The following is a 72,089-nucleotide window of genomic DNA, read 5'->3' on the forward strand; positions in this document are numbered from 1 at the left end:
CAGAACTACCAGGAACACCACCACCAGCTCACCATAGCCACATGAACCCAGATTGTGTGCCAGCCATCACAAAAGGGAAAGGTGTGGCCGAATGTCTTGAGGATACACAGCAACTCAATTTGGCCACTTGCCAAAGCTGCTTGAAAATGGTGTGCTGAAAAACGGGCACAGGCCAACTTTCTTACCTTTTCTATGCACTTCTATATACTGTCAAAAGGTCTGATTTGAACCTCTCCTCCCCATGCCATCAAGCAGGCAGCATACCTTCATCAGTCTGCACAACTACCATTGAGGATACTGCAGCTTTGCCAGTGCTTAGAAGTGGGGCAACAAGCTTTACCCCATGTAATCCATCAACAAATAGAATATAACAAGTGACATGACAGACAGAACCTACTAAATGCTAATCTTTCGTTAACATTGTCAATACATTTCTTGCCTTACTATATTGTGGAATACCTGGATTCCCCACTTCATGGGAAAAGTCAATCACCACAGGAAAGTTCAAAGCCTACTTCTGTTCTCTAACAAAGTTCAACCAGAATGTGAAAATGGGCTTATAGAGATAGTAGGGCATGTATTGAAGCAATCTATTGGACAAAAAGTTCACTTAACCATGCGCAAATAGATGAGTGGTCAGAGCTTTGACTAAAAGGTCATCACAGCACAATGGGTGGCTCTTCCTCCATCTAACAGTGAAGAGGGGTCCCAAAGTATTCAGGCAGCAGCATCGGTATGCAATTTTGCACTAGCACAAAGTTGTGAAAGCAATGGTTTGAGGGTGGCAGAAGCCACCCAGGAGTTAATATTTGTAGCAAGTGGTTTGAGGTTGAAGCACAGTGACTAAGGCCTCATAGTTTGCATATGGGCTTTTTTACAGCAGACAATGGATGAAAGGTCCTTGTTGCATTCTGAATTTACAACAAACTGCACATCCCCTGCTTTGAGAATATCCTTCATTTCATGGTTACACACTTTAGCAGCCATTGTGAGTCCATGAACAAAATGCACACCGTGACCTTGAAGATCTGCTTCTATATCAGTGCGATACCATGCCAAAAATGTCAAGTGGGGCAACTGAAGTTGCCACTCCCTAGTGTGTATTATATGCTTGGCTTTCCCCCTCCATCATGGCAGGATCACAAAGCGTTTCCTCTTCTCCCACCTCCTCAGTTCCTCTGTTATCTCTTCCACTTCCCCCTCTTTTAGGTCCACCACCAACTCTGATTCCTCAATATGCTCCACCTCCGCATGAGCCTCCTCCTAGTGGACCTCCTCCACATCCTCAACACTACCCTTACATTTCTCGGTGGAGACCACTTCCTCCTTAATGAGCCCTATTTAAAGAGAACCCATCTAATATACCTCCTACAGGTTGCTTGTTGGGGCCACCCCCGGCCCCCACTCACATGAAAAACATGACATCATGATCCCCATGACCATTGCCTCTATAGGGGGTTCCACAAGAGCATCTGCTTTTGTGGGAGTGTCCACAAGAGGCCCTGCTTCCATCCTCTGTGGGGATGTTCTGAAAAGGCTGTGCTGCCCCTGCCTCTTTGCAACTAGTTGGGTTTCCATTGATGTCTTCTTAGCCACTCCCTCTCCTCAAGCCTCCTCCAATGAATCATCATTTCCCGCCGACTCAGAGAATCAGTAATGCTACATGGCCTGGGCCCGCCAGCTGGCACCAACTAGAATCATGATGTTCCTCCTCTCTTCATCTATCATGGGGCAATATGCCTCCTCCTGCAAGGGGAAATGCAGTGGTTCCTCCTCTGGTTCTTCACCAACGTTCTTCTCCGTCCTCTCTCAGCATTGCATATTGCCTTGAGAACCACAAATGGCAAAGCTAAGAACTGTTTTATAACACCCTGAGCCCAAAAGTGTGAAACCAAACCAGCCTGAGAACCAAAGCACACCCTAAGATTCAAAGCATACCCCAAGATTATAAAAATGTAACACATCCTACTACTACAACAACTACTATAGTAAACAAATACTAAGAGCACTACATGACAAACCAACAGAAACCAATACAAAAGATTAACATATATGGGGAAATTGGGGAAAGGGTAAAACATATTTTTGAGATTTATTTATTTTATTTATTATTTATTTATATAACGCTTATACAAAGTTGAAGTGCTTCAAGGTGGAAAGGGAACAAGGGAATACAGTAATCATTCTTAGGCCTTGACATTTCTAAATGATCAAGACAGATAAACTAATAACCTTATTTCGGCTAAAAGCCATAAAAGTTTGCACAACAGCATCAATTATACATTCCAAGACTAATCTAATTTACAGACAGTAGTACAGAGAACCAACCTAGGGCAATCACATATTAAAATATAGTATAGCTTCATGGCAATATAGGAGCTTCTTGAACTGAATCAGACATCAACAGGCATCAATACCCATAACCAAGTAGGGGCCTACTGATCTTTCCCCTAAAGGGCCATTGTTCGCTCCAGTCAAAACAGAGTCCTACATCCTTGTCCACAAAGGATACGCACTCAGAATAATTTCAGTTTTACCTGGGGATGTCATGGCATGTTAATGTTCAGTAAATCCCTAGCCAGTATAGGGTTGCAGAGGTTGAGCTCAACAGTATCACAATTGGAGACAGCTTCCTTTGTTTTAGTAATCCTGGCACAATCAATGATTTGTTCCATAGTTCCAAATCGAAAACCTCTCGCATGATTCAACCAATGTAGGTACATGTTAAGGAAAGCTGCCTTTGGTCCAGCCCTTTTTGCAGATGGTTTGGGAACCCCATGCATATAAACTATATGAGATGCAAAGAACCTATTAGAGGTACGAGGGGAGTTTGACAAATCCTGGGCCACCACACTATCTTTATGGGTAGCACATTTATACTAGGGGGTCTAGCTGTCATGCATACTACAGGTCTGCCTGGTGAGGGTCGGGGAGGAATAATACCGGGTCTCTCGGATTATGGGACAAACAGGTTCTGAAGTATAAGATGGTCCATTGCCATTTTTGTCATCAGCAGTGGCAGGTTTTATGATTGGGCTGTGGAAGGTTGGGGCAAAACTCTTGGGTGGAGAGTCCACCCATCCTGAAGTCATTTATCTTGGTCAAGTCCCCATTCTCTCCCATCTAATTGATTAGAGGTCTCCCAACTTCCTCTCTCTTTCTCACAACTTCAAATAGGAGAGAATGTTTTTAATCAGCATGAGTTCCAACATGACACTACCGCATCTAACATGGCACACCCTTGTCCCCTGGCCATCCTCCCTTTTTTATTCATGGGTGGCAGAGACTATTTCCCCGGCATCAGTTGCTAGATTAGGTAGGTTTACCAGTGGAGATGAGACAGTTAACCCTAGTGTGCATGCCAGATTCTCACTGGACTCATTTTCCTCTTTTAATACTGTATGGGCGGTGGGGTGGTTAATGATCAAATTGGTGATGGTCGTATTAATGGGCAGTTGGTTCCCCCCTAATTTGTTCTCAAAATATTAGGTCAGGCCAAGCGCGGTTGACCTCCATCCAACCTAGTCTAGGGGGTTAGAGGGCACTGCAAGGATTTTGATCTGCGTGGGATCATGAAGTCCTGGTACAAATGTTGAGAATGGGGCTACCGGGAATGAGACAACTGAAGGCACCTCCAGGTGTTGTTGATGTGACTGGTGGTCTATGGGGGCCAGCCGGCTATCACCTGCCTTCACCCTCTATCTCTCCGAGCCCTGCACAATTACAGTGGAGGAGGGTAAGATATCGAAGGTCTTTGGGAGTGTAATAGAGTCAGTGTTAGTGGGAGTGATATTTTTCTCCTCTCCAAGAATGGAGTTAACATCAGCACTGGGTGCACCCAGAAACCGCTGAATCTCGCCAATCAGCAAATAGACCTCACCAAAGGTGTTGGCAGGCTTGACTGTGCTGCAGTCGACAGCAATTGAGGGGACCGGTATGGCTGGTATCAGATTTAAATTTGGTTTAGTCCTTTTATGGGTCAATATTTTCCATTTTGATCCCGGTATAAGCCTGAGTCCCAAGCCGAACCCAGGGCCATACACAGGAGCTAACACAGGTGGTTCATCTGTTTACAGAGCTGATTCCTGGTTGAGTGGGACTGGCTTGATTATTGGCCAAGTTCGAACTAAGGTTCACTAGGAGAGACGCCATCCGTCATTTCCAGCACAGAAAGTAAATGTTGGGCGAAGCTGGAGAACACAACCCAAGCACGCTTGCAAACACACCCTGCAGGATGCAAACACCCTTGCCCTTGACCTCCCACAGGCTTTACCGTCGTGCAGAACCTGGTAGGATTGTAAGTGAATCCAGGAAGTGGGAGGGGGATGAAGGGCCATTGGGCATAAATCTCCATGCGGACTCCAGCACCCTGCACCCATGACCCCCCACGGGCTTTGCCCTCGTGGGGAAGCCGGGGAGGATTTGAAGTGAATACAGGAAGTGGGGGGAGAAAGGAGGGCTGTCGATGGCAACTCTCCAGAGGCGGAAAAGCAGGGACTCCAGCACCCGGCGCCCTTGACCTCTACGGGCTTCAACCTCACGGGGAATGCAGGGAGGATTTGAAGTGACTCCAGGAAGTGGGAGGAGCTGGCAGATTTGTGTTATTTTAATACAATTATAGACAGGAACATTGCTACTTTTAATTTTAAAAGGGGACACAAAAGGAAAATGGCACAAGAGGAAAAGGCAAAGTTTGTTTCGTTTTCTGTACGGGGGAACTAACAGCAAACTATCAGATACTGAGCAATTACAAAAAAAAGGGGCACAACATTGTTCTGCCAAACTACAATGAAGATGAAGATACCAGCCAAATTAAACCACACCAAACAGCTGCAATTAGTCAAAAATCTAAAATCCATGTTTTATAGCAACATATGCCATCCAAACACACCTGAAGTGTGAGCCTGTATCTCTACTCCTTCCCTCACAGCCTAGCAAAGACCACAAAGGAATAATAAGAAAGCTGAGCCTTATGTATCTAGTTGATCATCTGTTAGGCGATTCTTTTCTTTGATAAGCTGAATGAACTTGAGTGAACTCACCAAATCAATCAAAAAGGTCTGTGATGTTTAGAGAAACTCAACAGGTAACTATGGAATTGGTCTTAGATTTAAGGCTCCTGATTAAGTGACAAATCACTATGTAACACAACCAGAATTCCAGTTCAACGCAGGATTCATCAGTGGCAAAACCCTCCCCCTTTCCCACAGTAGAGACACTCTTACCTAGAAGATTTGAGGGGTCCACAGCGTCATTTTTCATAAAGTTTGTCTTGGCCTTGTCTTAAGTAAGGTGCTGCCCACAGCGATTTCTCCAGATCATCAAAGTTGTGACATATACATGAGCCAAGAGAGATGGTTGTAAACAAATTTGATGCATCTGTTCCACAAATGTATGCAGTGCTCACCAATGCCCTAATTGCCTACCTTTGGGCGGGGGAGCACATCTTTGTTGGCAAAACAACATGGAGTGAGTCCACTGATTGCAGAATTTGTGTTAACAGACTCAGTCACCAGGAACTCTTATTTTACTTCCCTAGATTTCAAACTTCATGTGCACAAAAACATTGCTACCAGGACCCATATGGTGGCACTTAGTCAGGATGATTGGTATGTGCCTATAATTCTCTTGCGTTAGAAAAAAAATTGCTTCATCTCTGCATGTTGTGCAAAAACAGGTCCCTTTGCAACCTGAAAGAAGTAATTGAACCAAATACTAATTGGAACCAGCCCTCAGTGCATTTTACCACTCAAGAGCCAGACAAAAGTAAACAAGACCAGGGGTTTTGCCAAAAGGTACCCTTTTACTGGGAGAAAGTTTGAGAGTTATATGGGTGGGACTCCTACTGTGCAGGCACTCTGTGTCCGTGGAGTGACCAGTGGTGGAAGAGGAGAACAGCGGCTGGGGCGAGGAGTTCAGTGAAGCCCAAATCAAGCTGTGACATGTGATGTTGTTCATAATGAGATCCCCACATCATAAAGTGTGGTTACGCATTTCCATATGTTAGTCTGGATAAATGAAGTCCTGGCACCGCAGTGGGGTGAGTCAGGTGTGACCAGCTTCCCTTTGCTGCAATCGCATATTTTTATTTGCTGCTGTTGAAAGGTTCCAATTTCCCCTTCTTTTGCCACTTTGGAATGATTCATAATCTCATATGTTGTTATTGAGTAAAACCCAGTGCTTTAAACATAATGAAAAAAGAAAATGTAGACTCATTTTATTTCATTGGGGCCTTCTGCAAGAGGCATGTTTCTGCCCAAAAGAAGCCACAACCTTGTGCCTCTCGGCATCACATGGAACTCAAGACTCGGGGTGTGTTCACATTGGCAAGACAGGGATTTTGCAATATCCTTTTGAAGCAAATCTAACTTTTATTGGTGAAGAGGTTAGCCAAATAAAAGTGAACACAGAGGTTAGTCCCAAAAACATAATTTTAGGTGTTTTACACTCTAAAACCACTTGTTTGTGCTATATTCCGCTGAGGTGGACAAGGCTTATGTGCAAGAACCCTACACAGAAAAAATAGATTTTTTTGCAAGTAAAATAAAAAATAAAGAAATAATGTGAGCGAGTGTACAAACATGTTTGGAGAATAGATTGTGGAAGTGTGGTGAACTGATTCATATGAGGTACAATGGGAGGGAGGCTGTCAGGGTGCAATTGAGTCAACAAAATAAGACTGGGGACCGACAATAAGGCCCCACCATAGTAAAATATTTTTCTTTACTTCTTGTCACAATCTGTTTGGTATGAATTGTGACATTTGAATGCAGATAGGTTCAATAACATTGGCCAAAACTAGCAGCTCTGCATTGCATTTATAACTCCTCCCACTAACCCACACACGTGGCCTACACTGGCCTGATGGTCTGGGCCTCTGTGCATTATCCTATTACCGGCAGGCCAGTCCAAGCCTGGAGGTAGGGTGGACTTCAACAGATTTAAAAAATAAGATGAATACATTAACCGTAACAGTTAAAAAAAAAAAAAAAGTAGCAATCAGTGAAAGACATTTGTTTATTAAAAAAACGTTCAGATTTTCCCGTGGATATTATCACTTGGAACAATTCTTCTAGACCAAAACAATTATGTCAGATGTGTTTTCTTGACAGAAGACAATTCCATCATCCTGATCTCTTCACCATGAAGTTCCTTTACCTACTTTCTCAAAGCTAATACTCTCTAGGTAAAGTGTGGGAACTCTATACACTCAAGGGAGTACGTTTATGCCGGGAGGATAGCTTACGAACAAGATGAGCTGTGCAACATGGGAGTCTGGCCATCACTGGAGTGCCATATCCATATGGCCTCTAGATCTTGTTTTTTCAATTATGCGCCTCAAGGAGAGTTTTGAATTATGTTGCCTTTCCACAGAAAATCCAATTTGTAAACAAGTTTGTGTCCAGTCTGTTGGACTTTTGCAACACTGTTTTTGGGACTGCTGGTTGTGCCTCCGTTTGGATTAGCAGGATGGGATGGTCGGGCTTTATTCCTTGCCAACTAGTCTGTGCCTTGCTGAACATTTTATTGTACCATATCTTGTATTCATTCATCGGACACAACTTTGCACGAAGCCACATTTGATGTTCCCAAAATAGGAATCACCCAACTATACTGTTTCTGTTTGATAATGATGCAGCAATTTTGTCAAAGATAGAATTTGGTTTTACTAAATTATTGACTGTTTTTGGAACCTTTTTTGCAAACAATGATCTGGTAATTAATGCCTCAAAGTCTTCAAATATAGCAATGGGCAGGAAAACTAAACTTAGAGTGACCTTTCAGTTAAATTATAGCAACATTGATATTTAGGGGGTTGTTTTTCTTCAAATAATCGTAGATCAGCCACAAATACTAACAGATATTTAGTGCGCATACAAAAAACCTCAGGCAGCATTTTATGCTTTTTATAAATATCTTTGTTATTCTTTATTTCAGGCAACTATTTTAGTGTAACAGCGCCAACGTAGTTTCCGAAGGGATCTATGCTTGTGAATTCAGGGGATTAAATTGGAATGTAACTTAAGCCGAGCAGAAAGCATCTTTACTAAAATCCTTTGGGGGCTTCATAATCTATTCGTAATCTAATTGTACACTCGGAAACACATATCCCCTATATTGACGATTTAATCACAGTAGGAGCTGTAAAACTATTGATAAAGGTTTGATAATCTGAACCAGATTCACTTCTGAACATTTTGGTACGAGAGTTATGGTCTAATTGTCACATAACATCTCTTATTTTAAAAATATGAAATCATGGTTAATGAGTTGTGTGAAAGAGGCTTATTTTTACTTTCCTGGTCACATTTACTAGCCATCAAGAGCAACTATCAAGGAAGATGCACATATCTATAAGATGAAGGATTGTTGGATGATAAATATAACTAAGAGTTCAGTTCTTGAATATCTGGACAGACGTGATAATGCTATCAATAGTATCTCAATATTATACCCGTGACCAATGATAGCATTTTATTTAAAAACCTTCACTTGAGTTTGTTGACATTAGATCATGAAGTGTTTAGGTGGGCCTCAGCACGGACAGAACATCAAAGAATGTGCAACTGTGTAATGGGATAACTGGAATCTAGAGCACATTTTCTTTTTTGGTCCCTGGTATTGCAGCCTGAGAGGAAAGTGACTTGTACCTTTATTGAGGTAAAATGACTAGCAAAGCTATAAGGATATGGAAAGGAAGTTGTTTTCCTTAGATATGCCAATGGTCATTCCTAAACTAATCATCTTCAAAAGGTAGCCTTTAAAGTCAGATTTGAATTAGTTCAGACTTTTTAACATATAATGAAATGAGTCATCTCACATTAGCAATTACTGATAATAATTATATTTGTTATATGCGATGGTATTATCAATTATTAACAAATGTTCATTCAATTTTGTCAAAATGTGTAAAATGGAGTTGTATTTAATGTATGATTGTGTTTTATGAATTATGAATCCCAAACATGGAATGAAGTCAACACAAATTATAATAACATGCAAAGTATAAAATGTAATTCATGTAGGTATCTGGTAAAAGCTTAATTGAAACGTTGTTGCCTTTGCTAGATAGGTCTAGTTTGCTGACAGTCACCATTTAAATATGTCACTTGACTGAACGTGACTACTAAAGATGTCTTTAACACTTTGATTCAAAGCTGGTAGCTTCCTCTGTAAAATGTCCAAGTGCTGTCCAAGTGCTGTCATCGTCAGCAATATTTAAGCATGGCTCTGTCAGGCCAAACAGATCAGCTCGGCAGTAAAGTATGGCATTGTAAGCCATCCCCTTCTATAGGGCTGTAACAGGAATTAAAAACCCGACATTGTATACTTAAACTCCTGAGTGGTTGTACTTTAATATCCTTTGTGATAACCATGTTCTTGCCATTTATAATACTCTTCCTATGTTCATCAAAATAATCGAAGCAGTGTGCATGTTGTAGGCACTCTATTTCACATATCTCCCCTTTACTCTGGACTGCACGTTTGCTATGTGGCACAGGAATCCAAAACCTTTCTCTAATTCTCTGTAATGGATCCGTGCTTGGGCATAGCATTTTCTGCATGTCTTTTCTACCAAGGAAATAGTGCTTATTTTTCTCAGTTGCTGCAAGTTGAACTGCCAGTCTTTGATAAATATCAGTAGTCAACTGCAATCACCCACAGTCATTGTCCAGTGTTGTAATGCATGGGTTGCTTTATAGGTAATGTATTCAGTTACAGGACATCAGTTTACATCACGTCATTAGGTATTCGTTATCAGGGAGCTAAGAACTTAACGGAGAGCCCACCGGCTCCCACGACTCAGGCTCCATCCACTGCCCAGGTGAGAACTCCAAACATAAACATTCTTCTCAGTCACACAGCATTCCACGCTGACATTCCACACTGAGATCATCATTCTCATGCAGCAGGCATACAGGGAGGGAAGCCAGATACAACAGCCAGTATGCACAATACCACAATCTTGCCTTTTCTCTAAACAAATGTAACTACAAACATTTTAAGATTTGTTTTGGCCTTGAACTCCAGACATTTCACTCTGGATTTCTCTGGGCAGATTCCCCTCTAATGCTGTCCCGGCCTTTTGATTCCAAACAACCTGGCAGTCACACATTTAAATGTCCTTGTCCAAAAACAGTGTGTTTTTCATCTAATAAGTATGACTTTCTCTATAGTGCTTGAGCTAGATTTATATATTTTATTAATGTCACATTATTTAAATGATTTACTAGGCTTGCTATAACTTTCAGTCTAGGAGAATCCACATTGTAAGGTTTTTCAACTGCAAGATATGCAAAGATCGCTAGTCAGTATTACCTCTAAACCCATGAACCTCTACGAAGCAGGATGGATTTGGGAATGGATTGTTTCAAAGGGGAGTAGTTCCTTTGACTTGTGACCTACTTTTGGGAGTGTTAGAATGATGCAGTAGTTGTATATGTTTGGAGGAATTCCAGGGTAGGCATTTCATGAAGGATTATAACCTATTTAAAAGCTCTTGGAAGGTTCCCGTGTCAAAGGAATGGTTGATGATGTGGAAAAAGTAGGGCCTTCTCTAATAACAATTAAACCCTCCACTTATGATATGATATGATATGAGAAGGCATTTATAACGCGCCTAAACACAAATGTTTCAAGGCTCAATGAGGCAACGGAGGGGGAACAAAGGGAGGACAGACAGCGATCCTACTAGGCCAGGTGTCATTCAGATCGCGCAAGTGCATGGGATGGGGGAAAGGAAAGTGTAGGGGAAGAGGGGAAGGGACAGTGCAGTACCAGGTAAAAGTAATCCCAAAGTAAGTAATGGCCAGTAGGTGGCAAGTGAAAAGGTAAGTGCAGGAATCAGGTGTCAAGTGCTGGTGGTGGGACTGTAGGGATACAGGAACAGTCCCAAGTGCGAGGGTTGCCCGGCAGGCAGTGCAGGTGTGTGTGACTGGCAGGGAAGGCACCTGGGACCGAGATCATCAGATGGTGGCCAGCTAGCCAGTACAGTTTCAGTCAGGAGGGGAAAGGAGGAGAAAAAGCAGAAGCGAAGAGGAGCGTTTTGAGGTGTGCCCAGAACCGACGATGGTTCTCATCAAGTTTCAGGGAGGCAGCGAGGCTGTTCCAGAGGGAGGCCCCAGCCGAGGAAAGAGATCTACCACCAACTTGTTGTTTGGAGAAGCAACTGACCCTGAGGGAGTTGGAGGCAGTTGAGTGCAGAGCTCGAGAAGGAAGATATTTAGGAAGAGAGAGTTGAAGGTATTGAGGCCCCAGGCCCCAGAAGGTCTTGTGGACAATGCAGAGGGTTTTGAACTTAATCCTTTCAGCGACTGGGAGCCAGTGCAGGGATTTCAGTCCTGGAAAGATACGATCCCTGGGTTTGAGGCCAATGACAAGTCTCACAGTCCTGTTCTGGATGAGTTGCAGAGGGCGGAGAGTGGAGGCAGGAAAATTTAGAAAGAGGTTGTTGCAATAGTCCAGCCTAGAGAGACCCAGATCTCTGGAGACAGTGAGCTTCTGGGGGAAGGAGAGGAAAGGAAGAATACCTCTGAGTAGGTGCAGCTGGTAGTATGACTTCTTAGAGACGTCAGACATGTGAGGAGAGAAGGAGAGTGTGGAGTCAAAGATGAACTCGAGGCTTTTAGCCTCGCAGGTGGGAGCAGGAAGAGGGCCAAGAGAGGCTGGCCAGAGAGAGATGGAAAAGGAGGGAGTGGGGGTGCCGATGAGGAGAATATCAGTCTTACTGGCATTAAGACAGGTCATTGGCAGCACACCACTCCTGGATGGCAGATAGACAGTCAGTGATGAGAGACGGAGAAGAGGTGGCCGAGGGTAGCCTGAAGATTAGCGGAGTGTCATCCCCATAGCACTGAAAGTTGGGGCATACAGTGGGAATGCGGTGGGCAAGAAGTGCCAGGTATTGGTTGAACAGCCAGGGAGATAGGTTAGACCCCTGGGGTACACCACAGGTAGAGAAAAAGATTGCAGAGAGGAAGGACCCAAGTTGGACCTGGGAGTGTCGGTCAGAGAGGAAAGAAGTCAGGCATGCCATGGCCTGAGCGGTTATACCCAGGTTATCACGGAGACATTTGAGCAGGATGGCATGGTTGACTGTGTCAAAGGCGGAACAGAGATCAAGCAAGATGAGGACACAGGGGGTGTTAGAATTAAGGTTGGAGAGCAGGTCTTCACGGATGTTCAGGAGAGCAGTTTCCTTGCTTCTGGCCACTCTGAAGCTAGACTGATGGTCATGGAGGCAGCCAACAGATTCAGTGTGGAGATTGAGCTGGAAGATAGCCAACTTTTCTAGGAGCTTGCCCAGGAAGGGAGTGATGGAGAATGGGTGATAGTAAGCCAGGGAGGAGGGGTCGGCAGAGGGTTTCTTAAGAAGAGGGTGCACAAGGGAGTGTTTCAGGGGGGATGGGAAAACTCCAGTGGTGAAGGAGTGGTTGCAGATTTCGGCCAGGGCAGAAGCCAGGGAGTCGATGTGGTCCTTAATGGTTTTGGAGGAACAGGGGTGAACCTGTTTGGAGAAGACTTTCATAGATCTGACTTGTCTAGAGACCTCGTCAGCGGAGAAGAGGGTATTTAACTTTTATTTTAAGGATCTAGAAAAGCAATTCATATCAGCATCTTGAGAATGTTGTACAACCAATCCCTAAGCTCGTAGGCAAGACAACAACTTGCAATAATACTGCACTGTGTAATGGGTAAACTGCAAGTCTGGCTGCACTTCACATCTCCTTCGTTTTCAATATACTTAGCTTTTTGCTGGAGCTTGCTCTCTTTCTGCATGTATTTTTCTCTTAGAGTATAGTGGCCTATTCTGAGTGCCTTGCATTCAGAGTGAGAGTGCAGACATGTTTGCCTTTGTGAATGGCTTGCATCTGGGCATTTGACCCAGATATTAATAGCCTTAATGCTCATCACTCTTTAATTTACCTGGTCTCTGTGCCTTTAACATCAGGTATATTAATTACATTAAGACATACAACTGACTTCTCAGACCATCCAGGATTTTGCGGCATAAAATAGCAAATTTTGCCACATGAAATGGCAAATTTTGCGGCACAAACTTTTATTTATTGCGGCATTTTTGCAGGACATTTTGTATTAACTGGAGGGTGTAAGATTCCCACATTGCAGGAAATAGGCAGAGTGCAAGGCTACAAGAGAGCTAGCGTATCATTATTATGTATCTTTTGTATTAATTTAATAGGAGTCCCAGATGTCTATGGCTTGGCAGAACAGTGTTGGATTTGGCTACATTTTTGGTTTAATGTGCATGCCTATTTAATAGTGTTAACTAAATTGATCATTATCAGTTGTAATGCTGAAAATGTTCCCCTTCTATGTTCTCCAAACACCCACACACCTCTCTCACCAACACACATCTCACCAACTCCCCATCACAACTTGCATTCCTGAACCTCTCACTCTGTCATACAAATACTGACGTGCTATGTCACACTGTCAAGTCACAATTTGCACTGCCTAGCCCCTGCCACACTCCAAATCATACTCCCAACTCACACCTTACACTCAATTCCTCCCGCAATATACAGTCCTTCATTCTTTTGTGCTGTTTCTGCATCTTGCATCCTTTCTCCCATTCTATCACACTCTTCCCTCATCCTTTTTTCCAATCTATAGCTCACTGCCTCTTTCCGGACAACCGCTTCCTCTCTGCTTTCTGGCTCACTGACCACACGCTCCCTCTACTTTCTGTACCTCTGCTCGCTCTCAGATTTCAGGCTCCCACATCACTGCTTCCTCTGCTCTCTTGTGCACCGCTTACTCCTCTGACCCACTGCTCTCCCTCTGCTTTCTTGTCTATCAATTCACATCTCACTCATATCTCTCCCTCTCTCTCCTTTCCCCCTCATAGTGTAACCATTTTTTAACTTTTTTAAAATGTAGATTTTGACCCATATCCTCAAAAAATGGGGCATTTAAAAATAGAGCCGAGCATATGCTATTTTTAGACAACTCATTTTTGGAAATGAGCAGGTCACATTATTCTCAAAGGTGACCGGCACATTTCCACAGGCTTGAGCTGTAGTGCAAATTGTGCGCTGGCCAGCTGCCTTGAATGGTGTTCTGGGTTGTTTGACCGAAGTGTTATTATTTGCGGCAGAATTGACCGTAGTCCATTTCGCTGCAGATTGATTTGCAATTCAGCCAAACAACCCAAAATGTACCTTTCACCACCACCCCCTGCCCTACTTAACTGCTTGGTCGCTGCCGCTTCCCATGCAACCCTGCTTTGTCAGATCCGTCCCTATAACGTGTGTCGGATCCAACTCCACAGGGTCCCTTTTTTGTTATTTTCTTTTTTTTCTGTCCCCGCCTCCAATTTCGAGGAAGTGGGGAACACCCTGCAACCCCCTAACTCAAAAATACTGAACTTGGGGAGCGGGTGACACCCCCGCAACACATGTTCAGTATTTATAAAAATCGATCGAATAGTACTGGACGAAATAGGTCAAATTGTACCATTTGATCGATTTTTGTCATCAAAATGGGTAGTACCTTGAATAGAATCGCTCTCCGACAGTGTTCTGCAAGCTCCCAACGCCTTTCACAGGGACAGGCCCTTCGGTGGCCTGCCACTGTAAAATGCGACCCAAAAAATGCATCCTGTTTGAGGAACAGAAATGCAAGCGACACAGCAGTGGTTCATACCTTAAAAGAAATCCATGATAGGATCAGGAAAGACCCTGTCATGCAGTAGCACCCCCACAACCCATGCGCGTTGCCTACACATTCTGCACATTTAAAAGTGCATCTTGCTTGGAAATGAGTGATGTGATTTTAAATTGGCAGAAACGCCAATTTATTTGATCAAGGAGGTGAAAAAGGCCACCTGAATGGGTGCGCATACAAATAGCCCATTCGTATGTCCCTTGTGGATTGGGCTGCTCTTTTTTTGGGCGCAAGTGGTGAGATGTGTTTGCGCATTTTATTTTTTGCGTCAAAAATAAAGTTGAGAACCTGGCAGACTAAGTAATTTTTTTTGTAAACAGTAATTTTTGCAGATTACTTTTTAAAAAATTTGTTTTTTTAAAAAAAAGATGCTGTTTTTGCTCAAAACGGCTGTTTTCGTGGCATATTGCGCAAAACGGCCGTTTTTTGCTGCATTTTGCGGGATCGCAAAATCGCTATAAGCTGGAGGGTCTGACTTCTGAGTACACCACAGATAAATCAGGTTCCATGGTATGCAGACAATAATCTCCAGCATGTTTCGCAATGCTCCTATTGCCACCCCTTCCCTCATGCTCACATGCTATTGAGTAGTCTGACAGCCCTTTCATCTCCCTAGTCTTCGCATCTGGTAACACCCACCATGTCTGATAGTGCATCTCCTTCTTTGTAACTGCATCAGGCTCAGTAAATTGTCATCTGCCTTCATGCATGAATCCACTATGAGTCACTATTAACTACCTCAGTCTCAGGCTCCACCGAAGTTGGGCACACCGTGTAGACTTCTTGTCCAAACTGCACTTCTTTGTTTGTTCATGGTGGCAATATTTAAGTGTTTTATATTGGAACGGTGTAGCACAAGTGTAGAGAGGGAGCCAAGTACCCCCACCTCAACCATGCTGCCTATATGCTGGGAAGCAGAATGTGAAATATGTGCAGTGCCTGTGAAGATATCAATATCAAGGAGAATCCTGGAAGCAAGGTTCCCATTGAGAAAGCCATATCTGCATACTCGACAATGTGACAGCCATTTGAATGAAATACCAGAAGAAGCAGGAAAAATGAACACAAGGGACGATTGGTGACGTCACACAAAGCAAGACTGACCCACACAGAAGAGATGAAGAGGTAAGAGAACATAAACATTCTCTAGGCATCAAGAAAGTATCAAAGACCAGTAACATTTTGGGATTGAGATAAAGAAGCTTATGTTACAAAAACGATGAAGATATCAAGTCATGTTACACGTGTACAGATTCAAAGAAATGCAAGTAGACAAAGTATTCTTAAGGCTAGCTATGTAGTCAATAGATTGCGGCATGCACCAACGTGTATATATATATATATAAGAGTGAGTGAAGTATGGTTGATTCCACTATGCATTTTAGCAGAGCTGGACCAGAAAAAGGAAGGCTTTTCTAGTGTGTCGCAGCTGAAAACCAATCGAATTAGAGACGTGAATCAAAGAAGGGCAAGGCTGGACCAGCCCCAAGAAGCCCGGTCCGCTTTGGGATGGAGTTATCAGACAGTAGCTACAAACGTGTGAAAGAACAAACTCCTGTTCAGAAGATGGACACAAGAACATTGGAGACGTCAGAGGTTCATTAAATAATAGTATTTTAAATACACCAAAAGCTCAAAACCATGGTCTTCAGTCACGTGGATGGCTGAAAATGGACAATGGTGACGTGCTATGCCTACGCAAGGAGACAGAGTATCCGATACTCCCTTTTATTCTCAGGCATAAAGAACAAACTGAAGGCCAATCTTCAAAGGGCTAATTGACTGGCAGACAGCAGAGTAATGATGGATAGTAGGCTAACTGGTGCGAAGCTATGGTCAAGACCAACCCACCAGCACCTGAATGCCAAGCTGCATGCTGCTGGTGTATGTCGAAAAGTACTGACGGATGTAAGGGTGACAACCAATTATTGAAGGCCACGTAGTAAAGAGCCCTATGGTTTGTTTAACGAATGGTACGTTGTGTATTTTATGACGTTCATAGTGACCTGTTTGAAGGGAGGGCTTAATTGCCCCACCTGATATTAGAAACATATCACACTCTTACACCAGTATGGAACTAATGCCTAGATGTTCTCTTAGACCCAATCACTTTCTCCAATAGGTTTTTGTAGTTTGCCACGTAGGATGATGCCAGCAATGGTGAGTTTTTACTATATGAAATGCTTTTTTATGAGATTTGTTGAGAGAAAGCGAGAAGATCAAACAAATTGTCGATGTTCGTTGTAACTCTGTTTTAGACAATTGAAAATAAAACAGCTTTGATTTGCCAACTTCCTGAGTTAGTTTGATTATTGATGTTTGAGTATCTTCAGCATCCCCATCCATCTCAAAGTATTGCTACCTCGCCTTAAAGGGATGGGTCGAGAAACCCGGTTCACAAGGATGCTTGTTTAAGTTCCGTGCATGAATTTGAAAGCTAATGCCTTCTCCTGGACCTCGACTCTCTACCGAGTGATAATAGCGTTTTTGCCAAAATGTGCAGGCAGCACTGACCCTTAATTACCCTTAGCCCTCACTTCACTCTGGATAATTTGCCAATCAGGTTGTGGGCAATTTAGAGAAAGACCAGCTCATTGGGCAGCAACATGGGGGGATTGACATTTTCTAAGTATAAATACAGGATGAAGAAATTGTTGAAAGCCACCGACAGAACAGTTGTTTGTTGATCTTGCAACAAAGAAAAATAGTTATGAATTCATGGGTAATCTTGATGAAAGGATGAACAAACTTTAAATACCTTATGACCTATCCAAACACAACAACAAGAAATATATGTTAATCAAATTTAACTGTATGCAAAATTTGAAATTATCAATGTGTGCATTGGCACTGGCCCTGAGCAGTGGTTCTGTAGATTATGTGGGGAATTTGTCATCAAAACTATGAGGCATTTGTTTGTCGATTGCTCAGGTTTGCATGCCATTAGGGACTGATATTTCATAAAATACAGGACTGATTGTTTAATAATTTGTAAACAGAAGCTCTGGAAACGTTTTATGGGTGATGTTAATCTTAATATCATGCATTATGGTGTTATGGAAATATTTTTGAACTTGGTTCATGAATTGGGTGTGTTTTTATTCTATAGGTTGATGGTCATTTTAGGGAAATATGTGTATGTATTCAATGTATGAATTGGATGCGTCCTTTCTTTTCTATGTTGTTTTTATGAAATATTTCTATATAAACCTCTGATAATGTTATGGATTTATTCACTTATCAATCTATTGACCTATGGAACCTAGCCAAAATATTTTACAAATACACATTGTGAATCAGGTTTGCGAAGAAACTGAAAAAGCTACATAGTATGAACTCTGTAAATTTGCACTTAATTTATTTAAAGGATACAGTTAAAGGTGTAACAGTTCATATCTCAAAACCTTATCACAAAACCTTTCCACGCAAGGGCAAGAAAACACATTAAAAAAAGAAAGTTCAGAGTTACAAATAATGTGAAATAGAAATGAATAAAATCTGAACTTCAAATCCCAGTTGGAATAAATTAAAGTGAATAAAAATTAAAATTTCAACTGTGAACAATATACTGTTCTATAGTATGAATTGCTAATCAGGTTGCCGTCAAATATACTTAGAGAGACATGAAAAACGATCTTAATTTTGAAAAATGTAATTTGTGGTGCCTAATTCGAGCACTTTAAGGATTCTGAAAATCTAGCAGTCAGCGCATTAATTTGAGGCACCTTTGTTAGTCCACCATCGGCTCTAACTCTTTGGAAATTACAGGGTCGTCATGCAAAATGCTGTTATTTCTTGAATTAGCAAACATTGTGCTGGTTAGTCATAGAGTATATATATATGTTTCTTCCCAGAAGCAAGGATGCGTAACGGTTCTGTGATTTGAGGTAACTCCCCGATGTGTAGCATATGGAAAACCATCAAGGAAACCGACATAAGTGACTGCAGTTTCACCCAATAAACTGCTGACCACATCCCTCGTCACTGCCCGGGGATAATACCGTGAACGTATACTGAGCAAAGAGCAGTGCGTGTGTGAGATTAGCAAAGATGCATGGAGGTCTGTGGACAGACAAGTGCGGCGTGACTCACTATATCATGTTTCGCAAGTATATGGGATCAGGTCGTCTTTTATGGAGGCTCAGTATCGAAAGTTCTCATTAAACCTTCCGCATCCTTCATTAAATCAAAGGATCAAAGTGATGCCTGTATCTTTCGAAAAGGCTTACAAAATTGAAAATATCTGCAGGCACACGTTGTGCAGAGGCTGCGTTAAGGCAATTACAGGCGCACACAAAGAAGGGTGAGCGAAACGTACACCTACTTCCTGTATGTCTAAGAAAAACCTTCAGGAAGATTGCGCATTGTGCAGTTAAGGGTAGCAATACAATATTAACAACAGATTATGGGCATTGATTGCATAATTCAAAGGTTTTACAAACATGTTTCCAGGAGTCAATAAGGCCTAACCAAGCACTGTTATTGAAAGCTTTTTAAATCTTGTATTTATTTATTTATTTATTTATGTATTGTAATGTTTTGTTAGTGCACAAACCTGAACAAATATGGGGCCAATTCACAGAAGCATTACATAATAGCTCAATCTCGATGGAGTGCTTCAGGTGGGGTAAGAAATTGAGGGCCGGGCCCTCATTTGGGTGTGTAGTTTCGATGGTGGGCGTGGCCTGAAAAATGCACAAACCACAGTAAGGTGCACAAATAAATATATAAAGGTATGTAAGCATTTATATGTGTGTATGCGTACCTTACTATGGATTTTGTACTTTTCAAGGCATCTTTTATAACCGTAGAAATATTTATATGTTTATAACATTATGCGCCTGGTAGCCTCCGGGCCTGGTGCGTTATACAAATAAAATAAATACAAATACAAATAACAGATGTCTTGAAACGTGCACAACTCAAGCCATCTTTTCTAAACATTTGAGGATGGACAAATCCTGAGGTGTCTTTGTCTTTTGACAAAGCTTTATAAAAGATGGCTTGAATTTTGTACTATTCAGGTTCGCCGATTGTCAGTGACCTGGGGAGGTGAAACAAAGGGACCATAACTTCCTCTTGTGACCCCTCATGCGGGTTTTCACTAGAGGGAGTTACAGTGACTGGCAGAAGTGCCAGCCAGCCACAGCGTTGCTGAAACCTTAACTTCCAGTTTCAGCAATGCTGTGGCTGGCTGGCACTTCTGTCAGTCACACAGCTGCCTGACTTTAAAATCGTGGGCTTATCTCCCGTCACGGCCACAGCCGTGGTGGTCTAATGTGTCCTGCCATCAATGTGATGTCATCTTTGATGTCCTGGGTGATAGTTTTAGCATTGCACCGTGGTGGCACGAGTTATGGTTGCTTAGCTTACCATGACTGGCGAATTTCTTAGATTTTTCGTTTTTACTTGTAACCATAACGTCCCTTCAAAAAAGATGTTTCATTGAATTTCATAGGTTTTTATTAGTGCAACGTCCCTTTAAAAAAGTTTTTTCAGTGATTTCATGTGTTTTTACCAGTTCATGCTAATTTACGACATCTTCCGAATATCATAGTTACCCTAATATAGCAACATTTTGGTCCAATTTACAAAGTTTCACCTTAAAAGTCTGCCATTTCCAAACTTCTAGCATCATTTCTAACACTTCTATACACTTTTTGCAATTTTTCCACTGTTTTTGTGTCTGTTGACGTTCGCAAATGTCTGATGTGACTGCAGACTTTCTGGACAGTGTCAATTGACTACATGCACGTGTGCGGCATGATGACCTGTTTGCGAATGCGTCTGAAATTCGCGATCGGGTCCGTGCTTCGCAGACAGTTCGGAACTGCACTTTCTACTGATCTAGGAACTTTAAAGCTCAAAATGTACCCCTTGCACAGCGCCTACACCTGTTCTTACTCATTATCCATTAACAATCTAGTACAGAGCACAAACTTGGAAGAATATTAGCAAAACTGCTATTTATCTTAAGAATGGCATCATCTATTGCCATCCCTCCTCCCCAAGAGCCACCATCACCACCACCAGCTGGAAGAGATACAAAATGAAAAAGTGCAATACTTCCAAAGACAATGAAGATGACCAAGAAGATGAGGTAGAGGAAATGCCTACCTTTAGCACCAATAGAGAATCATGAGTGTGGCAGTTCTTGACCACTGTTGGGAATGTACCAAAGGCTAAAGCTACCAAAGTGAAATGAACTGAATGCAACGTTGTACTCATTCGCGGACTACCTGGACAGTACTCCTACCAGACCACCTTCATGCACTGCCACACCCATTCCAACTACTGCAATGCTTTCAGAAATGTTATTCCTTTATTAGCAAGTAGTAGGCTGTCTTCCTCTACCTCACCTTCCTCAACCAATACTCTAACCGCAAAGCCTACTTCTGTGGGACACAAAATCCCACCAGCTACCTTGCAAGCAATAAAAGAAGTTGTTGATACATATCTTTTGAAATCAAAAGTCCTATGTATATACTGCAACACACCACTCTGCAGGGGGGAGTAATTTCAAAGTGCTATTAAAGCTGTAATCAAGGAGCATGAGAAACACTGCTCCCTACCTTCGATGTATCTCATGCGCAAGATCTTCCCCTGTCCACCTGTCCCTCCATATTAGTGCTTGGTGCCTCTTCCCTGTTTTCCCTCCCCACCTTATGTTATAACCTCGCCTGCAAAAAAACTGAAAGCAACAACAAAAAGGTTCCATTAGGAACCACTGTTCACAGTTAAAATATAGAACTAAAAAAGTCTTATAGACTCCATGTACTTCACATTTCTTAGTAAAGTGCATAGACTCAGTAATATTTACCAACATTTCCATTAGCATTTTGTGTTATGCTAATGGTGATAATGTTGCGTTCATCCCCCGTTCCTTGGACTGGAACACGGATAATGGCCCACATGCCCAAGTTATCAGCCTAAGCTAAGTAAGGGTGGATAATGACGGCTCCGGACTGTTATCCCCCATTCCAGCCTCTGCAATGGGGGATGAAGTCCATTACCACCCTCGGTTGCCAAAGCGATAACCTTGGGGTGCTGAAAAAGAAGGATTTTTCTTCCTACACGGGATGCGCATGGTGTCCCGCTGTAGGAAGGAAAATCTTTTTCCAAGATGGCCCTCATGGAAAGGGAAGGCAGGGCTAGGTACAGAGCCATTCTTCCCTTTCCATGGCAGCCTGCAGAAGGCGAAGAGAGAACCCTATGACAATAATATTGCACACACATGTTTTTCCCTTTCAAATCTATCCCAATTTCCAAAAACTTTACCACATAGCAGGTTCCTGGTTATCATAGCCACTTTTTGTCCCCATTGGTCATCCCTTGTGGTCATGGCCAGGAGCCAGATTGTCCGGGTCATGACCCGGACAATCTGGCCACTGCCCATGGCACAGGCTATAGCTCATTCACCAAAGGTATATCACTATTTTTGTACCTATATTATGAACCATTTTCAAAAATAAAACACGGACACATTTGCAAAACCATGCTTTTAGGTCCTTGCCAGTGTTCCTTACACAAATTTGCTGGAAATCCCCCATGTTTTATTTTTTCAAAAGTGTCAAAAGATGGAGGGCGCTAGAGAGCCCGAACAAGATGGCAGTCTCCAAAGGCTGGAGACGATTGCTGATGCTCTCTGCCCCTAAAAGTACACCAAAGCTCCTAAAAATGGGTTAACATCTTGCGGAATATGAACAATGTCAACCTGTGAAGTTTGGAGGTGAAGTGCGCAGGGGAGCCGCAACCACATGCTGCCCAAAATTGCACTCCAGGAGGCACCGGGGCCAGCAACGCAGGAAAAAGGCACGATGACAACAGCCCAGGTGACGGAGACGTAGCTCGGCCCGACTCACCTCAAGCCAGCCTCAATAGTAAAGAGAAGTTTCCGCCGTGGGAGAAGAGACATCCGCCCACCCGCAGTTTGGAGCGGGACCCCACCCGGGGTGCCCAGGAAGGACAAGACCGGTGGCTTGGGGAGGGTGCACACTACCCGCTAGCAAACAAGGAAGAGCCACGCTCCTGGGGGCATCCGAATAACACGCACCCCCCAGATGAGGTCACGGCTATGGAGAATCGCTGGTGCCGCAGCAGAGGGGAATGGAGAGACAGTCGCTGGGCCAGCCCGGCAACCCTAAGCCAAGTCCAGACGAGATGCCAAGGCAACACCAAGTAAGCCCGGTGCGAGGCGGGGGAGGGGAACACTTTGGCGGAATCACCACCCTCTTTTTACCGAAGCAGCCCCGAGACCCTAGCTCAAAGGCGGGTGTACAGCAGCAACACCCGACACCAGCCCCACCTCCCGCACATACGTACTGGGGCCCGACGGAAGCTATGGGGAGAATAGCCCAACCGTGAGAAAGTCGGACTGCTCCTGCCTACAAACACCCCCCACCCGAGGGCCCCTGCTAAGCAGGCAAGCGAACGCACACAGCCAGTGGTGCCCTTTCCCTAACTGGGCCAACATTCTATGTGCTGACACCAAGTGAAGAGGAGGTAGAAGACACCATACACAGCACTAACAGCGCTTCCCACTTAGGTCCCTGCCACGAAGGGAGACAGCCAGGGGTGCTGGCAAAGTGAACAAACGTCCAACCAACAGAGAAACAGAAGGACGTGCCCAATTAGATGACGTCTATGCCATAACAGCCAGGAGACGGCCTGCAGGCAGAGAGCGGGCCCGGGGTACCCAACACGATAATCCCGACTACCACCACGAGAGGCCCTTAGCCCCCAGCCAGCATGGACCAAATGAAATCAAACACAGGGCGTAAAGAATCAGCGGGAAAGCTGTTCAAAGACCCCCTGGGATCCTGCGCAGGAAGAATCACTTACCCCACCAAGCACGTAGCTGCCTCACAGGAAAAAAAAGATCATAATAAATTAATAAAGACAACCGCAGGCCATCCCAAGAGCACAAACCCAAGCTCGCGACAATTTAAGGGGTCTGGCGCCGAGCTAGTGAGGGTTCAGGGAAGGCTCGGAGATTACAGGGTCGAAGGCCAACGACAAATGGCACCCTACTCCCCCCACCTCAAGGAATGCACAAATAAATATACACAAGCCATTAGGGCCACCTCTGAGATACCGCTCCACTGGGGAACAAACAACGTAGGCATGCAGCAAGCTGCTCACAGCACAGACCTGAAGGACGAGGAGAAATCGGGAAGCATCAGCGAGAAATAAAACTGACATGGACGTTCAGGCGCAACTCCAAGTAATTCTTGCCGAAATGAGGTTAATTGGCCAAAGAACCCAAGAAACAAAATGCATGTTCCAAGTGATCAAAAAAGATCTCCAAGATGTGCAAAATCAGCTAACCACCAAAGCGGAACGGACTACAGATAATGAACAGCGCATAAGCGTGCTGGAAGACAATCAGGCAAGTATGGAGATTGACCTGGATGGGGTCATTCACAAGGTACAGAAACTGGGCAAAAAGATGGAGGACCAAGAAAATCAATCCCGCAGGAACAATCTAAGGGTGGTCAGCATTTCAGAAAATGCCGAAGGCACGGCCCATGAAGGCTACATTTACGATCTTCTCCAGAACGAGCTCCACCTCCCCAATGCTAGAGATCTTACAACTGAGAGAGAACACAGGGCACCGATCCCAAAACCAGCGCCAAACGAATGCCCAAGAGTCATCACTATGAGACTGTTGAACTTTCAGCATAAAGTCCTCATACTAAAGGCCTATAGGTCGGTGACCCCAGTGCATAAAAGTGGCTCAGATGTCAAGATATTCAACGACTACTCAATAGAAGTCTCTAGACAAAGAAAGGAGTTCAACCCCATTTTTGATGCCCTGAAAACAACGGAATACAGACATTAGCTGAAATTTCCAGCGAAATGGTGCATTCAACTTGATAGGCAATGGCACTCATTCTGAGACCCGGAGGTGGCATGGCAATTTCTACAACAACAAAACATAGTGACATCGGATTTGATCAAACTACCACCGGAGGGTGCGAGATCGCCACAAACCACATCATTCCAAACGGAATGACCAGGTTCAAGGGGGCGAAGGCATAAAGCCGTCAGGGGTCCCAGAGGCTGGAACCCAGATCATAGAAAACATACCAGTAGACCATGAAGGTCACCCAGCAGGGTCACAAGGAAAGAGAACAAGAGGCAACACAAGAGATATAAGAGCTTGTCAAGAAAGAAATTAACTGAAGACTCCGCAACAGGGAACACACGCGAACTCCATACTCAAGAGATATACCTCTAAGTGACTACAGGGGTAGTGGGAAAAATGGGAAAGAGACTGAGAATGCATCCAAATTTACCACATACATGCTCCATACCACCCCCAAACTTGTTCTGAATTATATATGGGAACCAATGATGAGCCAGTGGCACACATCCACCGAACCCATGTTTGGGGTTATAAACCCAGTATTGGTCTAGGGCCGAGTGGTTGGCCCGCCCAACGTTTCTGTTCAATGTTCAACACAGGTCAATGTTCAGACCTAAGTTTGGATGTTCAGGGGGCACTCCCCTCCAAGTTAAATAATGCGAGACTGAGACAAGCCCCACACCTACGCCTGATGGATAAACATGGTGACCCAGCTGCTGCATACCCCGGGAGACCCTATGTTGGTCAAACCACACCTCTAACCAATGGCTAAACTCACCCGCTGGCGTATGCTAAATCTCATGAGGGATATGCAGGGGGACATAATTTTCCTACAAGAGACACACCTAAACAAAGCAGAAGCAGAGAAATTAGCACGAGGATGGGTAGGGGCGGCTGCACACTCACCACATCAGGGGAGCTGTGGGGTGTCTATTCTGCTCCATAAACAGGTTCGCCTACATATCCAATGCACGCACACTGACAAGCCAGGCCGCTATGTCTTAATTCAAGGGCAGATAGCAGGGCACCCAATTACCCTACTGAACATATATGCACCCACTGCAGACTCCCCAGCATTCTTTGTTGATACCTTTGCAGAATGTGTCAAATACACGGGTAACCTCACCATAATAGAGGGGGACCTCAACATAACCTTGAACCCGGACTGTGGCTGCAAAAGACCTGAACTGGCCAACATAACCAACACAAACAAAAGATCGGCCCTCAATAACCTGATGACCGACCTCCACCTGGTAGACGTCTGGAGGCACTCTCATCCCGACAAACATGACTATACACACTACTCCCACCGCCATGACAGCTACTCCTGCCTAGACTACAGATTAATGCCAGCTGACACAACTCATATGGTAACGAACTGTACAATACAACTAACCACCATTTCTGACCATGCATGCGTCACACTCCGCCTCACACTCCCGGAAGCGCCCCGAAAACTCCGACGTGGCACCTGAATCTCAGAACACTAAACTACCCAGACATAGTGGAACACCTGACAGAAGATGTAGATAACTTTTGGACCGAAAGACTGGGATTTACACCCTACAGATGCTGGGATGCCTTTAAGTCCTTCATAAGGGGGCAATGTATGTTGCGCTGGGCACACAAAAACAAAGAGTGGGGAGAAAGGGATGCCGAGCTAACAGGGGAACTTAAGCTACTAGAGGAAAGACATAAAGTGCTGCGAGACAAAACACTAATTCCATAGATAGGGAAAATAAGGAGAACGATCAAACAAATCACCACAGATGGGGCACAAAAAGCATACACCAGCTGAGCACAAAACTATTACCTAGAGGGAGACAGACCCCTGCGCATGATGGCACTCGCCCTCAAGCAATGCCAAGCATCACAGCCTACTTCTGCCATCAGGGATGACACAAATTACTTGGCGGAGGGCGATGAACGCATAAAAGCACGAATCACCGAATTTTATCTCAAATTTTATACTGCCACAGACACATGTACGCCCCAAAGAATAGAAGCATTCCTGGATACGGTGCCCATACCCCGAATTACAGATGCCCAGGCAGGAATCCTGGATACCCCCATCTCCCTCAAAGAAATTAACTGAGCAATACAGTCCCTATCCAAAGGGAAGGCAACAGGACCCGACGGAATCCCAATCGACCTATACAAATGCCTAGCCAATGAAATCGCCCCTAAACTAGCAGACATCTTTGAAGAGCCACTAACCCGCAAACAACTGCCTAAATCCATGCTAAGCACCAACATAATTGTATTCCACAACAGTGGAAAAGATCTGGAACTCTGTGGGTCCTGCAGACCGATATCGCTAATCAACACAGACACCAAAATACTGGCTAAATGCTTAGCACGGAGGAGAGAGAGCTTCCTGCCGCAGCTAGTTCACAGAGACCATACAGGCTTCATCAAAGAACAACACTCTGGAGACAATGTCCGGAGACTACTACATGTAATTGAAGGTGAGAGAGAACCCCACAAAGCCATCATCGCTGTAGATGCAGAAAAAGCGTTTGATAAAGTACAATGGGAATTTATGTTCAGGGCTCTCCATAGATTTGGTCTCCCCCCCAGATTCATTCAATTCATCAAACTCCTATACACAGGCCCCACCGTTGCCGTGGTCACGAACGGAGTGGTGTCTGAAGAATTTACATTACAATCAGGCACATGTCAGGCTGCCCATTTTCACCGCTCCTATATGCTCTGTCCATCGAGCCTATGGCAATAAAAATGTGCATCGACCCAACATGGTCGGGAATACACAAGAGACAGGAAGAACACAAAGTCTTACTATACATGGATGATCTGTTAATCTACATCAGCAATAGCCCTAAAACTCTTCCCTACATTAGGTCCCTACTACAAGATATCAGCTCGATGGTGGGCTATAGAATAAACTGGAGCAAATCAGGAGTAATGCCCCTCCGGCGAGACACCCCATGGGATCCAGGGGGGCATAGCACCATTCACGCTCCAATCACATTACCTGAAATACCTCAGAATATGAATACGCACCTCTAGAGCAGAATTTACAGACCTCAACTATCCTCTGGTACTCGACAACATTAGGAAAGACCTAGAGAGATGGGATACACTGTCACTTTCCCTATCAGGGAGGATCAACGCCCTAAAAATGAACTCTTCGCCTAAACTCATCTGCATCACTATGATAATACCAGTTGGGCCGATGGCACACATGCTGAAAGAATTGGACAAAGCCATCAGCAAATTCATCTGGTGAGGCAAGAAGGCCTGGATCCGACTCCCTATCCTACAAGCCCACAAATCTGTGGTAGTATTAGCAATGCCCTGACTCAAGGCCTACTATCAAGCAGCTCAAATGATCTTGGCAAAACGGTGGCTCAAAACGACTGAGGATACTAGCAAGCACAACATAGAGACTTCCATAATGGCCCCGCTAAACCCCATTGAAATCATTGCGATGCCACCACACAAACTCCCGTCAAATATTAAGACACACCCGATTATAGAAAAAATTCTGCAACAGTGGCATAAGCTCCGGGCGACACAAGGGGCACGGATCATGAATGCGCCGGCCTTTGCCAGCATAAGGTGGATCCTGACTTATGGGGCGACGCAAGCACGACACCAATCAAGCACATGGGCCAACGTTCGGCTAGATAGCCGTTATGGAAGAGGGATTGCTGGTGGGTTTACCGGAAGCACACAGAATACTGGGCTTGGGTACAGGTAACTGTCTACACTACTATTCTATCCAGGCGGTGATCCTCAGCCACACCACAACAGAATCCCGACTACAACCTTCCATGCACTGCGAGAAAGCAATGGACCACAATACCGTAGTGTTTCCATGCATTCGCACCTTCTGTTCAATGTCTCTACCAGATAACCAACAAAGACTAAATGCAATTGCTGCAGCATGGACAGAGGACTTGGATACTCCTGTAAGCACTCCAGATATCCAAAGAAGCTTTGCTGCCATTCCTTATGTCTCCCTTAACCTCACAAATAGGCAAATCCAGTTCAAAGTACTACAGCGAGTATACTATTCCCCTGACAAACTACACAAAATGGGAATCCAGGTCACAGACCAATGCTGGAGAGGATGTAAGAAAAATGGGGCACATACTCTGGTCCTGCCCCTACATATCCGGATATATGCGACTGATCTATCAAACACTAACAGACATCAAGGGGGCAGACATTTCATACACCCTGAAGGCGCTGATCCTAGGAGTTGATGATACAGACTGGCACAAAGATATTCTAATCCGCAAACTGATTTCCCTCATAATGTTTATAGCACGGACACTCCTGATTATGCGCTGGAAATCAGGAACAGCACCTATGACTGCAGAATGGGAAAAAACACTCTCCAAAACTTGCTGACTAGAATGGGCAGCCTTCAAAAGACAATCGAAACCGAACCCCATCAGAGGACACCGCTTTGGGGAGATCCTGGAAGCTTACATCTGACTCAGCAAGGCCAAGGCTGGAAAATTGATAGGACCTCCATTGGTGTCCCCAACTAACCTACGCATAGAATAGGCAAAGGAGGCCAGCTGGAACAGTAATCCTGAGATGAGAGCAAGGTTGGGTAAAAGAAGGAAAGGAATGGTGGGCGGATGGGTGGGAGGGGTCCGGCAAGTTTCAATTGCATATATTTATTCTGGTACATGCGGTCGTCAGTTTATCTGGACACTTAGATGCGGAATTCAAGGCGTCTGTTCATCTCGTACTTACGTCAAGGTTGTTTTTGTTTGTTTTAAGATATGGTTTAGTGCTGGAAAAATGAATAAACAGAGTTTGAAAAAAAAGTGTCAAAAGGTACGTACATACAATAGTCATATAACTCAGCCACCACTTGACAAAACAAATTCAGACTTTGCACAAAAATTCAAGATTAGGTCTCTAATCCTTCTGAAAAGCTTTGTCTACATTCGTCAAATGGCAACAAAGTTTTAAGCCATCTAAAAATGTTGAGACCCCCCTCTAATTGAAGACTTTTGTGCACATTCATCAAATGGCACCACATTTATAAGCCTTTAAAATATTTTGGGAGCTCCCTCTAATTTTGTTCCCTCTTGACAAAACAGCATGACTCTTTGCAGAACTATTCATAGTCAGGTCTAGAATGAAATTCCAAAACCCTGTAATGAAAAAATAAATGCCGCCTGTTTTTGGTGCTTTTTATGGCCATATCCCATCCCATCCTCATCATCCCTCACCTCTCTAGAAATTATTTTATTCGTTTGACAAATGCAATGCGTTTTTTTATATGTTGTTACCGTAATGGACTGCGGGCACATTTTATTGATTTGTACTTGAAAGGAGGCAGTATTAGAAATATGAATTCATTTTTATTATCTTATGTTTATGGTAATAGATTAAATTCAGTGCAGTCGCCTAGATGTTGCTGTCACAAAAAACGTCTATTGTTACTGTGTGACTTCACTGAATTGCAATTGAAGCGAACCAGGACGAGCACCAACCTTTTTCTGGAAATCGGCCGTCCCGCCACCAACATGTGGGGGAAAGGGGTGCATTTCACTGTGGGCTATCTGGGAGTAAATGGCTAGAACGATTTACAGGCATTTAAGTACTTGACTTGAGGTCCTAGAGCACCAGTTATCTACTGAAGCTTTTTGCCTTCTCAATTCATGTATGGGTCCGCACTTCAATGAGGCACATCCTTCATCTGCTACATACTGTGCCAGGGGATTTAAAGCGCATGCACTCTCCTGGTGCTAACAAACCACACTGGCTAGCCTCGAAGCCCCCCCTCCTTGGTGAAAATATTGTTTCTGCCCCCCCCCCACTAGGGATTAGTCTCCATAGAGGGCCCAGAGGCTGACCAACCCCCACCCCCTCAGGATATTTGAAATATAAGCAGATTGTTCTCTTATAATTGCTATTAAAAGCAGTCATCTTAATCCTTTTTCAAAGAGTCTGATTACCCCCCCCCCCTCGAAATCCTTTAGGCCCCTCTAGTGGTGGTGGTGTGTGCATATTTCTTGGTCAGTGTCTCTGAGATGTGTGTAGTCTACTAGTCTGGACATGGTACCAGTCAGAGTCAGTCACTCCCTACATGACCTCTTTCTCTAGCCCTACTGTCCCCTCAAAAGCACAGGCCAGTCCGTTTATAAAATGTGCATCCGTTTTTTCAGTAATCAGCGCATCCCAGCAACGCCCATCACCATAAATCCTTGGATTTGGCTTGCTAGCCGCTGACATGATTCTGAACTCCTTCCTAAGGGATTACTAACTGCTTACTCCAGCATGCCCTCAAATTTGAGCACTTACAAGAGTCACATGCGGTCCCTACTGCACATGTTAAGTAGCCAGATGCAGCCTCGCTTAATACCTTCGTGTACACGCGCGTGAACAGCAACATGAGGCAGTGTTTGATATGTGTACTAATTGTAGCACGCTCATGCAGCATTTGAACAGCTTTGCGACACACCCTGGCACAACGAAATTGCAGGAGCCAACAAGGGACACTCTGGGTGACAACTAACCTAAGCTAAGTGCTGCACTAACTCATGTGTGCTTATTATGTTGCTGTACCTTTGTATACTGCTATAGTGATATTGTATGTGTGTCAGAATCAGGGACATGTGTTTGTATGAGTGTAACAGCAAGCTAGAAGCATGTGCAGTAGTCAAAACCTTAACCTGACATCCCAAACCTATCCATAACCTCTCCCTAAACCTCATTCTGGTTTTCCTACTTCCCCCTTTCTATCCAATCATCGTCACCATAACCCTCCTTCCCTGCTGGGGTTTCACAGCCCTTTATAAGCATCGACTTGCAGGTCCCAAAACCGCAGAGGGGGTGGTTGGTTCATGCCACTCCTACGCCTCGGAGCTGTGGACCCTGCCACAGCACTGTAAGTATGCAAAGTTATGTTATTTTATGAGTTGTGTTCAAATGTAATATTTTAGCATAAATACAACTAGTAAGATACTTTCCGGGGTCATCATTTGGCTGTACTGCTTATTAAATTCAACTCTATTTTCATTACTGGTGACAACTAGTAGAGAGGCCTTGAGTCTGGTTCTGCAAAACAAGTATAGTATTTAGCTAAATGATGATGTTTATTTTTTTCCAAAGAACAAAACTAATGTTATCACTTTCTCAAGCGTTTACACAAAACATAACATGCACCAAACACCATTAACACTCCATGAGTAGCTTTTTCTGTAAAGTTGTGAATAAACGTGATTCACAATGATGGTTTGAGGGACACTTTTTTTGAGGCAAGGGGTGGGCTACTCTTTTTTGGTGCCTGGGCCTATTTCTTGTCCCAGTCCGACCCTGCCAGAATGTAATAGATCGGTGAACCTCATGGTGCTGAAAATACAGTAGGTCTGCACTGACATTTCGTAACGACACTCACATGCCGATGTGGTGGATCCTCACACATCAACCTCGGTAGATTAACATGCACCTGGGTCTAACACAATATCAGGGCAGACAGCCTGGAATGTTGGCCCGCCCCACACACAATTCTGAAGAAATGCAAAAGGCTGCATTTCATGTTTATGCATGACCTGTTCACTCAGAGGGTCATAGTCTGTCCTTTGCTGTTGGATTGCTTCCAACTCGACAAATTCTACTTGTCCTCAATCGATACGCAGTAAAATGGCCTCTTTGTTTTGATATTAATTTGAGCTATCTTGTCACCATTGCAATCATTAACGTTTACTGCTGCAAGTAATCAAAACGTCATCACCTTTAGGAAAATGCTGAGTTTTCAGATGCGGAGGTGCCATCTTTTTTCCGAGTCACTTCAGTGTCATCTGGGTAATTATTATTTAAAAATCAATATTCTGCGATTAGAACAAAGACATTAATCAGGCTGCAAGTCCACATGTCCTCTTCCTCAGAGCCAGGTGGTGTCATCCCCGCTTGGCAGCCTGTCATGCTGAAGAGGTGACATGAATGCCATGCATTTAGCCTTCAGTGGGCCCTAATGTGAAAGGGCAGTGGATGAAGGTAAGTCAGGCTACGCGACAGGAGAAAGGCCCACGGAAAGCCCAGCTGACTCTCGTGACTTTGCACGTGTTTATCCCAAGGAGCAGAAGCATACATACTCTTGCTGAATTCTTTACCAATCGTGTTTCTTATATGTCAGCTTGAAATAACCCTCATTCTTGCAAATAACACTATCAGTGAAAAGTCACTATCTTCCCTTGATAAGTGTCTGGGAAATACTGAACATCCATGAGTACATTGTATCTCTTGGAGTCCATCCAACCCAGCCTTAAAAACCTTGACGGGGACTGCAACAGCAACACCTGTAGAGAGTCTACTACGAACGGTGCATGTTTTCACGCAGAAAATATACTTTTTGAAGAGAACTGCATCTCTTGGGGTTATAGCATAGAAAAATCATATCTGTTATGTTTTACCACTTCCCTAGAGCGTGATGGTGAAATTACCCCAGCCGCAGGTGGATCATGTGCAGATCTCCCTCCGCTACCCCACACTATTGCGACCGCCATGGGGGGCTGCAACCCCGTGTTCCCAACATACTCTGGCCTGTGTCGCGGGGTTACATGGTTCGATTCCTGAAACACTGCCACATTCAAATCTGCTCTGGACCATTCTGTTGGGCAACATTTTCTGTTAGAAAGTTTATTTGACCACTGGGCTGTACCAAGAGTTGTCAATGGGTTGGTTGGTTCGATACTCATAGCATGACAGACTGCACCTGTAGTCCAAGTTCACAAAAGATATGATGTCTAAAAAGAAGAAATAATTCAACAACTACTTATCATGTCTGTAATGTAAAGTCAGCTTAGTCATGTAATGAAAATGTATGCACAGTAAACACCCGGTCGAAAAAGGAGGTATCTGGACCTTTTAATTCCTTTGTTCGCCCATCTCCAAGCAATGTTGATCAGAACCTGTTCACAAGCTTAATGTGGCATCAGCATCATCCATGGGTGGCTTTCTGGGAGTATGCACACATTGGCATGCTGCTGGGGTCCATTGGAACTGGGCACTGCAAAGTTATGAGTTTGACGGTTGCCAATCCCAGTGTCAGGTGGAGCACGGCTGGCTATCTGCAACATAGCTGCTAGGCCTGCATAATGCAGATTGTGGGCCCAACGGTGGAATATGGGTAAAGAAAATAAACGGCAAGAGTAAAGGCAGGGCCACAGGCCTGTATGGAAGCCGGGGAGTGAGATCCGACAAAACTCGAGTTTCCGGCTGTCAGGACAGCCTTGCACCTTTTTTTGTCCAAAAACTTGATGGATATACTCACTCCCCTATCAGATGAAGCACAGCATATCAGTTCAGTAATAACTGGGGAAGTCGCTTTCCTCCCAGAGAACACAATGGGAATCTTCCTGAGTATCAAGCTCCATAGAAAAGCCAAAAATTGAATTGCTAATAACTTTTCATCTGCATGACAGATTTGGCTGATATTTTGCAAGCAAAAGGTTTGTCTTTGGCCAAGCAAAAGGTTTGTCACGGGCCGCGCCTACTGGACATTTTGGGAAAGATTTGTTAAGAAATGGAAAAGTGATTCCATCCAGTAGTTGTGAAAATATTTGATGGAGAAGGAGGTGCCCCCTTCTCCCAAAATGATAGCTATATCTCCCAGGGTGCTTTGCAGCAGAGAGGTTTTTCAGAAATGAAAAAGCCACCATTTGTTTTGTTCAATGCAAGAGATAACCAGGGTTAAAAAAAAGTCTAACCAGGTTAGCCGAAAGTGGAACAAATACCATTTGGGGGAGGACAATGGAAGAAATGGCATTTGGCTAGAGGTAGGGAGGGGAAAGAGGGCAGCCTGAGACATTAGGGAGTTTGGGGGGCCTGGGGATCAAGTTGAGAGCTCAAACGTTTTCTCATACCAGGGTTATACTGGGGATAATCACGGTTATAATAGAAAATGGGATCAGGAATGAAAGTGCATCACACAAAACAGCAAGTGTTGGGAGAATGGGAGAGGAATAGGAAGGGAAAACGTACTTGAGGGGAGTGGCAGGAGTATGGCACTTAGTGCCTGGGGGAGCCGGGAAGAGTTTTGCATTTTGCACACTTTTCACAGATAACCACGTTTTTGTAATTGTTTACAGATAACCAGGGTTATTTGTAGTACATTGATAATATAATTACCTTTATGAGAACACATTTTTTTAAAGAGCGAGTTAAATAAATGCATTTCATGTAGAAAAAGTTGGCCATGTGTGCCCAAAAAAAATCTAGTGGTGTGGCCACAGCCGTAGGCCACGGTTACTGAGCCAGTTTAGAAAACCTATTGGGGCAACATGTAAAGGGGCCAATGATCATGGGCGAAGGCCATGGTTAGTGAGGAAGAAAGAAAGGTAGTGTTTTAAAATATTCAATGGTCACAGCTCGAGGCATGCTCACAGCCCTGGCTACTGGGCCAAAAACACATGTATAGTGGCCAAAGGCTGTGGCCACCTATTGGGTACAACAAAACATATTGAGGCAACAGGTATAGTGGACACTGACAAAGGTTGTGGCCACTGGTTACAGCTAAAGGCCCTGGCTATTGGGTCCAATAGAAACATATTAGGTGAACATGTACAGTGCACACAGCCAAAGGCTTTGGCCACTAGCCATGAGTCAAGGCCAAGGTGAGTGGTTGGGTAGTGTTTTAAAATACAGAGTGGGCACGACCGAAGGTCATGCTCACTGGCCAGGGTTGAAGGCTCGGGCAGAAATTGAGAAAGGCTTGAAATTGGAGGTGTGCTTCCAGCGATGGTTACCATTTGGCGTTGTGGAATGTGTGACTTGGCTCAAATGGAATATTACACTTTCACATTTCAGTTGGAAGGTTTTTTTTCGAGCCTTTTTAAACCCACCAAAATGTAGCTAGTGTTTGTAAAAGTATGACTTTGGATTTCTCTGTTTTTCAATAAATTAAATAGATCTGATTCCCCCTCATGTTCCAGACCCCTCTCTTCCTTGCCTCCAACAGGTTTATACTATGCAAGCTACTGGTATCTGTATTCTAGCATCAAACTTGCGGTCCATCACCATCCATCCGTAGGTATGCATTGTCCAACGTTTCAACTTCTCTTACCTTCTCACGACGACCAATAAGTAGAACTCTCCCTTTGACTCAGGTGTGTCTACAAACGGACACGTTCAGCACTCTGAGTCTCACTGAATGTGATAAAATCCTGTCTTCCTTGGCCATAAAGTCCAGTATAAACTGCCACATAACCACAGATTTTTTGTGGTAGTTGTGCACTGGTTTCGTTATTTGTTTCCAAGTCAGCGCTAAGGTTATTGGGCCTAATTACACGGATGGCGGTGAACCATGGCGCTATGAGCGCCATGGTTCATGCTGGTAAAATACCGGCACCGCCTTGGTGGACAGGGGAATTACTGCACTATTCCAAGGTTGGTGGGGCGGTAATTCCCCCTTCCACCATTGCCCTTCCCCATTACCATTTTTGCGCCATAGGGCTCTATGGGAATGGGGAAGGCGCTAATTACGGTACCACAAATTGCGGTACCGTAATTAGCTCCTTGGTCCCTTTGCGGGTTGGTTTTTTAACGCCTGCAAGAAGCAGGCGTTAAATTCCCCAACCCGCAAAGGGACCTCGTAGTAAGGCGGTAAGGATTTACCGGTACCGGTAAAATACCAGTACCGGTAAACCCTTACCACCATCCGTGTAATGAGGCCCAATGTGCCTTTTCAGCGACTTTGGAGTCTGATTTCTTGCAATTAATGTTAACGAGCAAGGTGGACACATACAAGACTTGGTTAATTGGTAACCTTTCCCCCAGTGGTCATTGTACATGCTTCAACCCTTACAAACAGTGGGATACTAATTGTATTTCTACCTACTTAAAAGTCATGGGATAGTCTCTGTTAGCCTTTTAAATGGTGGTTTGCAGTGTGCTAGTGAGTACAATTTACACATATGAAATGGATGTATTTTGTCCATTTTAGAAATTGTTTTTCTTCCAGTTTTCTCACATTCAGTTGTGGGGGCCATTGGGGTTAGTATATCAGATTTTGTAAAGTAGACCTTGCTCCAGAAGATTCAGCAGTAAGTTGTATCCACCAGTGTTACAAGGACAACATCTACAGACATTGTGAGTTTAAGATGTTGGCCCAACCACACACAACATCCCAATACTGCCTCTAGTTACATGTATCAGTGGGTCCAGTGATACTGCAAATAAAAGGGTGGACATCTCGCTCTCTTGTCTTTTTCCCCTCCAAAACCTCACATTTTTCACAGTTTGGGAAGTGTACTTATTGAGATTAAAATTCACTGAAGAGCACAGACTCGTTATGGGTCCCTTATGGCCCAACAGTTCACCCAGGGACGTTTGTTTTGGCATCAAGAGTACTGGGTCTGCAATGAGGTGCTTCAACGCAAAACATGTGAGCCACTCTTCAGACAAAACCCTGATTGATATGGATTGATCAGTTTGGGAAGGATAACATCTGTGATGTTCGACAAGACATTATTGGACAGCTTGGTAGCAATGTTGAAAAGTGATATTGGTCATAAAGATGTGCATTCCTTATATCCTTGCCATATTTTACTACCTGTGACATCCCATATTGCATCAGGTCTGCGCCTAACTATTTTTGCTACTTTATGTATGCCTTTTTGGTATTCCTTCATTTTCTTTGTTTATTTAATTTTCTTTGTATCATGATAATGACAAAGGCACATTTTATCTTGATGCCTAAGAGCAAGTCCTTGTTTACTGAGACCTTTAGCAAACCAGTTGATTGTTACATTTGTGAATCTGTATTTGTACAGTTGACATTTTGTCAGAGAATTTAGTTTATATATCATACCAAATTCCTTTGCAGGGTTTCCATCTCCTTGTTAATGTTGATTAGTCCTCCTGTGGAACTGATTTGGCAATCAAATTCTTCCAGTTCCATGTGGAGGTTTTGCATATGTGCCCATTTTATCTTCTTGCAACTAAACATGCCTTCAGATATTTCCCTGAGCTGTGTCTTCCACTTTGTAAGTGATTAATCACAAATTATTTTCGGATTTTAGCTTTGTGAGCAAGTTGTTTCAGAGGATTTTACAAGAGCTATTTCGCATCTGTGCTGGCCTTATGTGAGCTTTTATGCTATGGCCTCCAAACCTGTAGTATATTTGTTGTATGATTTTTGTACGGTGATTAAAACATATGTATGTATACATATGTATTTTTTTGTCTGGCATCAGTTCACCATGGCAGCTTTTAAGGACACTTGTGAATGCCATTTCATTTTAGTCACCAACAGTACTATTTTCAGTTCAAAATGGGAAAATATCTCCAACACATCCGAGTCTCTGAAACTACAAAACATGTCACACACAGCCAATGATGCCGTGATATGAAGGTGCGACAAGAGGTCTACCATACTGCCACTTGGGCCGCCCGTGCGAAGGCATAGGAACATTTTAGGGAATCTAGTTTGGTGATACAATAGTATTATTTCAGAAGTAAAACCAACCATTTAACACATGCGCATGTTGAAAGGTAACCAAATCGTGCTTTTACTTAAAATGGTGTGAATGGTGATTTTTCAATTGAATCCCTGTCCAGGACTCAGGTCAATTTATTTAAACCGTAAAAGGCCACTATAATCTTCACTTTCCAAGCCTTTCTCGAAGAAAAATAAAAAACACATTCAGAAGCATACTTTTTATTTTTGTTTGGGGTCATTCCGCCGATCGACAATGCCCCCTTTGCCCTAAGAAAGCATCTCCACATCTGCACATCCCAGAAAAAGAAACTAGAAGACTGTGCGAATCGTGAATTATTAAACAGATGTTCTATGTTAAGGAACCAGAACATATTATGAACTCCATAAAGCATCCCAACAATAGTGAGCCCGAGAGTGAGCGCCCTGTGTGAACCGCGTCCCAGGCACATATATCCACAGTGGGCTGCATGACAGGCTGCATGGAACGAACTCATTCTCCAGAGCGAGAGCAATCTCAACAATTGGGCGATTTATGATTCTTTCCTGGACCGCGAAAAACACTGGGGAGAAAAACTGAAGAAATTAATGGAACAGTTGTCGCCTCCAGTTACGTGAAGGAGGGTGTTAGCAACTTGGGCTTTCTCGATCTGAATGAGTTGGACAATACGAAAAGCTCATTTAAGGGCTACCTCCCGGTGATAAGTCGCCTTGCGGAACAGCATTTTACTGAATGCCTGTTTACGGGCTTCTAGGCTTATGCCGTATAACCAAGAGTCCACGCTCCGAGACTGGAGTCTGTAAATGAAAGAACCTGATCAGGCTTTCTCGGAATTCCATGACTCATAAAGGCGAGAGCATGCCTGCTACCATTGCATGCTGTACATACTAAGAGCACTCCTGGCAGACCTCATGGCAGTCATCATCACATTGCAATGGAAGCTGGTACTTCGATATGCGGAACTGAAATTGATGCAAGCATGTAAGGCTTTGCGCCAATATCATACGCCAGTGTCATGTATCCCTTTAACCCATTTCTTGAAGGTGGCAGAGCATCTGTCTCAAATCAATGCTCCTAAATCTGACACACAGATATGACACCATGGGCTGCAGAGATGTCTCTTTGTGGGTGTGTTCCTGTGGAACAGCTTCCCAGATGCACTGAGAGCAACTAAAACGCCCAGAGTAGAGGCTGATTGGGTTTGTTAGGGATTTAGGCAGAGAGTGAACTTTCAGCAACAGAATAGAATTGCACATCTTAAATAATACAGCAAAGGCTATGGACAATGTGTCTATCACCAGTTTTGAGTCAAGGCTTGTCTCCATACCCTACCACGTTTCATAAATGTTTACTGTGGCATGATGTATCAAGGTAAAGTTCAAGACAGCCCTTTATTTATTTTTATTTTATTATTTAAAGCACAGCCCTAGCTCAGGAGCAGCTGTAGAGAGTGTGGGTAGCCGACATTTGAGCTGGCAACTTTGAACAGTAGCGCAGTACACTGAGGTGTGTGCATCAGTATGTGGAATGAGTCCTTGGTCAGGTGTTTTTAAAAGCTATGTTTGGAGAGCTTTGCAAAATTGGAGAATTGCTGTGGCATTCCAAGCCAACACCGGGATCATGTTCCAGAGGGTGGGTGCATGAGAAGAGAAGGGTTATTTGCGCATCACCTCTTTGCTGATGAGTTGTGATTCAATGACGGTCGGTCGATTTGTGCACAAGGAGCATGTGCCACCAGATATGTGGATATTAGCCACCAGGTACGCTGTTGTACTACTCTTGACTCCGTTGTAGATAATACATGCAGTCTTGAACATTATCCTGGCTTGGAGTGGACACCAATTTAGTTTGCGTAGGATGGAGGTAATTTGGTGAAATTTCAATGCTGCCGTAATAGAGCATGCTGCAGCATGGTGGACTGCTTTTAGGGGAGCCAAGTGAGCAGCTGGGAACGCTGTCAGGAGAGCATTTCCCCCATCAATGTGTAAGACCACAAGGGCCTTCACTATGGTCTGGACGTCCTGCAGCAGGATGAAGGGTTTGATTTTTTGAAGGGTATAGATTCTGAGCCAGGCGTTTTTGGCCTTCTTGGCTATGAAGCCTAAGGATTTTGCTGTGTCCTAGAGTTGTGGATCAAATCCTTCAAGGTGCATATCATTGAGCATTGTTGGACAAGTTGATTTTAAGCAGGTGGACCGGTGAGGATGAATTCTGTCTTGGATGGGATTAGCTTGAGATAGGCAATCAACATCCAGAACTGAAGGATGGCTAGGTAATCACAGAGAGTTATGATGTCCTGAGTGCTATTTACTCTCATGTAAGTAGCCTGCCCCCACAAAGGCCCTACAGTTAGTCCTTCTCCTGTTTGGCCCAAGAAGAAGTAAGAACACCTGGAGGGCCTTCCGTGCCTCAATCCTGCCATCAAACCAAGGAGCACAAGCTGTACTCAAGGAAAGCCCTGCTGGGCTCGTAGTCGTTGAGGTTGTCAATGCTATATTGAGCCTAGGGACCAAAATCCCTTTAAAAATGGCTGCCACCATTGAGGTGCCGTGTGCATCCCAATCCTGCAGCCCTGAATGTCCTGAATGTCCACCTTTGCATCCGTGTAATGGAATGCCTGACAACTACATTAGAGCAACCTATGGGAGCCGGCAGGCATAGCTGCCTCCACAAAGGCCTTACACTAAGGCCTTCCCCTGTCTGATCTGTCCGGCTGTGGCCAGTGTGCCAGATATCCCTTATTTCTCCTAACAAATTTCATCATCCCACCCTTATGTCAGCTCACAACTGCTGCTATACAATGCCATGGCTTCAGTGGATGCACTACGTACCTATGAGCAAGTGCTATGCAGGTAAGCGTGGCTGCCAGCATTTGCACTCTGTCTGCTTATCCTGACTATATCTGTATCATGGACACTGATAGAACCTTTGCCAGCTCTCTATTGTGGCTCCCGTTAAAGGTCTTCTGTGTAAGCATGCATGCTGCAGTTGTATTGACACCTCTACAATCCACCCTGGTACTGACATGCGTTTTCCCACAAACTTGTATTCATGCCACGTCTTGAACTATCCTGCCTGCTCTCTATCGAACTATCGAGAGCAATGACTCGACATCTTTGACCATATTACATACTTCATGTGGGAAATGTGGTTTTTCATATGTTGCCCTCTGAACAATGAGCTGAGAGGAAACAGACTGTGTATACCCTCTTATTTTGTCCTTATGTTGGTTGCACATCTGAAGTATCCCCCTGTACCATAGGTGAGGCTTTACCCGACCGTGTACACCCACTGATTTTGTCTTCTTTGCACATCTGTATTAGCCCTCTGTACCATTGAGCGAGGCTTTATCAAACCATGTACATCTACTGATTTGGTCCTTATGCTTGTCTACACATCTAAATCAGTCTCCCTTACCTAGAGGCAGACGTTGCTAGACTGTGCACATACGCTGCAACTTATATGCAAGAACTGTTGTATGCACTTTATGTAGCTAGCACCTAGATGCCTAAGGGCTTTATGAGCTGAAATAAATTTAAAAATGAATAAAATAAAATAAATGCAAATAAATAAATGTCCACCTGAGTATCGTCTTCGTATTGGTGAATGGCTATATTGGGATTTTTTAGGAGAGTGCACAGAGGCTCCATGGTAAGGTTAAAAAGGATTGGTGAGAGGATGGAGCCTTGGGGGACTCTGCAGGAGACATGGAGTCAGTTAGAATGCAATAAGTTCATCTGGACAGTTTAGTGCCTGCCTAAGAGGTAGGCAGTACACCAATTCAGGACAGTGCCAGAGAATCCCATCCTGTCAGCAAGGAGGCAGAGAAGGATGTGGTAGTCGATGGTGTTGAATGCAGCCGAGAGGTGAAGGAGGATGAGAAGGCATGAGTTGCCCTTATCCATGATTTGCAGAGCACCATCCAGCACATGGATGGTGGCAGTTTCGATGCTACTCTTTGGGTGGAATGCTGACTGATATCATTTAGGAAGTGGGGTTGTTCGAGTCTTGCAGGTAGTTGTGTAGCGACTACTATTTCCAAGATTTTGTCAAAAAACAGGAGTTCATAATGGGCCTGTAGTTGGCCAGGCCATATGGATCTAGGGTTGTTTTTTTCAATAGAGGTCATACGAGACCAGTCTTCAGGGTGTCCAGAAATGATCTTTTTGCGACAGAAGCATGGATGATGCTGAGGAGCGGATTGAGCGCCATATCCGTCAATTGTTTAATGATGGAGGCCGGAATTATATCATCAGTGTAAGAAGTAGGTTTGATGGAGGCAATCATTTTTGAGATCCAGTGAAAGGGAGGAGATAATTTAGTCCAGAGGGGCAGTGTGCGTGCCAGGGTGCAGGGGATGCTAATGCTGTCAGAGGTTGATTTGATGGTCTCTCAGATTTTGGCAATTTCTTTAATAAGGAATGTGTTGATTATGTTGGATTTTTCCTGAGATGCTGTTACCTCGGGCCTTGTGAGGGTTTGGTACAATGCTTTACTACTTCAAAGAGGGCTGTCTACCTGTTTATTTTATTTATTTGTTTATTCATTTATTTATTTTGGATTTATGAAGCGCCCAGCAGCCCGAAGGCATTGTGGCGCCCTTACAGAATATTCAGCTTGGTACAGAGACAAACAAATGTAAAATGGAGATGACAATAAACATTGTAGATCAAGTGTTCCGTGGATACAGAGGGACAGTATTGAAGGATGTGCAGAGTATTAGACAGTTTCGTTGAACAGTCTTGTTTTCAGTGTTTCTCTGAAGACAGAGAGGGATTGTTCACTCCTTAAACTGGGTGGTAGCGAGTTCCATGCTTTGGGAGCTAGAACTTCAAAGCTGGTTCCTCCAGCTTTCACTCTGTTGAATGCTGGCACAGAGAGTTGGTGTGATTATTTGTTACGTTTAGGCCTATGTGATGGGGCCTGGTGTTTTCTCTCTACTAAGTATGCTGGCGCAGATTGGGTGAGGCATCTGTGTGTGATGGTGAGGGCTTTAAATGTTATACGTTCTTTGAATGGGAGCCAGTGGGCGTCCCTTCTGGCCTGTGAGATGTGTTCTCTCCTGGTAATGCTGAATGCCGCTCTTAGGGCATTGTTTTGTGCTGTTTGTAATTGTTTCAAATTATGTGTGGATGCGCCCAAGAGTAAGATACTGCAATAGTCTAGTTTTGCGCCTATGGTGGCTCTAGCGATGTTGAGGTGGTTCTTTTCTGTTAGGTACGGTTTCACAGCATTTATTATTTTAGAGGTGTGGGCTGCTGCTGATGAGATGGCACTGACTTGTCTGTCCATCGATAATGTGGAATCTAAGTAGACGCCCAGGGTTTTCACTGGGGCTGCCGTAGTAATGACTGTGTCTTCGATGATGAAGGAGCTCTATGTGTTGTCGAGGCGTTTTAAGGCTTCTTTGGGGCCTACTAGTAGTAGTTCTGTTTTTTACCCATTTAGACATAGGCTGTTTGCCGCCATCCAAGCCTGGATGCGGGTGTATATGTCTTGGAGAGTTTTGAGGTCTTGGTCGTAATTGCCTGTTAAGGGCATGAGAATTTGTGTGTCATCGGCATAGTTGGTGAAGGCTATGCCGAAATCTTCTAGGTCACTGAATAGTGGAAGAGTGAAGAGGTTGTAGAGCATGAGGGAAATGCATGAGCCTTGTAGGACTCCACACTCGATGGGTGAGGGTGTGGCTGATGCTTGGTCTGAGAAGACTCTCATAGCTCTACCATCCAGGAAGGAGGGGATCCACGCAGTAGCTTCTTTAGAGAAGTGGGCTGTGTCAGTAAGATGTTTGCAAAGGTCAACCAGATCAATGGCTGCTGAGAGGTCTAAGAGTAGGAGGAGTGAGGTTTTGCCTTTGTCCATGGTTTCGAGTAGTTGGTTCTTAAGGTCGAGTAATGCTAACTATGTGCTGTGGCGGGGGCGGAAGCCTGATTGTCTTTTACCCAGGATGCTGTGTGTTTCTATGTAAGCTTGAATCTGTAGATATGCAGCTTTGTCTAGGATTTTCCGTAGGAATGGCACTGTGGTAATGGGGCAGTAGTTGTTTGGGGAATCCGGGTCGTGGGAGTTTTTTTTTGGTAGAGGCCGCACCCAGGCTTCCTTGAGGGTGGTGGCTATTGTACTGGTGCGAAGGATGCGTTGATGAAGGAGGTCATAAAAGGGTCAAGTGCAGTGGCAAAGTCTTTGACTAGGTTGGCTGGGCAGATGTCGCCTTTGCACAGTGAGGGTTTGATGTGCTTCAGAATGTGGAGGACTTCTGGAGTGGTTACTTCTCTGAAAGTGAAGGTTTTAGGTGGGGTACTGCTATTTTTGATGTTCCCATCTGGTTTGTACGTGGGCTGCTTTAGAGAATGCCACAATTGTCGTGGAGTAGTAAGCAGCTTTGACCTCAGTAATTAGAATTCTAATGTGTGCAGGCACATTTTTGTGGTTGGAGAGGTCTCCCAAGTTAAAACTCTGATTGAGTGTATGTTGGAGGCAAGCTCGGGGGTGTACTAAGGGGCGGATGGTTTGGTCTTAGCCTGGCTGGATTGCTAAATAATTTGAGGAGGCCACAGGTATTCCCTGGGGTGGGGAAGTCTGTAAAATGTGCTTCTAGCTCATTGACCAGGAAGGTTTTGAATGAGCAGCATTGACTGAGGGGGTGTTTAGCTTGACCTTTGTGAGCCATAGTCGAGTGGGTGACTGACAATGGGATGGTGGCGTGGTCAGACCAGTCAAGTGGTCTGCACAGGTGATGCAGGGGGATGTGAAGGATAGGTCTAGGTTGTTGCCTTTCTTGTGTTTGGGGGAGAGCACAATTTGCTTGAGGTCTATGGAAGCAGTCAGTGTGAAAAGTGTGCTTCAAGTGTGGTTGTTAGTCCTTGACTCGGGACGTTAAATCACTGAGAAAGACATTATTTCAATGTGCTAATTTAGCAGAGGAGAGTAAGTTGTAGATGTCTGCAATGAAAGAGTCACTCCTGTGAGGTGGCCTGCAGATCAGGTGGAAGGTGATGGAATTCTCGTGCAAAAGAGAAAACCGACAGGCAAGTGATTCAGATGAGCTTGTTCTGGGAGAGGGGATGATGGAGCATGCCCAATCTTTTTTCCAAATGATTGCCACTCCGCCTCCTGCCCATGCAGGTCGGGCAGCATGTTGCATGCAGTAGCCTTGGGGTAGCAGGACGTTGCAAACATGTGGGGAGGATGGGGTAAACCATGTTTCTGTGATGAACAGAGCATTAAGTTTGTACAAGAAGAGGTCAGCGATCTCTGACGCGTGAGAAACTACTGAGCGAGCATTGATCAACATGAGAGGGCGTGTGCATGTGGTCTGTGGGTGTTGGATGGGGGCAAGGTGCAATATTGATGAGGTTCGCTAGGGTAGCTTTCCAGGTCTGCACAGGGCACTTGGCTATTTTAACCCTAGTGCATGTGGGATAGGGCTGTGGAGGGAGGAGACACATGGCAATGTCTTTTGGTGAGTAGCAGTAGTAGCAATTAGTTCTTAGGTGAAATGTAGGGTAGCGGATCAAACGCTTGACCCTATCAGGCACAAAGAGGCAAACTCCTTGTCTCTGCATGTCCTATGCTGATGGCCCAGGTGATGAGGACACCTAAGGAGGTCCGATTAAATAGTCTTTGTGCGGAGCAACTGCGTGTCAGGGTCGGGTTATCTGCCCTTTAGAATATAGTGTTCCTACCAATCACCCCTTGAAGTGTATGCATAACCAAGATGGAAGCCAGCTGATACTGTGCTTATGTTGGAAGATGAACACCTGTTTTGTAAGGGTATGCAGTGATTATACTGCATAAAATAAAATGAATGTAATAATAACGGAAAATTACTGAAAAGAAATATATGGGGGTGGGGGTCCAGCGTTAAAAAGTGTGAGGGTGCTTCAGGGTGGTGCTAAAAGCGTGGAGAACAGGGGAATTTAAAACAACTATTTTTTTGTATTATTTCATTCGTTGTTTTTTTGACCCAGTAAATTCACATGTTTCAGGGTTTTTAGAAAATGCCATACATACATGATTTTCAGATAAACCTGAGAACTTTCAGGTTCTACATATGTTGTAGTCTCACACCAGAAGCTCAGCTCTATACCTTTTGACTCCTGCAGCCATACATTGTAGGTGTCATTTCTATTGGCTTAGGCAGTGTTATATGCCTCACATGTTATAAACATGATGCAGGAGCTGTGGAAATAATATACTGTATTCAGCAGTTTTTAACTCCTCAATAGAGTTAGGCACGTTAAATCAAACTATGGTTTGCCATTTTGCACATCACATGTGCGCCTGTTTCTTTGAGAATCGGACTTAAGGTGTATACATTTTCTTATCTCGCTATTGACATTACCACGACGGGAACAGATGAAATGATTTTGTCATTTTCGATCTGTCAGAGTATTTAGTAGCTAAAATGCAGTTGCGGGTCTTACGAGTATTACCATAATGTCTAATAGCACACACCCAGTGAATCTTGGCATTCAGCTGAGCTGCTCTGACCTTTTAAGTGCTAGATATTTTTATTGCCTCATTTAGGAACAAACCTTGTAAATTTGGCAGGGATGTGAAACCAAGTAACACAATAACCAAGGAAATGCAAATGCTCTATTACAAATAAATGCCAGGCTACACGTTTACTGTACACTTTCTTTTTTTTACACTATAGTAGAAGACATCATTCCTTCAGCACGGAAGAAAAGTCATATAATATGTTAAATAAAAAAGAATACACATGCTAACATTGCTAACATTGATTAGACTGGACATTGTCCCTGAACTCCAAGCTTCTATATCTCCAACCTCAACAATTAAGCAACAATGCTTGTGGGAGTGGCAGTTGGTGGCATGCACGGAGCAATGGAGGTGTCGGGGGTCCCAAGGAGAAGTTGAGAGGCTTACTCAAACTATGTATTAATATAAAGTATTGTGTTTTGTTACGTTAGGATATAAGACTTTGGTTGGTAAAATAATTTTGTATGAGAAATCAGATCTTTTCTTATCGAAAGATAAAATAGTTGCATACTTCCTTTTTCTTAAAAATTTGATTACTTGCATGAGCCTGTATCTTGTGAGCACATACAGGATCGAACTTAGAACAAACTGGCCGCTACAGCGTGAGCTGGCGCGATGACGTCATCGCGCTGCACGAAATCACGTGACGCGTGACGCGTGACGTGATGACGTCATTGCGACCCGCGCGAGCGTTATAAATAGATAAATAAGCTACAGAGTGGCCGCGAAAGCATTCGGAGGCACTCTGCTTTAGAACATAAACAAAAGCAGGATGTTGAGAGGAAAAACAAAGCTAAATAACAAGGTGAGGTATTTGGATCTGCATTTAGTCTTAGAATTCGAAATGTTGGTTAGAAAAAAGGACTCCAATAGCCAAATATTTGTTGAAATTGAAACTTTAATATAAAATAAAACAAAACCTTCTTTATGCCCTATAGAATCTGAAAGGAATTGACAGCAGAGGGCTGCAATATTAACAACAGTGTAATATACAAAAATAAATAAGGATTGAAGTGAAAGTAACCCCAAAAATTAAGGGAAATTTAAGAATAAGCTTATTTGGTGAGTATAAAATAATATTTGTCAAACTATTAACTATATAAAGAATCACTATGAAGCTAAAAAGCATATGGCAATGGTCCCTTTTCTAAAAGTTATCCTTTTCTTTTTGATTTATTGTCTTTTTTACAAAAAAGGTTATCAAGATTATGTTAAACTCTCCTGAAGAACCATTGCAAACAGTGATGGGGAAACACGTGTAGAGAGTATTTGGGAATTGGAATCTATTAAATGGAAAATTGAAAAACAAATTCAATGGATAAGTTTGCATGTGATGCTAACATGTGTAGCCTACAATAAATGGAATATTGGAACTACAAAGTCGACTACTTGCAATTATTAATTTGTGGAATTTTGCTTTTCATATTTTTTATGAGAGTACGCACCAAAAACAAATTCAAAACAAGTGGTTGACGCATTAGAGTAAAAGTATAACTCTTATCGATTCTTAAATTCTGGCTTACTCAAATTACCCTGGTCAATACCTGTGCCCCCGACCCCTTCATACAGTATTGTTTTTATAAAAAGATTCTTTCCAAGTCTCCACATCGGTAAGTGCAGCTCGGGAAGAATTCGCCCCAATTCCAAAAACAGTAGTAAAAACACCAGTAATTCAACTCTAGGATTAATTAAAAGAGTTATGGCTAGGGTGGGGTTTCTGGGTAATATGTATTCATTCAATTATTTGTTTGAATTTATAAAGCACTTATTCCTAAGCACTTTACATAGGGTACAAAAACGGAACAAACATTCAAGAAAAGATACAAAGAAATGAACCTGAAGCAACAATGTATGCGATTACTTATTTTACAATGTATTGAGTCCAAACCCATGGCCAAAAGCCAGCGGATCGTTGTACTGAAATATAAAATACAATTAAAAAAGTAGTACAACATAATGGTAATAATGTTACAACAGTACTAATGAAGTAATTCCAGCAAAATAAAAATGTGGGCTAAGGTACACAGCCTAATTGAGAATAAGCTGATTTAAACAAACCCGTTTTCAAAAACATTTTAAATACAAATTGTTCAAAACATTAAAAGTCAGAAGAGCAGTAGCTGGCACTACCTGAGCAGTAACACATGAATGTTTCAAGCAGCAATGTCCAATCGTAAAAGATCTACACTAATGGTAAGTCTAAATACACCTAATATGTATGTATGACTTATCCATGAGGTAGGTCGGCTAGCCACCAAGTACCTCTGCTTTAAAGGTTTGATCTGAAGGATTAGAGCAGGAGAGAACATGAGTTTTGAGAGTGTAGCGCAATAAAGTGGCAATGGAAAAACATTCCAAAATGTAGCAGCAAAGATCGGGGCTGTGTGCAGGGAGGACTGTAGGTGGCTAATAAAATAGAGAAGGAGAGGATAGAGAGTGGGAATGAGAGTAAACCGAAACAAGAGAGGAAAGACAAAAGGGGTATGAGGAAAACCATGAATACAAAGAGAGGGAAACAGAAGATGAACAGACTAAGAGAGCCAGTTTTGATGATACGATATATAGCGAGGGAAACCAAGAGACAGAATAAGAAGGTGCGGGCATGTATGAGCCCATGCAATTGTCAAGTGCAAGCAATGTACATAAGAAGCAATTTTCAGATGCTCGACGTAGTTCAGTGTACCGTCTGTCCCAAAAATAGTAAATATAAAAACAACATATTTTTGTGATAGTACATCTTTGAAATTAGACATGTTAACAGCACCAGTTCCTCAGTCAAAGTTACATTCATGGCATTCTTTGAAGCCACAGTTAATACAATAATGCAGTGTTTCTTCTGGCACAAAACACTGGCCACCGTATCCCTCATCATGTCCAAGATAGGTTATGCTAACAGCATATACCTTGGATTGCCAGACTACCTACCAAGGAAACTGCAACAAATAAAAATGCGGCAGCCAGACTTCTCCTTAAACTCAAGAGAAGGGATCACATCACACCAGCTCTTCGGATGTTATATTGGCTTCCTTTAAATTTTAAAAAAAGGATCCCGTTCAAAACAATGTGCATAACGCACAGAGCAATACACGGCAAGGGAGCAGAATTTATTTGAAAAAAACTTTCCATCTACAAACTGACCAGAACCCTGAGATCCTGCAGCGACATATGCCTAGAACCCAAACAATACACAAAGAAAAAACTGAGTGAATCAGCATTCTCCTGCTTAGCTGTGAAACTATGAAACTCCCTTCCCAGGGAAAACCAAAATATGGGGGACCATCCAAAATTCAGAAAACTTCATAAAACCTGTCTCTTTAGCTCCAAACACAATGAAAATGACTGAACAGCACCTGTACACGTTGTAATCGGCACAGTACTGAAAAAAGGAAAAGTAGCCTGAAAACATTAGAGGAATGAGGAATAGGACTGTGAAGAGAGACCTTAAACAGATACACCCCCTCACTCCTGCACCCTAAAGAGGGACTACTAAGAAACATGAGAAGTTGGTAGGCCCTTTACGATTAGGCCAGGGAAGGAGCCTCAAGGGAAACCTGGTTAGGGAACATCAGGGAAGGGATAATCTCAGCCTTGGCGTGCTCCCACTGATGACCAACAACTGAAAAGGAGTAATGCACCAGACACTCCCCAAAAGATAATAAACAATGCCAGAACAGTATCGAGGAAGATGACTAAACGTTCCTTGCGGATTCCCTTAGACCAGTGAATACATGACCTAGATGGAAATAGGGCTTGTACTAAGAAATCAGACACCTTAACGAATTCTGGAGAAGCTTAAAAATCATGAGCACTGCTGTGACAATATAGGTAAAACCCAGAAAGGGCAACTAAGGGGGGAGACAAAGATTATGATTGCCACAGGTGATAGAATTAGATGAATTTCATGGGTAGGAAATGTGACACACTTAGATGGATTTCAAGGGTGGGATTTGTGATGCACTTGGATGGATGGCAGGGTTAGGGAATCAGACACACTTGGGTAGATTTCAGGGGTAGGAAATGTAATGCACTTAGATGGATTTGCAGGGGGGCAGGTGTGACACACGCAGATTGATTCCTGGGATGGGAGGTGTGACACACTTGGATGGATTTCAGGGGTGAGAGATGTGGCACAGTTTGGTTGACTTTTTGGGGTAGAAGAGTGGTGCACTTGGGTGAATTACTGGGGTGGGGTTGTGGCACACTTGGATGGATGTCAAGGAATTTCACCAACAATCCAAACTAATAAACCCACTCCTCTACATACACCTCTCAAACTCTGGACTTAACACAAACAAGCCTCAGCACGACTACCACAACAATAAAACAAACCACACATAATGTTGCACAACAGCACATGGTGACCAACCTGTAGAACTTACATTTAGGCTCAGTGAATGGTGTTTAAAAACTGAAGCTGCCAACAGCACATCACAGCTCTCTTGCCCTTTCCCCACTCAACCCTACTAACCATCCACCCTCCCTCCTTGCATTACAGATCTGCCTGAGTGCCTGGAGACCACACAAGTGGTATCAGTGTGCGGTATAAAAACCTTTAATGTTAACATAGGAAAGATGGGAACATCAGAACAAAGGCACAAGATTGCAATTCCCAAGGCGCAAGCAGGATACTCCCATATTAATTAAAGTTGTATAAGAATACAAGCATTCTTTGTTAACCAGGTGCAGTAAAATAGCAAGCCAACAAACTCCATGAAGAATAACTTGAGAGTGTCCCTGGTGGAAACAGAAAACACAACACACACGTTAATATTAGCTAAAATCCCCTAAAATAGGAGCTAATTCAATTTCATTCAAGGTCCTCTACCACATGACGTATAATTGGAGAACACTGGCTATACATTAGGAGCTAGCATGAGATAGGACACCTGCAAGACACCCTCAAAGTGCACACAGATATAGGCTTCCCTGCAAGGTCAAGTCCAAATGGAATGCCGGTCTCATGGCCTGAGGATGAGGAATGGTATATTTTTTTAAATGAACAAAAACAGTGCATGGACCACTCTCCCCCTACACCCCGTCATGCTCAAATCTTGACAACCTGTCAAGTGTCCAAGGTTGGTTAATAAGATGCCAATCTATCAAAAACAATATTGTTATACTGCCCATCTAATCATATGACAACCAATCTTGTAGCATAGAAATTATGTGTTTTTACCTTTATCGAAATAAGTGTGGTCTCGGGTGAAGGGATTAGATATGTCTAACCCAATCAAATGTTTAACCACCTATATGACCTATATGTAAGCATACCCATTAACCAATTCCTCAATCCCTGTAGGATTATTGAAACTGTGATTGTGTTATGATGCCAGTGCTAAGCCGGTTGTTGTACTTAAATTATTGTACTGTATACGTTCTCTAAGAGACACAATATTGTAATGCTTGTGTGATCTCCCTGCTTTATCTGGATGATAATAAAACTGAATTGTGCCTTGCACTTTGTCTATTTTGTCATTGAGTCTGGTTTGACTTTAGTTTCTTTAATACATTTGGGACTTTTGGGCCCGCCTTAACAAGGCATTGCCACTGGTGTGTCTGTTGGAATTCTGAACTACACAACATATTACTTGAAATGTCTGGTGTTTAAAAAGCAGGGCAACTGGATATGGATCTGCTCTCAGCCTTCCAATCTGGATCCACACAATTTTGTGTTGAAGGGGAATGAAGAGAATCTCCTGGCATCCTGTCTTTACTCATGGTTTAACGTCAACATAACAATCTTTAAACACCATGTTTGTGAGGACTAATAAACTTCAGTATGGTGTCTTTGGCAAGATAATGTACAAGCCATCCATAAGGATGAACTGAAGAGAATGTTCAAAGCCTCTCTGGAATAAGAAGAAAGGGCCCATGCCCAGAGATCAACAACAACAGAGTGCAGAATTCTGTTTCTTCACATAACTGTTTCTGAAGTACACTCTAATTCTCCACAACTCTTGACACTTGTTCAGACTGCACCAACAAAAGCTTTCAGAGTCATATAATAGCCTGTTTCCAGAGCCTGATAAATTGATCACAATCCCCATGAGACCTTATCGAAGCAGCTGTTCTTGACATGTTCCTAACTTGTAGTGATGACAATCAGTTGTAATTGTTGTTTTTCCAGCAGTCAGAGTACACATATTTGTTCAGTTAGCTGTGGAAAGCCTAGGTTCCCCCCTGCTTTCATGAAGCGTGAATTGTTTTTTTAGCATTATTGGGATTATTGTCTCAGACCACAAGAGACACCTCAATGACACACATGTTAGAGAAATTACTTTTATAAAAAATGAATACGTATCTAAATGTTAAAGATTATGGGAGAAGGAACCACCAGGGCAATTGCTTGGAATACCACACAACAGATTCCGCAGATTGTGAAGGTTAGTGATTAAGCCTGCTATAATCACATGAGTGGCGCAGCATGGGAAAAGTGGTGAAGATGTTGTCTCTAAAAGTAGTGGTAGAGTGCAATGCAAAAGTAAATCTTGACTTTTTTTTTTCTTTCATCCTCAAAGTATTTGGCTTTTCCAACCAGCATAACACCTCCATAAGTACTAGTGCCACTCTCACAAACAGTTCTAAATACATTTATCTGCTTGTCACTACCAAATAGTGGGGGCGCATAAGATTTCCCCTATAGTGTTAAATATTTGACTCAGGATGAAACCTAAATTGGATTTAGTGGTGGTTCAGCCTCCTTCTATTTGCCTCTACCAACCAGCAAAGATGTTAACATCTTTTTCAGCCCATTCTCAGTACACCATGCCACTCCTTTTACTACACTCATCTCCAGCAATCTAGAAGAGGGTAGTGCATGACATGAGAATATGAGTATCTAAGGTATCATTGGCTAGCTCATCATCCAGCTCACACTGAAAGGACTGACAGGGTTCCTGCAGTGAATGAATTATGCACCTGCATTCCTCATTACTGTGACTCACCTGCTCTCCCAAATGTCACCACACCCTGAATTCTATGACATCTAACAGGAAGCTGTGCTGCTATTGGTGGCAATGTGACCCTGCTGTTCAATGTTGCCTCTGGGTCAAGCTGTGCTCGGCTAGACATGGTTAGGCAGGGAGAATTGTGAGGTGGCCCATAAGCAGAGGGATAAGAGTAATTTGCTAGAGTGTGACTGGAGATCAGCTGAAATGTCAACTCACACTCCCTGTCTGTTACATGATGTGCACTCCTTCAACACATCATGGTGCCACAACCAATGTGCTTGACCGTGAAGGTGATGCCCAATGTACTCTTACTTGTTTTATCTTGGCAAACTCTCTGATTTCAGAGTTTTCATATTACTCTGCCTGCCCCAACCCCTGGCATTTACACCAGACAGGAATCTGAAATTGACCCACACCCTTGACCAGATGTGCGGTGATGTCATAGGTAGAGCTGTTTTCTGACCTGACTTAACCTTCTTGGGGAAAGTGTGACCCAGCCCTTACCCCATTCAGACATGCAGGCACTGCCTTCTGTGGCAATAGCCTTCTCTTCCTTGACCATTGATTGTGGGACCATTTGTGGCTCATCTGCCTGTTGATCGTAGGTCTCCGGCAGCAGAATCCCCCTCCCTCCCATCTACCCTTCATCCACTTGTACCTTTGTGGCTGCATACCTCCTGCTACTCCTGGATTTGAGCCCTCCCCCTGTCAACTCCAAGAGTAAGGTACCCATCCACCTTTTGCAGGCACTCCTTGAGTGACTATGCAGCTTCCACAACATCCTCTCAAATGGAAGCCACATCCTCCTCGTGCTTGCTCTGTGTCTCTATCATCTTGTTCCTTCTACCCCTGCTCAACCACCATCTTCCCATCCTTAACCACTGCACACAACTCAAACTTCTCCCAAACATCATCTGCTCCTCTTCCTCAGTCTCTGTTCCCTGATACGTTAAGACTCCAACAATCTCTGACATTGAGGAGTGATGCAGCTCCTCATGTTCTCCTCTACAACACTCCCTGCAAAGAAAAGGGTATGTTGCCTAAGGTTTCAATGTGCACAAAACATATGTGCTTAATTTGCCAAAAGCACCTAAGGTGTCACTGGGCAAAACACAAACAAGAGGAAATCAAACAGATAATTGCAGGACTTGGACCGTGGGAAATGCTTCTCAAAGCACACAGACGGTATGGAAGGTGACAGCACAGCAAAGAAAAGCTAGGAAACTGTTTATTTTTTAAGGTCTTTGGCTGACACAATGGCAAGAGGGGACAGTGCAAAAATATGGTTTGACAGTACACCAATTCAGGACAGTGCCAGAGTACCCCATCCTGTCAGCAAGGAGGGAGAGAAGGATGTGGTAGTCGATGGTGTTGAATGCAGCCGAGAGGTGAAGGAGGATGAGGAGGCATGAGTCGCCCTTATCCATGATTTGCAGAGCACAATCCACCACATGGATGGTGGCAGTTTCGATGCTACTCTTTGGGTGGAACCCTGACTGATAGTCATTTAGGCAGTGCGGTTGTTCGAGGCTTTCAGGTAGTTGTGTAGCAACTACTATTTCCAAGATTTTGTCAAAAAACGGGAGTTCATAATGGGCCTGTAGTTGGCCAGGCCATATGGATCTAGGGTTGTTTTTTTCAATAGAGGTCATACGAGACCAGTCTTGAGGGTGTCCAGAAATTATCTTTATGCGACAGAAGCATGGATGATGCTGAGGTGCGGATTGAGCACCATATCCGTCAATTGTTTAATGATGGAGGCCGGAATTATATCATCAGTGTAAGAAGTAGGTTTGATGGAGGCAATCATTTTTGAGATCCAGAGAAAGAGAGGAGATAATTCAGTCCAGAGGGGCATTGTGCGTGCCAGGGGGCAGGGGATGCTAATGCTGTCAGAGGTTGATTTGATGGTCTCTCAGATTTTGGCAATTTCTTTAATAAGGAATGTTTTGATTATGTTGGATTTTTCCTGAGATGCTGGTACCTCGGGCCTTGTGAGGGTTTGGTACAATGCTTTACTACTTCAAAGAGGGCTGTGTTCCTGTTCATTATGTTTATTTATTTATTTATGTATGTATTTATTTATTTATTTATTTATTTATTTTGGGTCCATCAAGCGCCCAGCGGCCCGGAGGCATCGTGGCACTGTTACAGAATATTCAGCTTGGTACAGAGACAAACCAATGTAAAATGCAGATGACAATAAACATTGTTGAATGCAGATGACAATAAACATTGTAGATCAAGTGTTCCGTGGCTACAGAGGAACAGTATTGAAGGAAGTGCAGAGTATTAGAGAGTTTAGTTGAACAGTCTTGTTTTCAGTGTTTTTCTGAAGACAGAGAGGGATTGTTCACTCCTTAAACTGGGTGGTAGCGAGTTCCATGCTTTGGGAGCTAGAACTTCAAAGCTGTTTCCTCCAGCTTTCAATCTGTTGAATGCTGGCACAGAGAGTTGGTGTGAGTATTTGTTACGTTTAGGCCTATGTGATGGTGCCTGGTGTATTCTCTCTACTTAGTATGCTGGCGCAGATTGGGTGAGGCATCTGTGTGTGATGGTGAGGGCTTTAAATGTTATACGTTCTTTGACTGGGAGCCAGTGGGCATCCCTTCTGGCCTGGGAGATGTGTTCTCTCCTGGTAATGCTGAGTGCCGCTCTTAGGGCATTGTTTTGTGCTGTTTGTAATTGTTTCAAATTATGTGTGGATGCGCCCAAGAGTAAGATACTGCAATAGTCTACTTTTGCGCCTATGGTGGCTCTAACGATGTTGAGGCAGTTCTTTTGTGTTAGGTACGGTTTCACTGCATTTATTATTTTAGAGGTGTGGGCTGCTGCAGATGAGATGGCACTGACTTGTCTGTGAATCGATAATGTGGCGTCTAAGTAGATGCCTAGGGTTTTCACTGACGCTGCCGTAGTAATGACTGTGTCTTCGATGATGAAGGAGCTGTATGTGTTGTTGAGGCGTTTTAAGGCTTCTTTGGGACCTACTAGTAGTAGTTCTGTTTTTTACCCATTTAGACATAGGCCGTTTGCCGCCATACAAGCCTGGATGCGGGCGTATATGTCTTGGAAAGTTTTGAGGTCTTGGTCGTAATTGCCTGTTAAGGTGATGAGAATTTGTGTGTCATCGGCATAGTTGGTGAAGGCTATGCCGAAATCTTCTAGGTCACTGAATAGTGGGAGAGTGAAGAGGTTTTAGAGCATGGGGGAAGTGCATGAGCCTTGTGGGACTCCACACTCGATGGGTGAGGGTGTGGCTGATGCTTGGTCTGAGAAGACTCTCATAGCTCTACCATCCAGGAAGGAGGTGATCCACGCAGTAGCTTCTTTAGAGAAGTGGGCTGTGTCAGTAAGATGTTTGCAAAGGTCAACTAGATCAATGGCTGCTGAGAGGTCTAAGAGTAGGAGGAGTGAGGTTTTGCCTTTGTCCATGGTTTCGAGTAGTTGGTTCTTAAGGTCGAGTAATGCTGACTATGTGTGTGGCGGGGGCAGAAGCCTGATTGTCTTTTACCCAGGATGCTGTGTGTTTCTATGTAAGCTTGAATCTGTAGATATGCAGCTTTGTCTAGGATTTTCCGTAGGAATGGCACTGTGGTAATGGGGCGGTAGTTGTTTGGGGAATCCGGGTCGTGGGAGGTTTTTTTTAGTAGAGGCCGCACCCAGGCTTCCTTGAGGGTGGTGGCTATTGTACTGGTGCGAAGGATGCGTTGATGAAGGAGGTCATAAAAGGGTCAAGTGCAGTGGCGAAGTCTTTGACTAGGTTGGCTAGGCAGATGTCGCCTTTGCATAGTGAGGGTTTGATGTGCTTCAGAATGTGGAGGACTTCTGGAGTGGTTACTTCTCTGAAAGTGAACGTTTTAGGTGGGGTACTGCTATTTTTGATGTTCCCATCTGGTTTGTACGTGGGATGCTTTAGAGAATGCCACAATTGTCGTGGAGTAGTAAGCAGCTTTGACCTCAGTAATTAGAATCCTATGGTTTGCAGGCACATTTTTGAGGTTGGAGAGGTCTCCCAAGTTAAAGCTCTGATTGAGTGTATGTTGGAGGCTAGCTCGGGGGTGTACTAAGGGGCGGATGGTTTGGTCTTAGCCTGGCTGGATTGCTAAATAATTTGACGAGGCCACAGGTATTCCCTGGGGTGGAGAAGTCTGCAAAATGTGCTTCTAGCTCATTGACCAGGAAGGTTTTGAATGAGCAGCATTGACTGAGGGGGCGTTTATCTTGACCTTTGTGAGCCATAGTCGAGTGGGTGACTGACAATGGGATGGTGGCGTGGTCAGACCAGTCAAGTGGTCTGCACAGGTGATGCAGGGGGATGTGAAGGATAGGTCTAGGTTGTTGCCTTTCTTGTGTTTGGGGGAGAGCACAATTTGCTTGAGGTCTATGGAAGCAGTCAGTGTGAAAAGTGTGCTTCAAGTGTGGTTGTCAGTCCTTGACTCGGGACGTTAAATCACTGAGAAAGACATTATTTCAATGTGCTAATTTAGCAGAGGAGAGTAAGTTGTAGATGTCTGCAATGAAAGAGTCACTCCTGTGAGGTGGCCTGCAGATCAGGTGGAAGGTGATGGAATTCTTGTGCAAAAGAGAAAACCGACAGCCAAGTGATTCAGATGAGCTTGTTCTGGGAGAGGGGATGATGGAGCATGCCCAATCTTTTTTCCAGATGATTGCCACTCCGCCTCCTGCCCATGCAGGTCGGGCAGCATGTTGCATGCAGTAGCCTTGGGGTAGCAGGACGTTGCAAACATGTGGGGAGGATGGGGTAAACCATGTTTCTGTGATGAACAGAGCATTAACATTGTACAAGAAGAGGTCAGCGATCTCTGACGCGTGAGAAACTGCCGAGCGAGCATTGATCAACATGAGAGGGCGTGAGCATGTGGTCTGTGGGTGTTGGATGCGGGCAAGGTGCAATATTGATGAGGTTCGCTAGGGTAGCTTTCCAGGTCTGCACAGGGCACTTGGCTATTTTAACCCTAGTGCATGTGGGATAGGGCTGTGGAGGGAGGAGACACATGGCAATGTCTTTTGGTGAGTAGCAGTAGTAGCAATTAGTTCTTATGTGAAATGTAGGGTAGCGGATCAAACACTTGACCCTATCAGGCACAAAGAGGCAAACTCCTTGTCTCTGCATGTCCTATGCTGATGGCCCAGGTGATGAGGACACCTAAGGAGGTCCGATTAAATAGTCTTTGTGTGGAGCAACTGCGTGTCAGGGTCGGGTTATCTGCCCTTTACAATATAGTGTTCCTACCAATCACCCCTTGAAGTTTATGCATAACCAAGATGGAAGCCAGCTGATACTGTGCTTATGTTGGAAGATGAACACCTGTTTTGTAAGGGTATGCAGTGATTATACTGCATAAAATAAAATGAATGTAATAATAACGGAAAATTACTGAAAAGAAATATATGGGGGTGGGGGTCCAGCGTTAAAAAGTGTGGGGGTGCTTCAGTGTGGTGCTAAAAGCGTGGAGAACAGGGGAATTTAAAACAACTATTTTTGTGTATTATTTCATTCGTTGTTTTTTTGACCCAGTAAATTCACATGTAACCTTTTGTAAGAAATTCATTTCAGGGTTTTTAGAAAAGAGCCATACAAACATGATTTTCAGATAAACCTGAGCACTTTCAGGTTCTACATATGTTGTTGTCTCACACCAGAAGCTCAGCTCTATACCTTTTGACTCCTGCAGCCATACATTGTAGGTGTCATTTCTATTGGCTTAGGCAGTGTTATATGCCTCACATGTTATAAACATGATGCAGGAGCTGTGGAAATAATATGCTGTATTCAGCAGTTTTTAACTCCTCGATAGAGTTAGGGACGTTAAATCAAACTATGGTTTGCCATTTTGCACATCGCATGTGCGCCTGTTTCTTTGAGAATCGGACTTAAGGTGTATACATTTTCTTATCTCGCTATTGACATTACCACGACGAGAACAGATGAAATGATTCTGTCATTTTCGATCTGTCAGGGTATTTAGTAGCTAAAATGCAGTTGCGGGTCTTACGAGTATTACCATAATGTCTAGTAGCACACACCCAGTGAATCTTGGCATTCAGCTGAGCTGCTCTGACCTTTTAAGTGCTAGATATTTTTATTGCCTCATTTAGGAACAAACCTTGTAAATTTGGCAGGGATGTGAAACCAAGTAACACAATAACCAAGGAAATGCAACTGCTCTATTACAAATAAATGCCAGGCTACACGTTTACTGTACACTTTCTTTTTTTTTACACTATAGTAGAAGACATCATTCCTTCAGCATGGAAGAAAAGTCATATAATATGTTAAATAAAAAAGAATACACATGCTAACATTGCTAACATTGATTAGACTGGATATTGTCCCTGAACTCCAAGCTTCTATATCTCCAACCTCAACAATTAAGCAACAATGCTTGTGGGAGTGGCAGTTGGTGGCATGCACGGAGCAATGGAGGTGTCGGGGGTCCCAAGGAGAAGTTGAGAGGCTTACTCAAACTATGTATTAATATAAAGTATTGTGTTTTGTTACGTTAGGATATAAGACTTTGGTTGGTAAAATAATTTTGTATGAGAAATCAGATCTTTTCTTATCGAAAGATAAAATAGTTGCAAACTTCCTTTTTCTTAAAAATTTGATTACTTGCATGAGCCTGTATCTTGTGAGCACATACAGGATCGAACTTAGAACAAAATGGCCGCTACAGCGTGAGCGGGCGCGATGACGTCATCGCGCTACGCGAAATCACGTGACGCATGACGTGATGACGTCATCGCGACCCGCGCGAGCGTTATGAATAGATAAATAAGCTACAGAGTGGCCGCGAAAGCATCCGGCGGCACTCTGCTTTAGAACATGAACAAAAGCAGGATGTTGAGAGGAAAAACAAAGCTAAATAACAAGGTGAGGTATTTGGATCTGCATTTAGTCTTAGAATTCGAAATTTTGGTTAGAAAAAAGGACTCCAATAGCCAAATATTTGTTGAAATTGAAACTTTAATATAAAATAAAACAAAACCTTATTTATGCCCTATAGAATCTGAAAGGAATTGACAGCAGAGGGCTGCAATATTAACAACAGTGTAATATACAAAAATAAATAAGGATTGAAGTGAAAGTAACCCCAAAAATTAAGGGAAATTTAAGAATAAGCTTATTTGGTGAGTATAAAATAATATTTGTCAAACTATTAACTATATAAAGAATCACTATGAAGCTAAAAAGCATATGGCAATGGTCCCTTTTCTAAAAGTTATCCTTTTATTTTTGATTTATTGTCTTTTTTACAAAAAAGGTTATCAAGATTAAGTTAAACTCTCCTGAAGAACCATTGCAAACAGTGATGGGGAAACACGTGTAGAGAGTATTTGGGAATTGGAATCTATTAAATGGAAAATTGAAAAACAAATTCAATGGATAAGTTTGCATGTGATGCTAACATGTGTAGCCTACAATAAATGGAATATTGGAACTACAAAGTTGACTACTTGCAATTATTAATTTGTGGAATTTTGCTTTTCATATTTTTTATGAGAGTACGCACCAAAAACAAATTCAAAACAAGTGGTTGGCGCATTAGAGCAAAAGTATAACTCTTATCGATTCTTAAGTTCTGGCTTACTCAAACTACCCTGGTCAATACCTGTGCCCCCCGACCCCTTCATACAGTATTGTTTTTATAAAAAGATTCTTTCCAAGTCTCCACATCGGTAAGTGCAGCTCGGGAGGAATTTGCCCCAATTCCAAAAACAGTAGTAAAAACACCAGTAATTCAACTCTAGGATGAATTAAAAGAGTTATGGCTAGGGTGGGATTTCTGGGTAATATGTATTTATTCAATTATTTGTTTGAATTTATAAAGCACTTATTCCTAAGCACTTTACATAGGGTACAAAAACGGAACAAACATTCAAGAAAAGATACAAAGAAATGAACCTGAAGCAACAATGTATGCGATTACTTATTTTACAATGTATTGAGTCCAAACCCATGGGCAAAAGCCAGCGGATCGTTGTACAGAAATATAAAATACAATTAGAAAAGTAGTACAACATAATGGTAATAATGTTACAACAGTACTAATGAAGTAATTCCAGCAAAATAAAAATGTGGGCTAAGGTACACAGCCTAATTGAGAATAAGCTGATTTAAACAAACCCGTTTTCAAAAACATTTTAAATACAAATTGTTCAAAACATTAAAAGTCAGAAGAGCAGTAGCTGGCACTACCTGAGCAGTAACACGTGAATGTTTCAAGCAGCAATGTCCAATCGTAAAAGATCTACACTAATGGTAAGTCTAAATACACCTAATATGTATGTATGACTTATCCATGAGGTAGGTCGGCTAGCCGCCAAGTACCTCTGCTTTAAAGGTTTGATCTGAAGGATTAGAGCAGGAGAGAACATGAGTTTTGAGAGTGTAGCGCAATAAAGTGGCAATGGAAAAACATTCCAAAATGTAGCAGCAAAGATCGGGACTCTGTGCAGGGAAGACTGAAGATGGCTAATAAAATTAGAGAAGGAGAGGGTAGAGAGTGGGCCTCAGAGCAAACCGAAACAAGAGAGGAAAGATAAAAGGGGTATGAGGAAAACCATGAATACAAAGAGAGGGAAACAGAAGATGAGCAGACTAAGAGAGCCAGTTTTGATGATACCATAGATAGCGAGGGAAACCAAGAGACAGAATAAGAGGGTCCGGGCATGTATGAGCCCATGCAATTGTCAAGTGCAAGCACTGTACATAAGAAGCAATTTTCAGATGCTCGACATGGATCATTGTACCGTTTGTCCCAAAAATAGTAAAAAATACAAACAACATATTGTTGTGATAGTACAGCTTTGAAATTAGTCATGTTAACAGCACAGGTCCTCAGTCAAAGGTACATGCACAGCATCCTTTAAACCCCAAGTTAATGTGATAATCCAGAAGTGCTTCTTCTAGCTACAAACAATTTAAAAATGTCTACCATTCCACTCATTCACGCGCAAAACACTGGCCACCTTGGATTGTCAGACTACCTACCAAGGAAACTGCAACAAATACAAATGTGGCAGCCGGACTTCTCCTTAAACTCAAGAGAAGATATCACATCACACCAGCTCTTAGGATGTCATATTGGCTTCCTTTAAAAAAAGGATCACTTTCAAAACAATGTGCATAATGCACAGAGCAATACACAGCAAGGGAACAGAATGTATTCAGAAGAAAGTTTCCATCTACAAACTGACCAGAACCCTGAGATCCTGCAGCGACATCTGCCTAGAAACCAAACAATACACAAAGAAAAATCGGGGTGGATCAGCATTCTCCTGCTCAGCTGTAAAACTATGGAACTCCCTTCCCAGGGAAAACCAAAATATGTGGGACCATCTAAAATTCAGAAAACTTCTTAAAACCTGGATCTTTAGCCCCAAACACAATGAAACCGACTGAACAGCACCCGCCCACCTCCTAACCGGCCAAGTAATGAAAAAAGGAAAAGTAGCCTGAAAACAATAGAGGAATGAGGGATAGGACTGTGAAGAGAGACCTTAAACAGAGACGCCCCCGCCCTACTCTTGCACCCTAAAGAGGGACTACTAAGAGACATGAGAAGCTGGTAGGCCCTTTACGATTAGGCCAGGGAAGGAGCCTCAAGGGAAACCGGGGTAGGGAAAATCAGGGAAGGGAGAATCTCAGCCCCAGTGTGCCCTCACTGATGACCAACAACTGAAAAGGAGTATTGCACCAGACACTCCCCAAAAGATAATAAACAATGCCCGTACAGTATCGAGGAAGATGACTAAACGTTCCTTGCGGATTCACTTAGACCAGTGAACACATGACCTAGATTGAAATAGGGCTTGTACTGAGAAATCAGACACCTTAACAAATTCTGGAGAAGCTTAAACTCATAAGCACTGCTGTGACAATATAGCTAAAACCCAGAAAGGGTAACTAAGGGGGGAGACGAAGATCATGATTGCCACAGGTGATACAATTAGATGAATTTCATGGGTAGGAAATGTGACGGACGCACTTAGATGGATTTCAAGGGTGGGATGTGTGATGCACTTGGATGGATGACAGGGTTAGGGAATCAGACACACTTAGGTAGATTTCAGGGGTAGGAAATGTAATGCACTTAGATGGATTTTCAGGGGGGCAGGTGTGACACACGCAGATTGATTCCTGGGATGGGAGGTGTGACACACTTCGATGGATTTCAGGGGTGGGAGTTGTGGCACAGTTTGGTGAATTTTTGGGGTAGAAGAGTGGTGCACTTAGGTGAATTACTGGGGTGGGTGTGTGGCACACTTGGATGGATGTCAAGGAATTTCACCAACAATCCAAACTAATAAACCCATTCCTCTACATACACCTCTCAAACTCTGGACTTAACACAAACAAGCCTCCAGACGCCTACCACAACAATAAAACAAACCGCGCATAATGTTGCACAACAACACATGGTGGCCAACCTGTAGAACTTACATTTAGGCTCAGTGAATGGAGTTTAAAAACTGAAGCTTCCAACAGCACATCACAGCTCTCTTGCCCTTTCCCTACTTAACCCTACTAACCATCCACCCTCCCTCCTTGCATTACAGATCTGCCTGAGCGCCTGGAGACCACACAAGTGGTAACGGTGTGCGGTATAAAAACCTTTAATGTTAACATAGGGAAGATGGGAACGTCAGAACAAAGGCACGAGATAGCAATTTCCAAGGCGCAAGCGGGATACTCCCATATTAATTAAAGTTTTATAAGAATCCAAGCATTCTTTGTTAACCAGGTGCAGTAAAATAGCAAGCCAACAAACTCCATGAAGAATAACTTGAGAGTGTCCCTGGTGGAAACAGAAAACACAACACACAAGTTAATATTAGCTAAAATCCCCCAAAGTAGGAGCTAATTCAATTTAATTCAAGGTCCTCTACCACGTGACTTATAATTGTTGAACACTGGCTTTCATTAGGAGCCAGCATGAGATAGGACACCTGCAAGACATCCTCAAAGTACATGCAGATATAGGCTGCCCTGCAAGGTCAACTGCAAAGGGAATGGCAGTCTTATGGCCTGAGGATGAGGAATGGTATATTCTTTAAGTGAACAAAAAAACAGTGCATGGACCTCTCTCCCTCTAGACTCCATCAGGCTCAAAACTTAACAACCTGTCAAGTGTCCAAAGTTGGTTAGTAAGATGGCAATTTATCAAAACCTGTATTGTCATGCTGCCCATCGAATCATATGCCAACCAATCTTGTAGCATATAAAGCATATAAAGTATTTTTTTTTACCTTTATCAAAATAAGGGTGCCCTCAGGTGGAGCCATTAGATATGTCTAACCCAATCAAATGTTTAACCCCTTTATGACCTATATGTAACCATACCCATTAACCAATCCCGCAATCCCTGAAGGGCTATTGAAACTGTGATTGTGTTATGATGTCAGTGCTGTGGCGTTTGGTGTAATTTTCAATTATTGTATTGTATAAGTTCTCTAAGAGATACAAGATTTTAATGCTTGTATGCTGTCCCTGATGTATCTGGATGATAATAAAACTGAATTTTGCTTTGCACTTTGTCTATTTTGTCATTGAGCCTGGCTTGGAGTGACTCTAGTTTCTTTGGTACATTTGGGACTTTTGGGCCCGCCTTAACAAGGCATTGCCACTGGTGTGTCTGTTGGAAATCTAAACTACACAACATACTACTTGAAATGTCTGGTGATGAAAAAGCAGGGCAACTGGATATGAATCTGCCCTCAGCCTTCCAATCCGGATCCACACAATTTTGTGCTGAATGGGAATGAGGAGAGTCTGCTGGCATCTTGTTTTTACTCATGGTTTAAGTCAATGTAACAATTTTTAAACAGCATGTTTGTAAGGATTAATAAACTACAGTATAGTATCTTTCACAAGATAATTTGCAAGCCATGCATAAGGATGAAATAAAGAGAATGTTCAAAGCCTGTCTGGAATATGAAGAAAGGGACCATAGTCAGAGATCAACAACTACACAGTGCAAGAGTCTGTTACTTCACGTACCTTTTTGTGAGGTACACACTTAGGGGGTAATTCATAGAATTCAGCGCACAAGTGGTGCACGCGGCCGGCGCACACTGTGCACGTGCGAATCCCTGCGCCAGCTGCGTGCACCAAAATACATTTCCATGCACCGCGTATTCATGGATTCCAGCCACCAAAACCAGCCGTGGCGCACAGTGGCGCAGCGACCTTGCAGCAGCGCCAGTTACGCCCCCAAGAACGCCCCTTGTGCATGGAAAAGCCATCAAAATCCCCAATCCAGCGCAAAGGGCTGCGCTAACCCTGTACCAGCACGCAAGCGGGGTACATGTATCACTGGGGTGCGCGGGAAGTTCCTCACGTTATTTCAGCTGGGTACGTGTATTTCAGGGGTGCGCGGGAAGTTCCACACGCGATTCCATCAGGGTACGTGTACATTAGGGGTGCGCGGGAAGTTTCACACGTGAATTCAGCAGGGTACGTGTATTTCAGGGGTGCGCGGGAAGTTTCACACGCGATTTCAGCTAGTTACGTGTATATCAGGGGTGCGCTGGAAGTTCCACACGCGAATGTCCTGGGTACGTGTATTTCGGGGTGCGCGGGAAGTTACACACGTGAATTCAGGAGGGTACGTGTATTTCAGGGGTGCGCGGAAAGTTCTACACGCGATTCCATCAGGGTACGTGTATATCAGGGGTGCGCTGGAAGTTCCACACGCGAAGGTCCTGGGTATGTGTATTTCGGGGTGCGCGGAAAGTTACACACGTGAATTCAGCAGGGTACGTGTATTTCAGGGGTGCGCGGGAAGTTTCTAACGCGACTGGCCCTGTGCAAGCGTGGTACGTGTATTACTGGGGTGCGCGGGAAGTGTCACACGCGAATTCAGCAGGGTACGTGTATTACTGGGGTGCGTGGGAAGTTTCACACGCGATTTCAGCTGGGTACGTGTGTTCCAGGGGTGCGCTGGAAGTTCCACACGCGAATGTCCTGGGTACGTGTATTTTGGGGTGCGCGGGAAGTTTCACACGCAATATCAGCAGGGTATGTGTATTTCAGGGGTTGTGTGGAGTACTACACGTGAATTGGCGGTGTGGGTCCTCCCAGGTGTTCGCTCGACAACCTCCATGGCCCCTGCAGGCAGCCCACACCACGGGGGACTATCCTGCACCCCCACTCATGTCCCCCAGCACCCCCACCCCCCAGCACTGTGGGGCACCCTCCACCAGGCCCCCACACATGTCCCCCGGCACCCCCACCTCCCAGCAGTGCAGGGCACCCTCCACCAGGCCCCCAACTCATGTCCCCCTGCACCCCCACCCTCCAGCATTGTGGGGCACCCTCCACCAGGCCCCCAACTCATGTCCCCCTGCCCCCCCACCCCCCAGCACTGTGGGGCACCCTCCACCAGGCCCCCAACCTATGTCCCCCTGCACCCCCACCCCCAGCACTGTGGGGCACCCTCCACCAGGCCCCCAACTCATGTCCCCCTGCACCCCCACCCCCCAGCACTGTGGGGCACCTGCCAGCAGGCCCCCACTCATGTCCAACTCATTTCCCCCTGCACCCCCACCCCCCAGCACTGTGGGGGACCTGCCAGCAGGCCCCCAACTCATGTCCCCCTGCACCCCCACACCCCCAGCACTGTGGGGCACCTGCCAGCAGTCCCCCACTCATGTCCAACTCATGTCCCCCTGCACCCCCACCCCCCAGCACTGTGGGGCACGTGCCAGCAGGCCCCCACTCATGTCCAACTCATGTCCCCCTGCACCCCCACCCCCCAGCACTGTGGTGCACCCTCTACCAGGCCCCAAACTCATGTCCCCCTGCACCCCCACCCCCCAGCACTGTGGGGCACCTGCCAGCAGGCCCCCACTCATGTCCAACTCATGTCCCCCTGCACCCCCAGCCCCCAGCACTGTGGGGCACCTGCCAGTAGGCCCCCAACTCATGTCCCCCTGCACCCCCACCCCCCAGCACTGTCGGGCACCTGCCAGCAGGCCCCCACTCATGTCCAACTCATGTCCCCCTGCACCCCCACCCCCCAGCACTGTGGGGCACCTGCCAGCAGGCCCCCAACTCATGTCCCCCTGCACCCCCAACACCCAGCACTGTGGGGCACCTGCCAGCAGGCCCCCACTCATGTCCAACTCATGTCCCCCTGCACCCCCACCCCCCAGCACTGTGGGGCACCTGCCAGCAGACCCCCACTCATGTCCAACTCATGTCCCCCTGCCCCCCTACCCCCAGCACTGTGGGGCACCTGCCAGCAGGCCCCCACTCATGTCCAACTCATGCCCCCCTGCACCCCCACCCCCCAGCACTGTGGGGCACCCGCCACCAGGCCCCCAACTCATGTCCCCCTGCACCCCCACCCCCCAGCACTGTGGGGCACCCTCCACCAGGCCCCCAACTCATGTCCCCCTGCACCCCCACCCCCCAGCACTGTGGGGCACCTGCCAGCAGGCCCCCACTCATGTCCAACTCATGTCCCCCTGCACCTCCACCCCCCAGCACTGTGGGGTACCTGCCAGCAGGCCCCCACTCATGTCCAACACATGTCCCCCTGCACCTCCACCCCCCAGCACTGTGGGGCACCTGCCAGCAGGCCCCCAACTCATGTCCCCCTGCACCCCCACCCCCGAGCACTGTGGGGCACCTGCCAGCAGGCCCCCACTCATGTCCAACTCATGTCCCCCTGCACCCCCACCCCCCAGCACTGTGGGGCACGTGCCAGCAGGCCCCCACTCAGGTCCAACTCATGTCCCCCTGCACCCCCACCCCCCAGCACTGTGGTGCACCCTCCACCAGGCCCCAAACTCATGTCCCCTTGCACCCCCACCCCGCAGCACTGTGGGGCACCTGCCAGCAGGCCCCCACTCATGTCCAACTCATGTCCCCCTGCACCCCCACCCCCCAGCACTGTGGGGCACCTGCCAGTAGGCCCCCAACTCATGTCCCCCTGCACCCCCACCCCCCAGCACTGTGGGGCACCTGCCAGCAGGCCCCCAACTCATGTCCCCCTGCACCCCCAACACCCAGCACTGTGAGGCACCTGCCAGCAGGCCCCCACTCATGTCCAACTCATGTCCCCCTGCACCCCCACCCCCAGCACTGTGGGGCACCTGCCAGCAGACCCCCACTCATGTCCAACTCATGTCCCCCTGCCCCCCTACCCCCCAGCACTGTGGGGCACCTGCCAGCAGGCCCCCACTCATGTCCAACTCATCTCCCCCTGCACCCCCACCCCCCAGCACTGTGGGGCACCTGCCACCAGGCCCCCAACTCATGTCCCCCTGCACCCCCACCCCCCAGCACTGTGGGGCACCCTCCACCAGGCCCCCAACTCATGTCCCCCTGCACCCCCACCCCCCAGCACTGTGGGTCACCTGCCAGCAGGCCCCCACTCATGTCTAACTCATGTCCCCCTGCACCCCCACCCCCCAGCACTGTGGGGTACCTGCCAGCAGGCCCCCACTCATGTCCAACACATGTCCCCCTGCACCTCCACCCCCCAGCACTGTGGGGCACCTGCCAGCAGGCCCCCAACTCATGTCCCCCTGCACCCCCACCCCCCAGCACTGTGGGGCACCTGCCAGCAGGCCCCCACTCATGTCCAACTCATGTCCCCCTGCACCCCCACCCCCCAGCACTGTGGGGCACGTGCCAGCAGGCCCCCACTCATGTCCAACTCATGTACCCCTGCACCCCACCCCCCAACACTGTGGGGCACCTGCCAGCAGGCCCCCACTCATGTCCAACTCATGTCCCCCTGCACCCCCACCCCACAGCACTGTGGGGCACCCTCCACCAGGCCCCCAATTCATGTCCCCATGCACCCCCACCCCCAGCACTGTGGGGCACCCTCCACCAGGCCCCCACTCATGTCCAACTCATGTCCCCCTGCACCCCCACCCCCCAGCAGTGCAGGGCACCCTCCACCAGGCCCCCAAACATGTCCCCCAGCCAACATGTCATCACAATCTAGATCCCTGGCCCTTATGGTCAGCCTCCAAATGTCAAACACCCACCCGAGTATTGCATCCACCCACTTAGAAATGGCAATAACATGATAGAACCCCAATTGCAAGTTTGGAAATGAACACATGTCCCTCACATACACCCAATGGGTGTCAGTGAATCTCAAAACCCATATCATGATATGCATGAAACCAATGAGATGATAATACACATTGAAGTTTGAACAAAAAATATGTATAAAAAAGAAACATAAATTGAATCAAAAATTAACAAACAAAAATGGGAATTCAAAAATAATAAAAACCAGAATGTCCGTGAAATAATGCAAAACCACAAATCATAATCCAAAGGAAAGGTGTGCAAAGTCACAGTCCACAAAAGAAAATCCAATGGAAAATTAAAATTGAAAACCATTGCTCCATGGGTAAATCGTAAAAAAAAATGAAAATCCAACAGTCAACTATATACAGATAAACAATCCAGGGTCCATGATCCCAACAGAAGAAATTAAACCTATCTAATAACACTACCTAATAAAAAGAAACTATATACAAAAATGTGGCCCATTGTCCAAAATGTCCAAAAAAATGCAAAACCAAAGGAAACCTAACACTAACTACAAAACTATTTACAAGGGCAGCGGGCTAGTCCGACGGCTCACTTTTGGATGTCCCAGGCCAGGGCATCATCAAACTCCTGCTCAATGTCCCGGAGGCGGTCCTCCTTCATGGCGCCGAGGGTCCGCAGGGCCGTCAACGTGTCCACCTCCAACCCCCTGCGGATTGCCTCGAGGCACTCGGCCCGCCTCAGGGCCCTCCGCATGGAGTTCTCCGCCCTGACCATTGTGAGCCGCGCCTCTTCCGCCCGCCGCCGCTCCGCACCTATGGCGTGGCCCAACCGCTGCCACACGGAAGACACTCTCTGTCCTGGGTCCTCCTGCCCTCCGGCCGATGCCTGCCCCTCCGATGTCGAAGGCCCCGAGCCATCATGGCTCCCACCACGTTGCTGCTGCTGCTGTGCCTCTGCCCGTGCACTGCCTCCTGCTGCCTGCACATCCTCCGCTGGCTGGGTTGCAGTCGTTGATGTGGCCACCCCTGCTGGACGTCCGACTCCCGACTGTGGCAGGGATGCCTCCTCCACCAGCCTGGCCGCATCATCAGAGGCAGCTCCACAGGGCACCCAGGTGACTGATGGGTGGGAAGATGGCACGGAGGATAACTGGCGCATAGGGGGTTCAGTTGAGGAGGGGGTCGTAGCAAGCCCCATCAAACGGAGGAATCCGGCCTGGGTGACCTGTCCCAGTAGGCCGACGCAGTCAACTAGCCATTCGAGATGATGTGCAGTCTCCTCATGAAAAGACTGCAGGTCACCTCGCATGGCCCGTTGACGCAACGCCGCACCAGTCAGGACAGGCTCAACCCGGACCCGGATAGCCACGTCCGCAGGCAGAGGAAGGCCAGTTGTCGTGAGCTCATCCCCTGCCTGAAAACGGGTCTGGACGTAGGCATCCCTGCTGGTGCAAGATGATGCAGTGACAGGATCAGGGACAGGATTGCACACAGGCACCTCCGTGGCGGCCTGTGCTGCCGCCTGTCCCTGGTCCTGCAGTGCACCACTAGCACCAGTGGAATACCCACCTCCAGACCCCGTCTCTGTTGCTTGCACGGCCTCCTCCTCCACCAAACCCCCCACCAACCTGGATGACTCCGTGCCATCTTCCCCCGTTGGGCCCTGTGGGGTCCCAGCTGCCCCTTCTGCTGCCGAGGAGTCCAACTCCAACCTCCGCCTCTTGGACCTCCCCCCGGCAGCTGCGGCCTGGGACGCAGCACCAGACTCCTCACTCCCCGACGAGATCACAACTTGGGAGGGGAGCCGGGCCTTGCGTCTCCGGCTGGCGGTGCGATCCCCGCCGCTGTGCTCCACAGCACCTTCTCCGCCCTCTTCATCAGTTGACGCTGCAGACAGGGAGAAATAAAACACAGGCATCAGGGCACTGTACAATGGACACATACACACATGACAGTTGTACATGAGTGGCATTGGCAAACCTCAGACATGCCATCACAATCCCCAACACACATGTCATTTCAACTTGCACACATTAGCTATACCACAGCCATATCGCAACTGCCAGCACCATCCATACACATACAACAGCATGAGCAGGCAAAGGTGAGCCAGACATCACATGCAACACAGGGAGTGCACTACACATGTACACACACCACCACACTTGCATGCATGTGTACACCTCTGCCAACTGTCGCAGTGTTCAGATGGGCATCCATGTCACATCTGCCAATCAGGCTTCCACATCACGCTGTCACATGAATCCATGTTGCATCACTGTTGCACCCTTGTCAAATACACACACATGCACATGTACACAGTGCTGATACATGCAGCTGAAAACAACATACATGCGTGACATCACGAACATGCCTACTTACATACACATTCACCCAAACATGGGTGCCCACACAACTGCATTTGGCATGCAAGCCTACACACACAAGCACCATCCATGTCTCACACATGACAGCCCTCGCATGTGTTAGCCTCACAGCCCTGTACACCCCCACCCATACTCGGCCCCATACAAACAGATGTGCAACCTGCACACTACTGAAACATCACCACACGCACAGCTTACAATCAGG

The sequence above is a fragment of the Ambystoma mexicanum genome, chromosome 8 (assembly GCF_040938575.1).
Source record: "Ambystoma mexicanum isolate Mex_15411 chromosome 8, UKY_AmexF1_1, whole genome shotgun sequence".
In the NCBI taxonomy this organism is placed as follows: Eukaryota; Metazoa; Chordata; class Amphibia; order Caudata; family Ambystomatidae; genus Ambystoma; species Ambystoma mexicanum.